This window comes from Sinohyriopsis cumingii, chromosome 2, assembly GCF_028554795.1.
Source record: "Sinohyriopsis cumingii isolate HCF-2022 chromosome 2, ASM2855479v2, whole genome shotgun sequence".
Classification (NCBI taxonomy): Eukaryota; Metazoa; Mollusca; class Bivalvia; order Unionida; family Unionidae; genus Sinohyriopsis; species Sinohyriopsis cumingii.
In genome coordinates, this window is record NC_142962.1 from 150,586,405 (window position 1) to 150,658,493 (window position 72,089).

The 72,089-nt window shown below is 38.7% G+C and overlaps 1 protein-coding gene and 1 long non-coding RNA gene across 2 annotated transcripts; one reads left to right on the plus strand and one right to left on the minus strand.

Moving 5' to 3' along the window:
* Positions 1-16,584: 16,584 nt before the first annotated feature.
* Positions 16,585-25,642, minus strand: LOC149806081 (uncharacterized). The gene is made up of 5 exons (XM_089950960.1): positions 25,431-25,642; positions 21,617-21,748; positions 20,389-20,511; positions 19,442-19,879; positions 16,585-18,722 (listed from the first exon to the last, which is right to left on the minus strand). Exons 1-5 carry the CDS (start codon positions 25,507-25,509, stop codon positions 18,547-18,549), a joined length of 948 nt encoding a protein of 315 aa, XP_089807086.1. The 5' UTR covers positions 25,510-25,642; the 3' UTR covers positions 16,585-18,546.
* Positions 25,643-25,652: 10 nt separating this feature from the next.
* On the plus strand, positions 25,653-51,710 carry LOC149806082 (uncharacterized). The gene is made up of 3 exons (XR_016419850.1): positions 25,653-25,715; positions 46,194-46,279; positions 50,832-51,710. It is a non-coding gene; the product is annotated as an uncharacterized LOC149806082 (long non-coding RNA).
* The last annotated feature ends 20,379 nt before the right edge of the window (positions 51,711-72,089 follow it).

Here is a 72,089-nt window from a genome sequence, read left to right on the forward strand (position 1 = left end):
GATTTCCAACAGTGGAAATCACAATTTCATTCCCAACGTTGTCAGCCTTGTTTAAAGTAGATTGTATTTGAAAAAAAATTGTTTGATGTTATAGTGTTGGATTATTGTTAAAAATGTTGTTGTTTAGTGTTAAGTGATTTTTTGAATAAAAAATGTTGTGTTTAGAAAAAATGCCTTTGTCTTTTGTTTAGCTATAAGAATGTTGGATTGATGCTCTTTCATTTCTTACTATCCCTCTCATGAACGTTGCGGCTCGAAAACCGTGTGGGGATGTTTTCCTTCACGTCCGCGCTTTAACTTTAAGAACTGGGTTGTTCCCAGTCTAGCCATCCATTGTCGACTCATCCTCCTAAGAAGATGTGCTCCAAACTAGCTAAGCTCAACGAAGCCTACGTGAATTTGCATAGGGTCAGACACAGTCTGATACCGAAACCAGAAGAAATAGAGAATGTGAGAATGTTAAAAATCACTGAAGACCTGATAGAAGAGCTCTTCAGAGAAGAAATGGACAGGGAGAAAGAAGAATGGACAGAGAAGTACAGACTTCAGAGACAGCAGCAACAGCAGCAACAACAGCAACAGCAGCAGCAGCAACCTGAAGCTGACAGAGGCTTTGTCGATTGTCGTATCGACACCAAAGAATTCTTCTTCTCTTTCCGAAGAAGCAGACCTATTGCCAGAAAGTCTATCCTCAGAGGACATCGCATTCTTAGAAACTGAAAAAAGAATGCCATAGCAAAAAAAAAAAAACAGCCCTTTTCAGGGCTACCCAATACTCTAGAAAAGAAATAACTATTAATTTGCCAATGTGCGTAGGTAGAGTAGTGTGAAAATAAACACTAACTCTTTCTTTAAAAATATGAGGGTATGTGTTTGTGTGTTTGTGTTTGTAAGTGATAAAGTAGGTTGGTGTGGATAGTAGATTAAAATGATGTTAGTTTTTTGGGCTGTTTGAGGTGTATATTTGGGGTTAGATTGGATTGCTTTGCGTATGTGGATAGTCTATTGAAGTGATGGGTAGCATAAAAAAGTGAGCGAGTGTTTCTTTTAGGTCCGCGCGTTGTTCTGGTTAATGATCTAGGTAAGATGAATTTTATGTTTTTAGGGGGATGTTTTCCTTCACGTTCGCGCTTTCAGTATAAATTGAAACTCGTTCGGCAGTCCAGCTACCCTTGTTGATTGATCAACACAGCCAGAAGAATGACTAGCAGAATAGTGAAACTGTTAGAACTCCAGATGCACCTGGAATATGCCAGGCGGATAGTAAACGAACTATCAGCGGAGGCTATAGTAGAAGAAGCAAGAGTAAAGAAGGAAGAAGAGGAGAGAAGACAGAGGGAAGAGGAGGAAAAGAAAAGAGAAGAGATGATGTCGTTTAATATTCCTGAAACAGAGGATTGGGGTGCTGAAGCGAATCATCCTCCCTCTGCGCTCCCCAGAAGAAAGGTGAAAGAAGACTGGGGAAGAAGATGCGTGTGCGGCGCCAGGCCAGGAAGGTGCAACCATTAGATAGGTGCATCTGGAGTTTAAAAAAACAGCCCTTTTCAGGGCTACCCAATACTCTAGAAAAGAAATAACGATCGATTTGCCAATGTGTGTAGGTAGAGTAGTGTGTATATAAACACTAACTCTTTTTTAAGATAGTGTGAGGGTATGCGTTTGTGTGTTTGTGTGTTTGTAAGAGCTCAGGTATGTTTGTGTGAATAGTAGATTATGGGTTTCTTAGCGTATGTGAAGAGTATAGTTAGGGTTTTATTATATGAAATGAGAAAGTAGGGGGATGTTTTCCTTCACGTCCGCGCGATGTTTGGTCATCATCTAGGTAAGATCCATTTTATGTTTTAGGGGGATGTTTTCCTTCACGTTCGCGCTTTTCGTATAAGAACCCACAGTATTAGTTGTTCAAACCATTCTGCAAAGAATACAAAGAAGATGGCGTCAAACCAAATGGACAAATTACAAACCTTGCAAGACGTTTTAGACAACTTAGGAATAATGGAACAGATGCTATTAAGACTCGTTGAAGACCATTATTCCTATAGTCCCCATCGTGTAAAGATGGAAATTAACAATTTAAGGAAAGCAAAGGACAAGATTAGTGGTGTCATGAAAGAGATGAAGGAGGAGAAGGAGGATGAAGAGGAAAAGATAAGAATAAGAACATGGAACGAAAAAATTGAAAAAGAAGAGGAAAATGAGAAGAGGAAGAAAGAAGAAGAGGAGGAAGAGAAGGAGAAAAAAAAGAAGAGAAAGAGTGTTGGAGATAAAATAAGAAGTTGGTGGAGGAAAAGAAGAAATTAGAAGAAGAAAACCCAAAGGCCCTTTTCAGGGCCAGCCATATTTCTCGAAAAGAGATAGTCTTTGAATTGCCTACCCCTTTTTTAAAATTTAAATTTAAATTTAAATTTAAAAAAAACTTTTTTTAAAAAAAAAAATCCCATGTTAAATTCCCCTTGTACGTAAAGTGTCCCACGATTTTTCTCCATGTTAAATTCCCCTTGTACGTAAAGTGTCCCACGATTTTCTCCATGTTAATTCCCCTTATACGTAAAGTGTCCCACGATTTTTCTCCATGTTAAATTTCCCTTATACGTAAAGTGTCCCAAGGGTGTTTTTAATGCTAATTCCCATTATACGTAAAGTGTCCCCCTTCACTACTTATATGGCAAATTTATCTACCACCGCCCCGTCAAATTAACTTCTCGCGCTTTGATGTCAGCGTACCTAATGAAGTTCATCAGGCTGATATACTATTTCTGCCGCATGACAACGGTTACAAATACGCGCTAACCGTAGTTGATGTTGCGAGTCGATACAAACAAGCGGAGCCGTTAAAAACAAAGTCAGCAACTGAAGTAGCCGCTGCGTTTGAAAGAATTTATCGAAGAGGTCCTCTGCGCTGGCCAAATCTATTACAAGTTGATCCCGGTAGTGAATTTCGCGGCGCTGTTTTATCAACGCTGAAACATCATAGCGTCGCGATACGACGAGGTCATACTGCGCTACATCGTGATCAGGCAATTGTTGAACGATTCAATCGGACTCTCGCTGAACGGTTATTTGGATATCAATACGCGAAGGAATTCATCCAAGAAAAACGATCTCGTGAATGGGTCAAAAGGTTGCCAGGCGTAATTGCAGTGTTAAATAACGAGATTACCCGAGCAATCAACATGAAGCCCAGCGACGCGATTAAATACGAGTATATACCCGGAAGATCAAAAATAAATAGCGTTTCCAAGCCGATTCTCGGCGATGTCACTGTTAGATATCTATATGAACCAGGAGAGCTTGAAGGCGGTAAAAAAAGAGCTACTGATCCTATTTGGAGTGTTACCACACATAACATATCAACGATAACACGATCAACTGGTAGACCACCGATCTATAGACTAGATTCAACTGCCCCACAGCGGGGGTTTACACGCGAGCAACTACAAGTGATACCTGACGATACTCAATTACCCCCGCGTGGTCTTAACTAGCGCCGTTGCGTCTATTGCACTCAAGACAGGTCAACCTCACATTGGTTTTGACATGACCGAGACTGTTATCGATCCTGTCCACGGTAAATTGGCGAGCGTCTTTATCCGAATAACGCCAACGCATTACACAATTACAACTCGCGCAGTGATTATTCTGTTGTTGTCGTAACGCAATTATTAATTCGGCATCAATATCAAAACGCCGCTGTTTTTTTTTATCCTGTTGGCGGTAACCCGAGAGTTTTCTATCAATGACGCTTGCATCGATGATGTCGTTGTCGTCACTGGCTTCGTCACTGACTCCGTCAACAACAATTCTTCGAAGTTGATTTATCCTTCGTACTCGGGACACTGCAAGATAGACTAGATTTGACCATTCGATGCGATTATCAACCATCCAAACAATTGTGTCCGTGATGGTTAGTCCCTGCGAGGAATGTATTGTCGTTGCGTATCCTAGCGTCCACGGGGATTTATCAGCACGTAGCGCGTCCTCGACGACGCTGATATCAACGAGCACGATATCATTCAGCACGAGAATTTGTTTTTTTGTCCCTGACGCTGTCGGGCCCGGGATTTCAACTTCAATGTTCTGCCGCCGTGTGTCCGCGGGTCTATAACATAACGGCACTGGACGCGTTGGAAACTTTTCCTTATGCAACGTAAACAACTTCCGCTGAAGTGTGTCTCTGACTATCTTTCTACTCGCTACAATCAAATCGTTTGGTCTCCATGTTTCCCAGAATTCATTTAACGGCGTTTCCGGAATCACCTCGCGGATTATTTCACACTGAATTCTATCCGGCTGTAATCTGATTAATTTTTTAACCTCGCGCAGTTGTTCATCAAGTGCTCGGTAATCAGTATCGGTTTCTTCATAATAGTCCACAAAATCCCTTAACCAATCATGTGGACCCTCGCCGACAAATGGTGGTGGTTGGCCATGATCCCCACACATGATTACCGCTGTATTCGCGAGCAGCAACCACTCAAGAAACATTTGTAAAGTATCTAACGAAACAGTACATATCTCATCCCAGATGATAACCTCAGGAATAAATTTTTCACCCATTCGATCAGGAGTCCACTCACCGCCGCTGTATCGAAAAAAGCTGTGATAAGTAACGGCGTCAACATTTCGTTGTTTTATTTCTCGCGCTAGTCTATGGGTCGGTGTAAGCACGATTATACTTGCCCGCGTTCGAAATAATTCAATTGCCCGAGTCGTCTTTCCTGACCCGCCACAGCCGCTTAAATAAACCGTCTTGTGCCTACAAATTGGATCAGAACACGGTGGTGCATTAGACCATTCTGACAATTTATCACCGCGTAAGTAGTTGTTCTCAACGGTGACATCTGCTGACGGGGAATAATCGCGTCGTATTTCATTTTTAATTCTCCATATACCCCAACTCTCGTCCGGACTAGTAAACTCGGCTATGTTTCCCTTATACTTTACGTCAATATAAAATGAATCAACTGCTACTCTAACCGCGGTGTCGGGGAATCTATTTATCATCGAGAATAAATTGATAGCGGCATAACCCAGCATAGACGCCCTCAAATGTGGATATGCCGGGCTGTCTCCGTCGCTGTAGGTAACAACTGTACCCAACCTTGTTCCATTGGACAAGAAAGCTGTTTTGCAGTTCACGTATTTATTTTTCGCCACTGCGTCCTTGATTACGAAATCATATTCTGCGTCATCTATAATCAGCCGTGAGCAATATCGTTTGTAGTCGCAGTTTTTTCCACCTTGTGTGAACTTACCAATTATTCTTCTACCGAGATCTTTTGCCTCGCGGTTTCGTTGGTTGAATATCTTTTTGGACCATTCGACGATATATTCCTCGTCGGCATCGATGTGTTTTCTGGACTCGTCAATTATGCTATCTAGACGCTCCGGTTCTGGTAACCAGACTTCAGTCTGCGCCCGGTATGATACAATCGCGTCACTGACAATCAACGATACAAGCATGCTACAATCAATCATATACCGTAGTAGCGCTATTGGCAGCCACTTCTTTTCAGCCATGTGTCTACCAATCCAAATATAGCAACAGCGATGGAGTCCTGCCGCGAATTCAAATGATACTATGCGAGCGAATCCGGTTAAATCAAAATCAGGCAGTGGTCCATTAATAGCAACACGAGTCATTTCATGTCTGGGGTGTCCAAATCGTTTGAAATACTCAGCGGCGGATCCATACCCGAGAAAACTCGCTGGATAACAGGCAACCATATCAACCGAGATCATAGCGTCGCGGTTGTATTCAGTGTTCCATAGTCCACCGTGATAGTATTCCAAACAACTGGATTGTACATCCGGTAGAAATTCCCTGCGCGTTGGTCTCCACGCATTTTTCCTTGCTGCAACATGAGCCGCAACCGATGGAATCGTAAAACAATTTGTTAGCAGTTGTTCATCATGCTCCTCAAATTCTATGGCGGTTTTTTTCATCCTGTTGTGAAATGCTTCAGTGCGATATAATTCACCGTTTGGTCTTACAAACTGATCAAAGGTATCCGCATCGTTTTCAGCGCTGCGAAGTAACCACACTGATACAGGGTCGTTTTTACACAAGTAGGCAATAGCATCAAATAGTTTCCTCTCCGCGAGAAAACCATCCCGGGAGAATTCTTCTCCTAAAAATTCTTCGGGTATATACTTTACTGTTCTATCCCGTGGAAATATTGTAATCGCGGGCGTCCATGCGTGTTCGTTATGATCAATAATTTTGATTGGGGCTCCATTTGATTTGTACTTTGATTCGTATAATACTTCACCGGTTATCGTTGTAACGGTTATTGGAAATCTCAGCGATGTTTCTAATCTCGCTATGTCGCTGATGGTTGCTCCACGCTCTTTTACGGTTAGTTCCCACTGGTTAATTTTGCTACGTCGTAAATCAGTCAATTTGTTTCCTCGACATGCATTTGTAAAATGCTCTATTACTCGTTTTGCTACACAATTTATCCCCGTTGACTGTCTCATTGGTTTCAGTTTTCCGATATCAGGTTTCTTATTTAACGGGTATATTCCATAAACAACTGCTGTTTCAGGATACGCTCGTTCATAGTATGGTTTGTCAATTCCGGTTAACAACCCCGGCTTGGAGTCGCGGCTAACAGTGACTGTTTTCTTGTCGCTGAGAACTGGTTCAAATTTATCACGTATGATCCAATCACCTGATTCCACCCGGACAATAAATTTTACTCTGAAGAAATACCTTTTACCGTCAAGTTGTGATATTATCGTTGCTGCGCGGTTGTCGTTCATGGTAGCATCAACAACACCATCAATTCGAAATGTTGACCAACTATGAGATGCACCATCACGCTTGAATTCATTGATACAATCGCGTATTTTATTCAACAGGGTTCTATCGTTTATTAATGCTTTTGGTGTGTCCTTGAGGACTCTATCGAGATTAAACCTAATATTTTTCCAGGGCTTAATTGCTGCTAATCTCTCAAACTCATCCATATAATTAAAACAAGTATTTAAATAAAAGAATATAGTATAATGAATAAATGCAAATGGTTGATGATTGGGTCGACAACCCCGTGCAATAAATCATGCAGAGGTGAATTCTGCGGGTATTATTTACAAAGCGTTCGTAATGGTTCTCTTGGCCCCCTCCCGTGCTTGGTTTGCCACGTTGGTGTAAGAGGAAAATCGCAGTTGTGTATTAATTGTGGCGGAAAGCGATACAGGGAACTAAAACGCTATTATGACAAACGAATTAAAAACGCCGTCATTGACCCCACCGCCGACTTCGTCATCAAAACCCCCCAAGACTATGTTGAAAGATTTATAATTAAACCAAATAATAAATTAGACAAGTAGTATTATTATACAAATGGACCAAGAGTTCAGACCTCACCCTGTGTTTGTCAATTACGAGGCATCTCGCGACGGCGTTGTTAGAAACCGCAGACTGAAGAAGCCGGTTGGTACCGTAAATAATCACGGATACTTGCGATTTAATGCTGGGAAAAAAATCTGTCTTATTCACAGGATGGTATATGAAGCGTTTAACGGACTGATCAACGACGGTCTCGTTATTGATCACATTGATGGATGTCCTCAAAATAACAGACTGTGTAATCTAAGAGCTGTTACACCGAGTCAAAATTCCAAATTTGGAAAAACAGGAGGGATGAGAAAGGCAAAACCCGTAAAGTCATTTGATACAATAACGCACGAAGAAAAAATATTTCGCTCTATGAATGCGGCTGGTAAATACTTCGATATTTGTAGTAAATCAGTTCGAGATGTTGCAGAGAATATAACTAGAACAGCGATCTCAAAAAAGACCGGACACAGAATTCGATTTTCATATATAAATATCAGCGAGTGACAAGGCCACCGGCGCCCATGGCGCTGACGAAGTCGCCATGACAGTGTGAAACGTTATAATCAATAAATTGTCTGTTCCGGAAGAAAATAAATTATTAAACACCTCGGGATTGATACACGGGGTTCATTTTTTTTTATTTAAAAACAAGATGTTTTATAAGAATAATGAATATCGAAGACATCAATAATATAATAGCCGAGATTTCAAAATTAAAAAATCAAGGAATTGAATTATCTGATGGTCTCGACAGAGAAAAAATATTATCCGATTATGAGATTATTAACGAACAATCGAAACGGGGGCGTTTTACCCTGGCCCGCGAGTACTTTTTTATAAAACGATTACAACATACGATTAATGAAAACTTGTACCACAATGACGCAAATGCATTCATTGGACTATTTACTGCCGTTGAAATAATACGAAAAAAACTTGGACGTGTTTATGAACGACGCCGGGAGATTTCTAGTAAGATCAAAAACATTAGAAGGATTATAGACGGAGCCTCCGATGTCACACTCGGCGAGAAATTAGAAATTGCGGAGCAATTGCAATAATGGTAGGCGAATCACTTACTACTCGGCTAGCCAGAGAGCGGCTAGCAGCGCTTAAAAAGTTCATACCGTTACGAGACAGGGTCCGAGAACAACTTCAAACGCGGCAACAAATGCAAACTGATTTTGCTGTTGGAAGTGAACAACTCTTTGCCCCGGTAACTAAAGCGACTAAGGATGTTACAGCGGCAACAGAACGAGCAATATATGGAGATATTCCTAAGGAGGGCGAACGGAAAGAGGCACCTCTTCTTCCTGTACTTGAAAAGATAGCAGCAGAGACAGAACAAACACAGCAACGGATAAAACAACTTTCCAGTGATATAAAAACCCAACGAGAGTATGAACGATTAGCTGATATTGATGATTCTGAACAGGGTGATGTTGGTGAATCTCAAAAAATTTCCTCTCAAAGAGGGATTTCCTTTGTAGATAAACTCACTGAAATGGCTATAACACAAATAAAACGACCTCAATTACTGAAATCCGACGATTATAGGGTTTTTGGTAATTTTGCCGCTCAAAGCTATCATTCAAGAAAAGACTTTTTAAAAGACGAGTATAAAAACAGTAATATAAAACGAGATGACTGGGTTAATTGGTTGTGTAAAACGAATAAAGGGATTGATCGCTTGGATACAAAAGAATTGAAATATAAAGAATTTAAAAAAGGAATTGATGATTATGATATACGACAACAACAAGAAATACAACAACAGCAAGAACAGCAAAAGGGAGAAGTCCGAAAAAAACGTCGAAAAAAAGCTGGTTCTAAAAAAACAAGCGGAGAGGGGTATCCAAGTGGTAGTGGTCTAGTTGAAAACGCTAGTGTTACCTGTCCTGGTAGTGTTCTCAGTGATATATCACGGCTAGAAATACTAATCGGAGGAAAACGAGCCGGAAATAACTCTACGGAAATAATCAATGAGGCCGCTGATATTTGCAAGCGTTTATTTGCAGGCGGTATCATGGACATTAATGCATATCGAACGCTCATAGACGAGCTTGTGGATGATTAATTGGAAAACTGGTGTTTTTAATAAGGATGATCATACACTACAACCATGATAAACCAGTACTCGTCTACGTGGTAAACTCGCGATTGCCTGTTTACAACGCGTACTATGGAGATGGTCTTGGTAGCACCATTGCGGGGTTATTTACAAGAATGGCTCCAAAAGTAGCGCCGTTAGCCAAACAATTAGGAATGAAGGCTATTGATGTTATTCGTGATAAGGGTATTAGTGCCATTGGAGATGTTGCCGGAAAGGCGCTTTCAGCCGCGCGGGACAAACTAATGTCATTGGTGAGGAGAAAAAAACAGATGCCATCAATGACAGTGATGCCTGCAAATGTCAGTAAAGTAATAAATAACGCCGTGGAAGAAAAATTAGAGTCGTTGGCGGCGACGACCTCGCCAATGGCGACTTCGCCATCCACCGATGCGTCAACCAACGCGCTCATGAACGCAATAGCGGGGGAGTGGTCTTAAACAGAATTCAAAGAATTTACGACGAAAAAATCGCAATTGAAAACATCAACATGATAAATAATAAAATGTTCGCGCGTACCGCTGATCCCGCGTTTGATATGGATGCCCCAGTGCGCAGGGATGATTCTGTCCGTGATTATCAATATTATTCTTATTATGCAGCACAACCCGACCTACGATCGCGAATTGAACTTCAAGTCCAAGATACCAGTAAATACTTTCTGCCGTGTGAAGCGTTTATCGAAATCGAGGGAGAACTCGTGACAAATGCTGCCGATAATGCACCATACGCAGATGACAATCGTGTTCGAATTGGCTTTGTCAACAACGGTATCATGGCGTTATTTGAGAGCGCCAGATATCTTATTGACGGGCGAGAAATTGAATCAATAGAACGCGAGGTTGATGTTGCAACAACGAAAATTGGGTTAGCGAGATACTCGGATGATTATACAAGATCGGCCGGTCCATCTATGATGTTTGCGAAGGACTCCGCCGATAACGCTGATCATCTTCAGTACGTCAACGTGCTGGTGGAAAGAGATACCGCATTTGCTAATCAAGCTGAAGCAGCCAATCCAGACCGCAGGGCAAGACCGGGCGCTGAGTTCAATATTATGAAAAGTCTTAACGATAATTACAATATGGGATTCGCAGCACGAGTAACAATGTTGCAAAGACCACGCCGACAGTTTTCATGCGCGATTCCACTCCATCACATATTTGGATTCTGCAGAAATGTCAGGAAGGTTATCTATGGGGCTAAGCATACAATCGCGCTAACGCGAAGGGGGGATGATAACAATGCAATATGGCGTGCTGCTGGCGTCGCTGCCGGTAAAGTCATTTTAACTAAAATGGCATTGTGGATGCCGGTGCTGACTCCATCAGTTACCACGGAAGCACGATTGTTAGCATTTATGGAACGGGGGGGAAATCGTTGTTGAGTTGGCTAGCGGTAACAACTGATGCTAAAGAGGATAACGTCGCCGATACGTTTACATGGCACCTGGCATCAAAACAGGGTGTTTCAGCCCCGCGTCATATATTCATAGCGCTACAGAATAGGGAACGATTGGGCAGTCAAGAACACAGCCATATGATATTTGATCAATTAGGAGTCAGGGATGTTTCGCTGAGAATAAACGGACAACAGGAACCATCCGAGGATATACAACTTAATTACGGCGACAACCATATCGCACGTGTGTACCATCGATTGCTGTCATATATGGGTCGTGATCAAAACGTCGACACTGGTTTGCAAATATCACAATTTGATTTTAAAAAGCTGTATCCGATTTATTATTTTTCGTTGGAACATCTTGATTTAACGAGACAATCCGTCGTTGATATACACTTCCGAGCTCGTATAGCCCCGGGTGGTGTTAATTACAGAGCGGTTGCTGTCATTCTCAGCGATAAATCAATGCTGCTAGAAGGCGTTGGTGGACGAATGAGAATCGTTGATGCGCCAGTGGAAAACATGTAATTGAAAGCACAAAACGCGTTTACAATAAAATGTCGTATAGTGTCGTCAGTGTAGAGTTGACTGATGGTCAAGTCAAGAAATTACGATCAAAGTCGGCTAAACAATGCGGGGCCACAATAACGCTGAAGCCGTCACAGATGGCGGGTGCTAATCATAAGATATCGTTGACGGCGCGTCAAATAAAACATTTCAATGATGCGATGAAGAATAAAAAGGGTGTTCAGATAGATTTCTCGGCCGCAGCGATTAAAAACATGGAAAAGACCGGTGGGATATTTCCGCTGTTAGCTGCGATTCCAGCGTTGATTGCCGCGGCCGCACCAGCAGTGGCTAAGGCGGCGGCGTTAGGAGCCGTTGCTACCGCGGCGGGAATGGCATTAAAGAAGGCAACCGGGAAAGGCTATAAAAAAAACGACCCGTAGCCGGAAAGGGTCTAAGACTACCGGGGACCCCGTATTCATGGTATTCGGGAAAGGGTCTAAGACTACCGGGAACCGTTTAATGACTCCTATGTCTAATTTTGATTTAATAGACGCCGCAAACGCGCTAGCGATAAAAAACTTCAGAGGTGTTTTTATGAGGGATCAATTACCGGCGGCACCAAGGAATATTGAAACAGGCATAATTAACCTCGATGGGTCCTCCGGAGCGGGAACTCTTTGGGTTGCATACGCGATTGATCCGCGTGCAATCGTCTATTTTGATTCATACGGGTTAGCCCCGCCGAACGAGTTCATGCGGTATATCCGGGCGTGTTCAGCCCGGGTATTTTATTCCACTCTGCCAACACAGCGATTAAGCGACCCACCGATATGTGGCCGTGAGGTATTGAACGTACTTGCGGCGATTTCATCATCGCGAAAACCACCTCATGTGGTTGTAAACGAATACACTAGTGGGGTCGTAGAGGCCCGGCGGGTTAATTAAAAACACCGTTTTTTTTTACAATAACGATGATTGATATCTGGGGACGACCGGTTTCGGCGCTGAAAAAGCCCACGGAAACGGCCGCCGCCGACATAAAAAAACTAATCGAGGATGAAATCGCTGATACGTTGAATCTAACAAGTGTTGACCCGGGCGAAATAGTTGTATTTCAAGACCGCCAGGGTAAATTGAAATCCGGTAATGTGTCGCTGAATGACGTTTTAATACGACAGCGTGATGCCGCCGAGGGCGCTATCGCGTTGTATACCGGCGACGGACGACTCAAACCGGGTGAACATCTATCGACGATAACATTAGTCAAAGACGGTTTTATAAGGTTAGATAGATCAGTGACCGAACTTGACGCGCGGGTGAATAAATCTGCCACCGAGGTGAAAAAATCTGTCACCGATATACAACTCACTACCGCTAGTTTTTTTGGGACCCCGACGGTAACCGAACCGAATCTTGCAACAATAAAAAATACTATTTCGGAGTTTACAACGCTGTCGGGCCAATTTTACACGTTACGAAAAAATGTTAACAGGATCGATGACAACTTTGATAAATTCTTTGGTAAAAAAAATACCAAGCTGGATGAGATTACAACAACTATAAATGATATCACTGCGTATAGACAGGAAATAGAAACAATCAAAACTAATGTTGCAACGAGCAAAGGGAATGTAGACGCGCATGAACGAGAAATAGGAATAATCGGCGCTAATGTTGCAACGATCATAAATAATGTAGACTCGCATGGACGGAAAATAGAAACAATCAAAACTGATGTTACAACGATCATAAATAATATGGACGCGCATACACAGGAAATAGGAACAATCAAAACTGATATTGAAGCGAACAAAAAGGGTGTAGACGCGCATACACAGGAAATAGGAACAATCAAAACTGATATTGAAGCGAACAAAAAAAATGTAGACGCGTATTGGCGGGGAATAGGAATAATCAAAACTGATGTTGCAGCGAACAAAAAAGGCATAGACGTGCATACATATGAAATAGGAACAATCAAACTTGATGTTGCAGCGAACAAAAAAAGTATGACCGAGAATACACGGGAAATAGAAACAATCAAAACTGATATTACAGTGAACAAGATTAATATAGACGGGTATGCACAGAATATAAGAACAATCAGAGCTGATGTTGAAGCGATTAAAGACGGACTACCGAGAGTAGCAGAGCAATTCGAAAAAATAAAAAACCCTCATGAGAACATCATCAACACAGTATACACAATTCGGCATGGATCATTTGATTGGACTCCTACACAGAATATATTAAATATTACCGCAACTGTTAAGGGTATTTATCGATTGACACTGGTTTCAATGATGCAGTTTAATATATTATCGTTTAGTTCATCCGGGTTTAACAATACAATATCAACAATTATAGACAGGAGCGCAACTGAACGGTTTACAATTTATGCCGTTGATAGAAATCTAGCCGGGGCAAACATTACATGGTATGTGGAATTTGTAGCAAATCTAAGTAATTAAAAACACTAGCTCTTTTAAAATAAAAATGACCACCAAGGAAATTGAATCAGAGGTATCACCGACGTCACATCAATATCGATTCGATACCGCAAAAGAATTTTCCGCGAACTTGAAAACGCTTTCCGAACAATACCGTGTAAAAATAAAAAAATACCGCCGAAAAATAACCGCCATCGACGCGGTCGTGTACTCGGTGTCGGGTATAGTAGCCGGTACCGGTGTTATTTTATCCACGGTGACCACGACATCCCCGATCGCTGTTCCAATCGCTATCTCCGCAATGACAACAGTTGCTGGAGTCGCCAACGCAATCACTAGGAAGATATCATCGTGTTTTCAGAAAAAACTCAACGAGTATACAGTAAAACATCAAATAGTATCCGACGCGTACTCGAAATTATCCGGGTTGATCTCGTTGTCGATTGATAATTTGTTCGTATCCGATGTTGTATTCTCCACGATGGTCCAGTTGTATAGCTCCGCGATGTCAAAAATCGAGGATTTTCAACTGGAAGCCGGAACCACTTCAATGGGCTCTGGTTGTTGAAATTAGACACTAAAGACAACGAATAATAATAATGTCGCTGAACCCCGAAGGGTTTCAATTACTTCAGCGGATCGCGGAGAACACCACTCCGGTACAAACAAGTATGATATCGATAACGTCAACAAAACCCGAATTCAGTGTGAACTTTCCATCACCGGTTCCAGTGAAGGAAATAGCGCTGGCAAAATTGCGAATATATCACAGTTGGCCTAATATCCGAGCGGACGCATTTAACGGACAACAACCCAATAACTCGCTGGTTTTTGCACGGACAAATAAACCCAATGGGACCCCAGACTGGGAGGAGGTTACAATACCAACTGGGTCATACCAAATAGAACAAATCAATAAAGAATTTCAACGCAGGATAAAATCGATCACAGGAAAGGAATCAAAAATCGCTATTACGGTTCATGAACCGACGTTATCGTCGACGATTGAAATAAGCACACCGGGGTGTATGGTTGATATCTATAACAGTTCAATAAGAACCATACTAGGATGGCCTGAGAATCCACCTCATGGAATCGCCGCAGACTTGTACACGAATGAGCAATCGTATCATGAGATTAATCCCAGTTATCGAGATAGTTTGTCTATTATGAAAAAAGCGCTCCCATACGGCAGGTTTTTATTTCAAAACAGAAATACCATTGAATGGTATTTTACGCATAGGGAAACTCCTGAATCGCTCATCGAGTCCATATTTAATTTAAATGATATCACTGATGCGTTTGCCGAGATTAATCGTAATTACCGATTGCAACTAGAACAACTACAGAAAACAAAAGCACGAAAACACGTTGAGGTGTTAAATCAACTTATATCAGACATGGAATATATCAACAAACGAATCGTCGAGATAATATCCGTTAGCGGAGCTGATAATAAACAAGAATTCCTAACCGAGTATAATATCACAGAAGCCGATTTACCCGATTTCAGGCTTCCAGGATACAACGCGCCAGAACTAAGAAAGTCTCTTAATGATTTTCTCAGGCCATCAACTTATATCCTCAGACACGATAACGGAGATGATGGTAGGCATATTGCTCCATACAACGTAAATATCGCATCGGTGATAGCGATCAATCTTGTGTGTGATGCTATCGAAGGGAGTTACCAGGTGGATACCAAGCAATCAAATCAGGCTCAACAGGGGTATATCCTTTATTCATTTTCACCAACAGCCCCTCCGGGATTTTTAATCGTTGAGAGTCCGATTAATCCGGTCTATATGCGATGCCATGATCGGTTTTTAACGAGAATTAATTTTAGAATTACCGATCAGTCAAATAACCTAATTGATCTACAGGAGGAGGAGTTAGTGATCACTCTGTTTGTAAGATCATAGCAGCAGAGGGGGCGATGACATCGACGCGGTCGTCGATGTGTTTACCGGACGCTGACGACGCTGGGGATCAGCGCGCAGAAGGTGTTAATTAAACCAAATGACGATTGGACGATCCCCCAACGACGACGTCGTTTTTTTTTTACCAGGCGCTGACGACACTAGATCGTTGAGTTGCAGAAAGTATTAATTGAGCCAAATGACGTTTGGACAAAATGTCGGATTCGCCCCCTTTGCTGCTAAACATGCATTGTATTTACAATTAAAAGATAAAATATAATCGCGTTCTAAACATTTTATCATTTTATTTAAAAAGTATTTATCTTACAAGCACCCTAACACATTCAATAAAAACATTTTTTAAAAATCAACATCATGATATCTAGCATTGGGGCATCATGCCATAGCCCTGTAGCATGATGTCCCACCCAGTCATGCTATCCTGACACCAGGCTGACCAGTCCTAACGCTAACCTCTTAATGCTGAGCGACTAGCGAGGCAGCTATTAGTACCATTTATTAAACATAAATAAACCGCGACCTCCCGCATCAGTCTTTCTTATGACTCTGCCAGGTTTCGAACCCGCGACCTCCCTCATCCGAGGCAAACGTTCTAAGCACTAGGCCACCGGAACAATCTTATTTTTATTTGTGACCGTAGTGATTAACACAATGTCGTTGGTCAACAATTAAATAATGTATTGCAGGTTTTTAAATCACAAGTAAGAATGTGGATCAAAAACGTCAGAATAAATAAATCACTCTGAAAACGATATCAAAGTCAAGCAATCAGCTTATAACAACAAATGCATTGTAATTATAATTAAAAGAGAAAATATAACCACGTTCTAAAGTTTTTATCATTTTATTTAAATAGTATTTATCTCTTAAATATTTGGATTTCTTTAACGGTGACAATACAGTCTTGTATATTAAAGCATACAAATGCCAAATACTTTCATGCACATTGAATGAAAACATTTTTAAAAATCAACATGACAAAATGAGACCAATTGATGTCGAAGTCAGGGTATGATACATGTACCGAAAAATAGAATGAAAACGTAGAAATGGGAGATAACCATGTATTGAATGCTACATCTTATGACGACACGGGTTATGCATAATAAAGTGATTTCAAAATTGGTTCAGATTTACAACAATTGAAAACATTTGATCTAATAAAGAAACGAACAGACGAGCAAACAAATAAACACACACATTTGTTTAACAAATAAAATAGGTGTATTCTTTGAACAAAACATCGGACGATTATGCATTAAAACACTCACATAGTGATGGATACACTACAATACTCGTATAACATATTTGTTGGTTATTTTGCTGTGTTTCGGCCTCAAAATCTCAAACTGGAAACGACTCTCGGGCAATGGAAGAAGATTTGGAAGCAGGACTTATCGCCTTTCAGTTTCCAAAATTGTTCGATTCATTACGTATCTGGGAGAAATGTTGCCCTATACTTGCAAGTTATTAGTTGTCTTTCAGATTTTTCAGTTTCACAATTTATAGAAAAAACCATTCGATACTCGAAGACGACAAAATCTGCTTCACGTAACATTCAATACTCAAAAAAGACAAATATGCGTCACACAATATTCGATACTCGAAAATAAAAATCAATTTTGCGTCATGGAACACTTCAAAGTTATGAGCAATAATAATAATAATAATAATAATAATAATAATAATAATAATAATAATAATAAATGTTTATTAATTTAATCTTGATATCTACTGAGGAAAATTTCATTTTTATTAGAGATATCAAGCCAGAAGCACAATTAGAAATCAACTTAGCCATTTGTAATAGAAATACCGTGGTCTGTTTGAACCACTGATGGCTCTCAACGAGCAGCATGGTTTTGGAAGCGGTTAAATTGGTCGATAAAAGATCTTGTAATCGCACAAATTCTTTCTTGCGACCAGCTCTTCTTGTCTCCAACTCTCTTACAAATTGTCAATATGTCCACATTAATCTCGCTATCGTACGTGTCGCTAAAGGGTATTCGTTTTTTTCCTCAAGATTTCTAAACCAAATGTACATGTTATGTTTCTGAGTAATTGTTCAAATTTGTAACGGTTTCTGGATTTTAATCAGTCACTGCGTAAATATTACAAAATCCTGTATCTTTCCTTTTATATGTATATGTAGTAGGCATCAATGAGGACTATATAAGTTTGCTATTAGAAGGCCAATTGTGCTCTTTCGGTACAGTTACACGTAATCAAAGTTTATAAAGAAGTTTATGAACCGTACATGTGGTTATGTGCGTGACGTTAAACCTGTATCTAAATCTTTCTAAAGTTAATGTACACGTAACTGTGTCTTTTTAAGAATTTTTAAAAAAATCGTTTTAAGGCATAATTAATTCATACTTAGAATATATATATATATATATATATATATATATATATATATATATATATATATATATATATATATATATATATATATATATATATATATATATATATATATATAACTGAAACGGTCGGTTTAAGAATTTTTGCCTCGTGTCATATACTACGAAATTCATATATTAACATATTTACAATAATTGCAATGTGACATTTGTATACGAAAATACAATCACGAAATACGTGTCATTACGGGTTTAAATACGGATTATATGGAATAAATAACATGGAAGTATGTCTAAACCACAACAAGCCATGAAAGTTAATACTTCATCCCCCAAATGTCCGCCGACAAAATGTATGATTCGGTCCACAATGACGCTGTCTCGTGTGGTGCAATTTAGAAATATGCTTCTCATCGTTTGTCCATTAATTGGAATCGCAGTTCACATTGAAAGCCCAATCGCAGACATGGTTCAAATGATTGAATCGGGTAAATAATGGACAGTGGCAATAGTAGATATATCCCCATTGGCAAACGTAATAACTCCTACAGTCGTCTGCAACGTCTGGAAAATGGTCACTGTACCCTGATCTGCACCTCCCTGAAAAGGACGGATATGAAGTGTAAATATTAATCAATGTGGTATGAAATATCCATCCATCTATACAGACATAAACAATAATAATCAATCCATTCCGTCTATTTATGTAAACAAAAACACTTCTCTTCTAACGCATCAACAAGGTGATAGATGATCATATAAAAGGTTGACTTTAAATAGTCTGAATGACCATGTCCGACTATATTGCATACTATTTTGATAGTCTGAATGACTTTGTCCGACTATACTGCATATATTTTGATAGTCTGAATGACATTGTCCGACTATATTGCATACAATTTTGAAAGTTTGAATGACTTTGTCTGACATCATGAAAGATTAGTGGAATATAAACCCCAACCACCATCCATCGCGATGTTCTCAGCCGTTGGCACGAGGTAAGACGACCATCTCTTTAATTTGCCTATTTTTAATTAGAAACTAAATTGTTGCTTTTAGTTCATGCTCAATGTTTCATACATAATGGCATGCCCATGAATTCATTTAATGTTTGGTATACTTTATTTTACAAATATTACCTATTCTGACGCATCAAAAATGCAAAACAGATAAGTAATATCGGACATGTTTACTGATAGTTAAAATAGGCGGCTCTATCATATCGAGTACATAAATATGCAAATCCATATATTCAACAAACAGCGACATCTTATGATTTTCCTATATTGTGATATATATTAAGGATCAACACTACTTACATGAATCGAATGGTAAACGAATGCACCAAGAGCCTTGTCCTTGTGTCGTGACAACTGGCCTCAGGGTAGTAAAAGGATTCCATTTGGTAGTAGAAGGTGTCCTTTGAGTGCTTACCATTGTTCGCCATGTTGAGGTAGGTACCCGTTTAGTAGTCTTAGTTGTCCGTTGTGTGTTAATTGGTGTCCTACGTGTGGTAACTGTTGCACTCCGGGTAGTGGTAGGTACCCTTGTTGTCCTTACAGTTATCTTTTGTGAGGTAGCAGACATCCTATGGGTAGTAACATTTACCTGCTGGGTAGTTACTGGTTCCTTCCGAGTAGGTGGAATAATTGTGCTGTTTCGCGTCGTCACTTTTGTTGTCGTCGGGATGCTTGTTCCTGCAGTCGTTGTTGACGATGAGAAAGCGGAAGACACAGTAGTCGTACCATTTGCAGGATCTATACAAATCAATGAGCAAGATGTGAAATCCTTCAATCAGACATAAGCATGAGTGTTCTACTAATATAATTTGTAAGTACCAGTAATTCTTGCGAATTTAGTTTTAGTGGGTTTCACTTGATTTGAGACGAAGAGGGTGGACAGACAAGTATACAGTCTAAAAGGGTTTGAAAATGAAGAACAATGCAAATAGATAGATATACTGAAGATAATTATGCTGAGGATAAAGTCATGACAAAAACGCAGTCTTTGAAGCATGCAGATGACAAGAGACGATGGTAGGATGGGCATTCATTGACGTATCATGTAACGAGAGAGAGAGAGAGAGAGAGAGAGAGAGAGAGAGACTCCCAAAATCAGGGGGAATAGAGTATGTGCTAAAATGGAAATAAATTTGTCTTCATGTTTCGTGCAATTTCCTACAGTTAATGAGGGTTAGGAATACATTTTCCGTTTCAAAACTTAATAAACAAAAAATGTTTTTTAAAATAAATACTGTATAACATACCACATGTACTTCTGTTCTCGTCTGATAAGTCTCGACAGTTTGGGATTCCATTACACCACAGCTCTTTTGGGATACACTGTGTTCCGTCCTTACACGCCACACGACCTTCATTACAGACTAAGCCTGTAAATTTATAAATAATAGAGAATACAAGAGTGAAAGTGTCTGATAAAATATTTTACTCTATATGTCGATTATTATATTGGTGATAGAGCTATACTTTGTGTAAGTTACGTATTTTGTACCCATTTTCGGCTATGTTTATATAAGTTACATAGTTTTACCCATTTTCGGCTACGTTTGCATAAGTTTCGTATTCAATACATAGTCAGTTTGTACCTGTGCAAATTGAACTTTAGTCTGGTTCCCCGGTTTGTACGCTCCGTACGTTGCATTCTGCTATGCGAAGTCAGGTGAACGCCGATGCCATATTGTCACATGATCAAACAAATGGCCTCATATGGAGCGATCTAGTAAATCTAACCGCGGGACATTCATTCCTTTAATATCCTGTTTGTTAGTTATACCATGTGAACTTTACTAATACTTTTGATTTGAACTGTAGCAGTCGATATCTTGTGTTCAAGCTTAACCACCAATTTTTCATATAATTAATTTTACAAACATTTTTACTAACAGGCTAAGATAAAGGAAAAGGGTACACACAACGATATTTTGTTAATTTTGGACGTGTTACACAGGTCATATCAAAACGTTCTTTTCCAGTCGATTCCTTGAAAATTTCTACGTCGAAACTGATTTGAGGTGAGGTACGACAACCTAAATATAGCCAGAGATTAAGGCGAAAATATCACCCTTCTTTTACGAGGGGTGAGGGTAACGATTGCTTTGCAAATATTGCACACTTCACACGACGTCATCTAAACTATTCAAGTTACAATAAATTTATTGATCAATTTTACATCGATATTGATATCTCATTGTTGATGACACCTCAGACTTTGCCAGATAGTAGGATAGAAATAGAAACCCTATTCCAAGAGGGGGTGTATGTGGCGATATTTGGTCCAATATTGTACATTTATTAAGAAACTTCATACTTTACATGTGTAACACACGTATATGGATAATACTTACATCTAAGAAGATATAACATGTGGCTGAGCAAAACACTTTAGTATATTTCATTGGACCATTTCATATCTATGCCAGTTTATAACGTTCGATCAACTTAAGCTACATAACTCAGCAGTGTATGCACACCCACCCCTAAAGCAGTCAGTGGCCTCCTCATCACTTCCATCTTGACAGTCGGGGAAACCATCACACCGCCGATTGAGAAAAATACATTCTCCACTCTGCTGACACTTGAATTGATTTGCAGAACATGCTGATGTTGCTGAAATTTAAAAAAGTTAATTTTGAGCTAATTAGCTAATTAGCGTTAATGCACACTCTTGCCCAAGCTAAAATGCACCAACTACCGTCACCCCAATGGGCATATCACACAACACATAACTTTTACTATGGGTGACTTGCCCAGGGGCACAAATGTCGCTTTCATTAAAGTCTGTCCCAAGAGGGTTCAGTACACACGTCATTAAAAAAACTCTTTCAACCACAAACAAAAATCACCAAGTTAATGATCATAATGACAAACTTTTACTAGACTTTATGACAAAATTTTACTAGACTTTGTGACAAACTTTTACCAGACTTTATAATGACAAACTTTTACTAGACTGTATTATGAAAACCTTTACTAGACTTTTAGCAAATGAATCAATTTCAGTGCATGATAATTTCTAACAGACTACGTGAAACCAGAAAATTGCTATATAAATCTATCATTTTTGCAATCACTGTATGTACTCTTCTGCAAGACACTACAGAACACAACAAAGACTGCAGAGATATAGCGAACTGATTTAAAGAAAATTGTTTATTTTCAAACTATGAGGATTATTGTTGGCTTCCCTGTGTGTAGTTTGGATATAGCGCACAGCGAGTATTCTGGAAATGATTGTGTTTAGGAAGTGAAATTTGTGACCCATGGCATGTTGCTTAGTTTACAGTCTAGCCTCCCAAACAATGCATGATAATCAATGACAGGGAGGAACTTTTGATTAATGTATGATTTATTTGGATTTGGACAAACTAGAAAGTTCAGTACTGAAAAAAAGACGTGGAGAATATATAGGGAAATAATTGTGCACTGAATCCTGTAAGTGGTTCCTCACATGGAGGAGCAGGTACCCAGTTTTGGAGTACATCACTGAATCCAGGAACATGTAAATGTACACGCTTTGTGTAACATTTTATACTTTGATATTAAAACTAACTTTGAAAAAATTAAATATTTCAACTTTTAATTGATTTGTAAACAATGCACGAAAACAAATACTGATGTATCAACAGCTTTACATCATTCAAGTTTCATCAATCCAAAGTCACGTTACATTTTTTCTATTCATTTTTGACCGCCTCATTTTCACTATGTTTCCAACTTAATTGAGAAAATGATGCCTTTATTCAAACGGCACGATGACATACTTGTAGTTAATATAGCCATCTTGTTGGAGTTCAAAGATTGCTGTGAGTATGATGGTCTTTTAGTAAGATATATTTGAATATAGATACATGAACTTAATAAAGGGATGGAGAACAAGCCAAAGGAGTACATCCACTCTGTCTACTAAGCAATTTAGAGTTGTCAGAGAACGAGAAGTCCAAAAAAGAAATGTATATCAAAGGCGTAAAATGTACTTTTGCCTGGTTTTATTTACTTGGATGCAAGAAAACAGCAATAAGAAGTTAGTTCCTTTCAATGTTAATTTTCTGAGATGTTGATTATAAGAGTGCGGCATTGTAGCAGATGCTAATATCACCTTTCAATGAATCATTCTAGTCACTAATTCTTAATCAACACTCTTAAACATACAAAAGAAATGTTCAAAAACATTACTGGAATGAATTTTATACAGTTATCATATTAAGTACATGGTTACATGTCACATACAAATAATATCCATCCATGGTAAAGAAGATTAATAGGATCAGAATTTCAGTTGAGGATGCTACATCTAATTATACACCTAAATGATCTGTAAGGCACCTTATATAATTATGTACTTATACACCTAACTGATCTGTCAGGCACTTTATATTAGATCTTCTTATACATACAACTGATCTATCAGCCACATTATATTAGTTCTAATAATACCTATAATCGGTATGTCAGGCACATTATATTAGATCGAATTACACGTGTAACTGATCTGTCAGCCACATTATATTAGATCTAAGTATACATCTAACTGATCTGTCAGGCGCCTGATATTATATCTACATATACATATAGCTGATGTATCAGACACATTATATTATTTCTAATAATACCTATAATTGGTCTGTCAGACACATTATATTAGATTTAAGTATACATCTAACTGATCTGTCAGGCACCTGATATTAGATCTAATTACACGTGTAACTGATATGTCAGACACCTGATATTAGATCTACTTATACGTACAACTGATGTATTAGGCACATTATATTATTTCTAATAATACCTATAATTGGTCTGTCAGACACATTATATTAGATTTAAGTATACATCTAACTGATCTGTCAGGCACCTGATATTAGATCTAATTACACGTGTAACTGATCTGTCAGACACCTAATATTAGATCTACTTATACATACAACTGATGTATTAGGCACATTATATTATTTCTAATAATACCTATAATTGGTCTGTCAGGCTCATTATATTAGATCTAAGTATACACCTAACGGATCTGTCAGGCATCTGATATTAGATATACATATACATTTAGCTGATGTATCAGGCACAGTATATTAGTTCTAATAATACCTATAATTGGTATGTCAGGCACATTATATTAGATCGAATTACAGGTGTAACTGATCTGTCAGCCACATTATATTAGATCTAATTACACACATAACTGATCTGTCAAGACATTAGAACTAATTATACATACTGTTATCCTCAAAGGGGTCTCTTTAATGAGCGAATCAAACACTCGCGTGGGTTCGGCTCGAGCTCTTGTTTTTCACTTATTTCCAATGACTTCTCGAAAATAATCATTGTCAACTGGAAATTCTAATAATACGCCAAGACCATAAATAATTCCCCTTTAATCAATCAACGACCACAAAATATCCCAATTGTACATTTACATCAACATCACAATTGCATGACAATCTCACAACTGCATGACTTCTCCATGACAGGATTCTCTAGAGTAACGTCAGTACTTAAATGCCATAAAATACAAATCACAATTTAAACACTTGATACATTGAACTATTTTCGTACGCTATTCCTGGGTCAATCGAACCACGATTTTGAGCCTGGCCACACATGTATCACTCCACCATATTTACCATCATGCCAACAATAAAATGCGTCTTGAAGAAATAAAACAACCCCCTTCTCAATTATTTCAGTGTGCAAAATATCAGTCCTTATCACAAATAGTTTACATGGAAATACAGAATCTATCAACACCTTTAGAGTCAAATAGGAAGTATTTGGTTCATGCACAATTATCCGACTCTAACCTGAACTACGAAACTAAACAATGCCATCATGAAATCTCATCTCTACTGCATCCTGTGAGGTTTGCCCAGTGATTTGCTAATGACTAGTCATGTAAAATGAGTTTATACACAAATAAATTTCATTCGTGAAACATAAATGTTGATTGAAACTATTAGCAGAAACATGCTGGGTCCATTTCGCAGACGGTATGTCATTTTCTAGAATAAGAACCGCTAATCGAAAAGGCCCGATTTTTAACAGTTTATGCTGGAAAAATATACATTAAATGATACGTGAAATGAGTTACTACATAAAATAATTTCATTTGTGACATAGAAATGTTGATTGAAACTGTTAGTAAAATCCTCCTCAGCCCTTTCACAGATGCCATTTTCGCACATGTTACCCACCCGTTTTTCACATGTTCATGAAGTTAATATCAATAAATTAACTGAAACGAAATAATTATCTTAATGGTAGTCTGCCACAGAGAAGGTCATACCTGTAGTTTGCGACAACACTCCACTGTTGGAGATCACGACACAAAATATTGCGACAGCTGTTCCAGTAAATATATTCATTCCTATTTTCCCTTATGTAAGTCTAAATTACATGAATGTGAGCTTCCTTTGTATTTATATACATACAGAAAATGGTGAAGACAAATCACGTGAAAGGAACATATCCTGCTTTAAATAATCGACCATCCCTCTCTGATTACTGAAGTGTGGTGTTGTCACGCAGTTTCATTACAGACGGAAGTTGAGATAATGAACTTAGCGAACAGGTAAGTATGCACATATGTAATAACGAGTGGTATAAGATATCACCTTTACAGACCACTCACACATCTAACCATTTGGGTTAGAGTCTCAGCTCGGCCAACGTGGGTGTGTGGGAAAGCTACCTATCTATCTATCTATCTATCTATTTATCTATCTATCTATCTATCTCTCTGTCTGTCTGTATGTCTGTCTGTCTATCTATCTATCTATCTATCTATCTATCTATCTATCTATCTATCTATCTATCTATCTATCTATCCGTTTGCATGTATGTCTTTGTCTGCCTGTCATGGTGTTTAAAGATTTATTTAGTAACTTACAGAGCAAAAGAGGACAATATTTTTTTCTTTAAAATAACAATTCCAAATTCCCTTTAGACAATGCGCAATGGATATAAATTCATCCTTAAATATATATATATATATATATATATATATATATATATATATATATATATATATATATATATATATATATATATATATATATATATATCAGTCATTCAGTTAGTAGACCAATCAATCAATCAATCAATCAATCAGTCAATCAATCTATCGGTCTCCATCCATCCATCCATCCATCAGTCTGTCTGTCTGTCTGTCTGACTGTCTGTCTGACTGTCTGTCTGTCTGTCTGTCTGTCTATCTATCTATCTCTCTATCTATCTATCTATCAGGTTATTAAAGGAATTCATTATTTGAATGATGGATTGATTGATGGAATTATATATATATATATATATATATATATATATATATATATATATATATATATATATATATATAACAATCTAGAATGCTTAAGAGCGGAAACGCTAGTTAAAATATCGTCTAATGATGTGACAACTTTCGTCACGTAAACGGGATTGAGTAATATGCTATGATAATACTTAGTTTCGCCCATGTTATCAGCTTTCAAAAACAAGACAACAAAAAACACAGTTAGGGAGTGTAGTGGTGTCTGCCAAATGATTATTATTTTCTTTTGAAAATTTAAATGCCCTAGTAAACAATTGTCTACTAAACCCAATATCTCCAATAGGATGGCCTTAGATGTATGAGCAAACAAGCAGTTGTGAAAGCTGATACCAGTCATTGTAGTATGCAACTACTTTTGCGCAATAGGGAAACACTCCTGCATTCCTTCTCGGAATTACGCTAAGAATTAATCAGGTAATCTTCACAAAGTAATTCAAGTACTGGTAGGTAAAGGGTGCATGTTTTCTAAGAGGAATGACAGCATGCAGCTTTGAATGAAAGTTTAAAATAATAAACCATTTTGTTATGTATTGGTAATTTATTTCGCATGCCTGACCTTTGTCGATGAAGTTTTGACGCATACCTGCTCTTTGTCTTGGTATTAAGCTATAAATATTTGAGTTCAAAACCCAGAATCGGTTAATACCTAAGATTCTAGAGACAGATTTTTTTTTTCTTACAATTTCATATATTATTGTGATACATCAAAACTGTTGGCATATCCTCTCATTCAAAGGTATTGGTACATCAGCAAATTCAAGACTTGGAAATCATTCGGAACACTATGCTTTTGGATCAATGATCAAACGTCCAGGATTAGTTTGGGATTTTGTTCCCAATTCTGCAAGTTCCTTTTAAAGTTTCACTTGTATTTTAAGGAAATAAATTATTTTTCGAAGTCTACTAAACTTATTGGTTTTTTCTTTTTCTGTTTACCAAAACTTAAGCAACTATGTTGATAACCATCGCCAGCACAGAAAGTTAAATATGGCTCTCATGTGTCGGTTTTCCACAATTTTTTTGGTCTTGTGTCTTCTTATTATTGTAGCATTGTGAAGCGTGTCCCGAGGGGAGCAGTAATAGATGCTGGCACTGTACGTGTCGCCAGGCAAACATCTTTGAATGAAGCTGTGAAAGAAAGTCAAGGGTCGATAGACATTAGTTATGCACTAAAAGGTATGTTCAGGGCTGATGAATAACCTGTTTGGAAAGAAAATTCTAGATCTCCAGCAAGATTAAATGGCCGGTCCATAAAATCGTGGAATATTGAAGGTGTGTCGAAACAGTCATTTTAATTCTCTTCACTATTGTGCTAAATAGGCGACGTGTGGGTTTATGATGTGAAACATGGGGGAATAGTAAGGATGAATATTTGACAACTTTCTTACCGGATATGCACATTTGTATTGTATATGGGGAAATCGTTATTTTGTAAGGGGGGGGGGGGGTAGAAATTGCGGTGTTATCTATAAAAAAAAAAAATACTCTAGGTAAGTATTTGAAATCTGGTGGTCTAAAACGCCCATTTCCTGGATCTGATAACTTTGTGACTGTACTTCCTGAATGCAACATTTTTCATACAGGTGAATCATACTAAGTGAGAGTAAGATTCTATTTTCTAGATGCACTACTCTATTTGAAGGGCAATTTTAAAGCAAAAAATAAGGATTGTTAGACTTTTATCCGGGTGATAAATTCGACTTTGCATTTATGATGTACTTTAGGAACGTGATTCCTTTTCGGTACGAGGAAAAGGTAACGATTGTGAGAGATATAACAATTTCGGTAAATCTTTTATACAATTTATTGTACTTCTGAAACAAACGTTTTCAGCTGTACGTTCCACGAGTACATTACGTCAGTTTTGCATGTTTAGCTAACGAAGATGTGAGCATTATGAACTACATGGCGTCTTCACCACATCTTTACCAACTCATATCACACTTCCATGCCTAGTAACGAGGCGAAAGCGTACATATTCTGTTAAAATGCACATTAAGTTTTTCTTGTAATATACAAGAGGCCAAAACGAGCAATGATTTTATTGAAGAAGGAATGTTTTCTGGACAGTTAAGATATATATTTTACATAAGAAATGTTTTTATTTCTAATTTTAGTGAGATTTCCTAATGGTGTATTTAGGTCATGCGTATTGATTAACCAAATTACTAATGAATCTCAAAATGTTTAATTGTTCTCACAGTTCTGCTGATTTGTTTCAGTTCGAAACAGTCCTTTCAATAAAGGAATCGCCGTAGCCTTATAATAGGATACAGAGTATGAAAGCAGTAAAGAATAAAAGTAAATTCAAAAATTGTCTGTAAAGGAAAAATAGAACAAATATCAGCAGATCAGTGGAGCTTGTGTTTGTCAGAGATAATCCACAAACGGTTTGGAGGATGATTAGATCTTGTGGTAATACGGCGTATATTGGTAAGTCTAACATAACCGGGTCAGTGTGGTCTAATTATTTTATGAACCTATTACTAATCTTCATTTAAACCAACTTTCATATTTAAATCATAAGTGTATTTTTATTTATTTAATCAATGCGAATGAAAATAGAACACTGAAAAAGAGGCAGTTATAAATTCATTTCTGAATAGGATTTGAATAGTTCATTAGCTGCAGAACTACGTTTTGTGACGGACACATTGCGCAGCGATGTGAAGAGTTTACTCCAGGAATGCTCCACTGGAAACAAGTGTGTGTTTTTAAATATCTTTCATATATATATATATATATATATATATATATATATATATATATATATATATATATATATATATACACACACACACACACGCACACAGAAAGAACACATTGCCTATCTTTACTTGCATTTAACCTCAGGTATTAAAGTTTGTTACAGAAATAGATGGTGGCACGTTCAAAACTTACAGTACATGAAAATATATCTACACACACACACACACACACACGTACACACACACACACACACACGCTACAGATACTTCCGTATCTTTATTAGTTGCAACGGAAATTATAACCAGAATGTGAAGTAAGAAGCGAAAACTTATATACCGCTAGATAAGGCGCCCTATGAAAAACCCAATCTAACTTACGTCACGCCCAACAACATAGCGATTTAGTACTTCTAATTTGCGTTACAATTGTGTTCGCCTCATCCGTAGATAACAGGGTCCCATTCGAGGAATACAGTTATATATTCTTTCATTTAGTTTTGTTTCTTAAGTTTACATCACATTACTGTAATGTCACTGTACAAGTGTCACTCTTGTCTGTGTGTGTTACTTATTGTGGCCGTATTTGTATGGGGATGCAGAGACTCGAAGGACAGGGCACTTGGACCTCAATGGGAAATCATTTTAAACTTGTCCATGGGTTTCATTGAGAATAGTAGTATGGAGTCAAAAACTTTTATATGGATAAATGGTACCAGTGTTACAAGTGATTGACCTCAGCGGGGGGGGTGTGTGTGTGTGTGACATAGTAACAATGTTGGAATTGACCTCAGTAACAGCCACTATAGTTAGATATAGGGAATCCAAACTTCATTAGTTCATAGGTTTGAGGTCAGAAGTGTTAGCCTCGAAAGGGTTTATAGCCTCTAAAGTCTTTATGGTGTCAAAAGTATTTATCGGGTCAACTCACAATAACACTAAAATGATGTGACTTCTAAAGTAATGCTAAAATTATGATGTTGTTCAAGAATTTATCGGAGACTGAAAAACTTGCCGGAACATTAGGTTAAATTGACTTGGACTAAAAGTAGTACTAAAATTACAAAAATGTTTGGTACTCTAGCGGAGAGTGAGAAAATCTAGAACATTAACATTCAAATTGCCTAGACTAAAAGTAGCACTAAAATTCCAAAATTGTGCTAGACCTTTATGGAAACTGCAAATTATCTGGGATTTTTTCTTTCTCTTAAAATTGGCCATGGCTAAAACTATCACTAATATTTTGAATCTATACTGGACTTTTACAAAATATCTGGAATATATATATATATATATATATATATATATATATATATATATATATATATATATATATATATATATATATATATATTAATAAATTTGTGAAAAATTGAAGAAGTACGTCTATGGTCTTAAAATAAGTAATAGAAAAGAGCGAAAACCAACAAATGTAATATACTCCATGGAAAAAAGTATTTCCTTAGAATACAAAGTGAAAATGTAAACGTAACTTACGCTTTAGCGAATTAAATCCAAATATTGCTAGAATTTCTAACACAATCCCTAATGAATAATGTTCTGAATAAATGTTAGTGGTATTTCAAATAATTTCCAGCGCTGAAGGTGCTGATGTACCTGTAATTGCCTTCATTCTCTAAAGTACTAATGTACCAATGGCCCAAATTGCAATGATGTGCCAACAGTCTTTAGACGAATCACAATCATACAATTTCAGAAGTCCTTGCTTGAATTAGTAGTAATTTACATAATTTAAAAAAAAATCAATGATTCTTGTCAGGTAGACAATGAACTTTAATTTGGACAAGGTCAGCTACAAAATACAATTTTACATAACCCATTTCATATAACCCATTTCATATTTCATATAACGAGTAATAAAAAAGATGCAAATTAAATATACTTAACAGTCGACTAAAAGTTACACTAAAAATCCGAAAATTTAACGGACTTTAATGGAAACCGATAACTATACGGAATTATTCTTTTTCAGAAACGGCCAAGACAAAGCGTAGCACTAAATTCCGAAACTGAACTGGACTTTAGGCGAGACTGAAAATATTTCGGAAAAATGAATGAAAAAATTGCCAAGACTAAAAGTAATACTGAAAATCTGAAACTCATGCCGACTAAGGAAACTAAATAATTGTCCTTACAAAATTAAAATAAGTTGGAACACTACATACCTAATCCAGCAACCGTTTAATATGGCTATCTAAGCACACCACATATACAATCCAGCACCAACACTTTGGATATGATCCAGCACGCTCTTTTTCATTGCAATCCAACACATCATATATACTGTCCATCATCAAATTTTTGACTACTATGCAAACACCAAATTATTGACTACTATGCAAACACATGTAGATGTCTACCTGAATTGAACATGGAAATAGCTATCAACCATTCAATCTCCAACTATCCAAAACGCTTTGTGTAGTGTCCCCATACCAACTATGAAGAGAAAAGGTTAGTATGTAAACAACGGTACCTAAATCTCACAAACATGACATCCATCTCATCACCTATGCCGTCCAATATCCCATACACACTATCCAAAACGGTTAGTGTAGTGTCCCTACTCTTACTATCAGAAAAAAGGGTAGGGTTTAAAAAAAGGAGATCAAATCGCACAAATTATCCAGCACACCACCTATACGTTCCAACAAGCCATACACAAAATCCAAAATGACAAAGTAGACGAAATCGCACAAGCATACTATCCAATCATACCTGTAGCATTCAACACCCCACACACAATATCGTAAACGCATTTTGTAGTGTCTAAAAATCTAGCAACAACTGTCAGAATAAAAGGATATGGTGTAAAAGAATGAGATGAAATCGCACAAACATACTAACCAACATATCACTTCTACCCTCCAATACCCCATAAACATCATCTAAAACGCCTTTTGTAGTCTCTTAATTCATGCACCTACCATCCGAAGTTAGGGTAGTGTGTAAAAAAATGGACTAAATGTAACATTTTATCCAACACTCCACCAATACCATCCAACACTCCAGACACACAATCCAATACGCCTTGTGTAGTGTTCTCACACCAATTATCAAAATAATGGGATAGTTTGTAAACTAGAAGAAGAAAAAGGTAGTATATAAATGAAGGGACTAAATATCACAAGCATATTTTCCATCACATCACCTATACACTCCAATATACCATACGTACAATCCAAAACACCTTGTGTAGTGTTCCCACACCAATTATCAAAATGATGGGATAGTTTGTAAATGAAGGGAATAAATTTCACAGATACTGTTCATCACATCACCTATAATATCTAATACTGTATACACACTATCCAAAACTCCTTGCTTAATGTCCCCACACTTAATATCAGAATAGTGCGGTAGGGTTTAAAGAAAGCATATTAAATCGCAAAAATACTATCAAATACACTGCCTACATCAGCTAACACCCCATACATACACGAAATCCAAAACGTCTTACACCTACTATCAGACGAAAAAGGGTATCGTATAAAAGAAGGAGATGAAATAGCACAAACTTACTATCCGTTACACCACCTACACTATTCAATACCCCATACACACTATCCAAAACAATTTACCCCATCATAATTGAATGTATACATGCGTGAGTGTGTTTGTTTAAGTCATAGTATAAATAAATCAAGACATAGAGACACGCTTTGTTTGGTATATTCCCCTTTCTTGAATCACAGCAAACATTTTATAACACGTCGTAAACAGACGAGATAATGATAAAGCGGAAGAGGACGAGTAATCTGTAAGTAACATGAAAGATATATTGAATCTATTTCTGTTTACATACTCCAATGACATAACAAGCTTTAGTATTTTGGATCTATCAAAGTTTTCACCCCACCTGTATCGTACAGTTATGTGGACAATTTGTTTTATAGAAGTACATGGGAAGTGTGAAACATTCAGTGGACAGTCTCAAGTCAGTCCAAGCGAAGACTTCATGCACAATTCAACGTTTATGTGAACAAACTCAGTCATGTTCGACAGTCAACAGTACATTGCCGCAGCTTATAGACAATTCATGCCACAGTTCAGTCCGATATTTTGCTCAACGAGAATTCAACACCAAACCGAGATTATAGCAAAACAAATACAGAGCTGATAAGTCAGGCATGTATGTCGACAATGAAAATTACTGACGCCATGTATTCGACAGAAAGAACCGTTACACAGAATGCAGACGACGATGCAATGCACGGACTCCAACAGCAACGAGATCTAGATTAGTATAAACAAGGCCTGCTCTGCTTTATGGGGTAAATAACCGGAATTCCAGAATAATAAAAATTATGGTGAGTTAAATCTCAGCACATCTTGATTGAAATTGATTGCATCTTCCGAAGACACCAACGTCTCAAACGAAGATTTGGAAAATGATAAAACCCTTGCCAATTCGCTAGGGTTTCATGGGGTACAATGACCTCTGTAGGCTGCAATTTGTACGTAAAACGTCGCAAAAATTCTATATCATTGACAGGTTAAGAAGTTTTTAAAGGTACAATCAATCCTGACTCCAGTATGTAAGAAGGCGTGGTAGTGCTATCATACGAAAGACAGAGTCCTTACACTTGTATACATTGCCTACATTGCGACACTGATGCATATTCTTGATAAGACTTGACCCTGAATCACTAAAATCGGAAATTTCCTGACATAGGACGCATTACTCTGGAGTTATGCCAAGCCAGGTGGAGTAACTTCAAACAAAATATAACACCTGTGCGAGCTTCAAAACGATCTGTGATAACCTTATTCATGATTTAGATACTATTATATTAGACAGAATTAAGCAATAATATTCCCAGATTGTTTTATACGGGACTCAAATATTCATAATGAACACATTACTCATTCCTTTCTCATTATTTTACTAGAACTAAACAAAGAACTTTATGCGATATTTATGACATTTGTTGTTTACAAGAATTGTCGCTATTAGAAGTAAATTAAGCTGTCTCTCATCCATACATATTAAGATTTACGAATCAGGGATGTCACCAATTAAATATTCTAACGCCATTCATACAGGTACACCTTACGTGCATGTCGGGATATTATGCTGTAGATCTCTTGCAAGTATTACAGAAGTACAACATATCCATGATCATAAATTAATATTATTATTGTTAAGAATGGGGATTCCTCATTGCAATTTAGCAGACGTCTATTTACTTTGCGATCTCGTTGAACATTTTGGGGAATTTGTTGACTATTTAGGCAACATTAATTCTATTGAGGAATGTTAACGCTTAGAAAGTGTATGTACTAGGAGACTGGAATGCTAATATGCTCAGATCCACTCCCTTTGGATATGAACTTTACCTATTTTGTGATGAATATAGTTACATCATATAGGACTAAACATTTATTGTAGACCACACTACAAATTTTACATATCACAGTGATTCTCATAATACTGTTTTTTGGTTTGATCACCGTGTCTCTTTACAATCTGCCCATTTCGCTACATGTGATATGAGAATAATTCACACGATAGGAGGGTCCGACCATCGTCCCACTTCGATGGATATCAATGAAGATCTACTTCCTGGATTTGATTCTTGTCTCTGTGACCTCTTCAATTGAAAAGGCAACATCAGTTGAAAGTGAAGAAGCTAGCAAGAGCAGGCAAGCGAACTTTCATGAAAGACCTTGCAGCACAAGCTGAAAAGGCAGAATGTCGAGGAGAACATGGAAATGTGTACAGAATCAGCTAGCTTGTTCGTGGCTAGTACAGTGAGGACTAATGCCACAATCAAGGATAAACAATGATAATTACTGACAACAGAGAAAGAGCAAGAATAAGATTCACCGAGCATTTCAGGGAAGTTCTGAACAGACCACCATCTGAAGAAGAAGCAGCCATCCAAGAAGCCGAGGAACACCTTGACATTAACAATGCTCCACCAGAGAATGGAGAAATCACTGTAACAATTAGATCTCTCAAAAATGGCAAAGTTCCAGGATATGATAACCTGAATGCTGATATGTTCAGAACAGAACGAGAACTCGTAGCCTCCATCTCCAACTACTGTTTACATAAATTTGGGAATAACAACAAGTACCCAAGGACTGGACCAAAGATGTTATTTTAATGATTCCAAAGAAAAGAGGACTCAGCGACTATGGTAATTGGCTTGGTGTCATCCTGCTATCATACCCAGTAAGATCCTTGCCAAGGTTATCATCAAGTGTATATCATATGCTGTCGACAGATCTCTGAGGAACGAACAGGCCGGATTATGGAAGAAAAGGGAGCGTATGGATAACAGTTTCACCGTGAGAAACATCATAGAAAAGTGCACGGAGTGGCAAAGACAGCTGTACATTAACGTTGTTGATTCTGAAAAGGCTATTGACAACATCCCATGGAGAACACCTTTGGCGTATTCTCAGAGCTTACGGAATTGCCCAACAAACAGCAAGAAATTTCACACCAACTTCACATGCAGCGTGGGATTCTGTAAATTGTTCTTCGAAGTCAAGACTGGTGTCAGACAGAGATGCTTAATATCTACACTACTCTTCAACCTAGTAAATGACTGGATAATGTGAAGAACAACAGAACATGTGTCAAGAGCCATCAGGTGGAAACTGTCTTCCACATTGGAAGACCTGTACTTTGCAAATGATTTCACATTGCTTTCGCACAGCCACCAGCAAATGAAAGATAAGATACAACACCTCTGCACCTTTGCATACCAGGCAGGACTAAGACTGCAAGAGATGTGCTCTGATAACTCAACGAAAGAGTCGGCTCTGACAACATCTCCTGGGAATGGGTCATTGGAAAGTGTGGCGACGGTCGCTGTAATAGCAATGGTCTTCTATTGTTTCAGACCTGTGCATAGCATGAACCTCTCGTTACCAACACGGACTGCCGCCTCCCTACCCACAACATGACGACATGGAGGCATCTAAGCAATGACATCTCAATGACTACGTGATAGTCAAAAAAAGGGACAAACACGATGAAAGGGTGACCAAGCCCACGTGTGGTACAGGATGTTGAACTGACCACCGCTTTCTAGTCTCCAAGCTAAACATCTGTATCCAACCTAAAAGACACCCGCAAGGAAAGAAGATTCGCAAACGACTGATCATCGCCAAGCTGAAGAACTCGAACTCCAAAACGACCTTTGTAAGCACTCTAGAAAACCGTCTTCAGTCCACTCATCTGGACACCCAAAATGTGGCGGCAGCCTGTGCGACCCGTAGAGAGCTGTACTACAATACATCCACAGATATCTTAGGGCCTTCCCCCAGAATTCACATTGTCTGGTTTGATGAGAATTGCGAAACAATCAGATAGCTATTGGATGAAAAATATCGCCTTCACAAAGTACACCTAAATGATCCAAAGTCCGGTTCAAAGAAAGATGCCTTCAATGACATCCGTAGGCCTGTTCAACACAAACACTGGCAGGTGCAGAACTCCTGGCAGAGTAACAAAGCTGATAAGATCCAAAGCCACGCTGTTAAGTATGATATGAAAAGATTTTATGGAGCGCTGAATGAAGTATATGGCCCATCATCAGGACCATCATTTCTCCTCAGTGCGGATGGGAACACACTGATCACAGAGAAAGCGAAGATCATCGTAAGGTGGGCTGAGCACTTCAGCTGTGTCCTGAACCGCCCAACATCCAACAATGATGAGGCCATTGATCGGCTGCCCCAAGTGCCATTCAGTGAATCACTGGATGACCCACTAACCATGTTAGAGACCCAGAAAGCAATACATCTGCTCTATAGTGGCAAGGCTTTTGGCTCAGACTCAATCGCTGCAGAAATATACAAGGAAGGCGGTACAGCGCTGGATGAAAAGCTCCATCAGTTGTTTCATCTCGTGCAAAAGGAGTCGACTCCACAGGAAATCAAGGATGCTACTATTATAAACTTATATGAGCGTAAAGTAAATCGTCAGGCTTGTGACAACTACCGATGTATCACTTTGTTCTCCATCGCAGGCAAGATACTCGCCAGGATTCTCCTTAGCCGTCTCACATCACACCTTGACCATGGACCCCTACCAGAAAGCCAGTGTCAATTCATTAAGGGGCGCGGAACCATCGACATGGTGTTCGCTGCAAGGCAGTTGCAAGAGAAAAGCCAAGAGCAGAATACTGACCTTTTCTCTATACGCAGTATATTCATCACACCAAGCTTAAGCTGTACCAAAGCTGTGTTTTATCAACGCTACTGTGAGGCAGCGAGTACTGGCGTATGACAGAGTATGATCTTGCCAAGCTCTCATCCAGTCAGACAACTTTTCAATCTCCGCTAAATTCTGGGACAATTCCGTAGCTTTAGAATTACTTTTTGTCACGTCCATTTTAGTGTCATTATGAGTTAACCCCATAAACAGCGTTGACCCCATAAAGTCTTTTGAGGCTATAAACCCTTATGAGGCCATAAACACTTTTGACCCCATAGTACCATCCCCATGTTATGGACCAATTTAACATAGGATTTCCCAATGAGGCCCAGCTGCCTTTTGATTCTCAGCACGCCCATATAACTACTGTTCCCCCCCCCCCACAACCTCACATACACATGGTACAATTCACATAGGTCATGTACGCGTTCTACGCCAACTTTTGCATCTATATGTGCAATGTTTATATATATATACTTAATGGTGAAATATAGAGATTTATTGGCGAAATAATTTATACATTTTTTCATTCCTGGATTTTCACAAGTACAAGATATATCCTTATATTGTCACGTGTGAAAATATAAGATTTCCCATCATGCCATGCAACACTTGACTGTGTGTGTGCCTATATTGTACCGCCAGCAAAAAGGGAAAAAAAGAGTGCGTTTTGAGCTGGAACAAATAAATAAAAATCACATACATTTCAAACATGGAAACTGATCTTTGATATAGAAATTTAACATGATGCCGTTCGCGTTTTCTGAAGTTATGTCCCCTTACTTCCTCGACAACAACGATTAATCCGCTGTGACACATTTGCTGAATCGGACTTGCATTGCTTTTCGATAGGGTCAAATAGTCTACAAAATAACAAAATGTAGTTTACTGCAACATATTAGGTCAACCCAATCCTACAGGTTTTTATAAGTCGTGTATTTTTATATGATCTGCGTATAAAAGTGAAGCGAATTTACGAAAAGGGGGTGGTGGTGAGTGTTTGGTGTTAAAGAGTGAGCTTAATGAAATATATCCAGTATGAACGTAGGGCAAGAAAATATCTCTGTGGTTTTCCAGTAAAATTTTTAATTTGCTTAACTGACACGTGTATTGATTACTGCAACATGGTTAGCCAACTTGCTAGGATGTACATGTAGGTAGTACGGCCATCATTAATTAACACAGACAAATCACTTTTAATATTTTCATTTTTAGGTAAAAATTATAATCCTAAATGTATATAGATATATCAGATTTTAGAAGCATGGAGACCCTCTCCATGCCTAAGAGCCAGTGAAAAGATTTGTAAATACAGCAGTCTGGAGAAGAGGACTATATTACCTCTCTGATAGGTTAGCGGGGGGGGGGGGGGGGGCGAACAGGGAGGTTGCCATAAGCTCCAGAGGTCTTGAGAAAACCCCTTTGGCCATCATCCTCCCCCTGGACGCCATTTACTATTAGTACACCAATGTAAGCTATGACCAAGTCCTGGTACGAAAATAAAGTTGTTTTGCATATTTGTTTTATACATTAGTTGACTCATTCAAACCAGACAGATGTAACAAAAGAGATACTCCGTCACAGTAGATTTACTTCATAGATATCCTGTATGAGGAAAACCTTGATTGATGATGTAAGTTTTAACCACATAGATGGTATATATCCGGTGATAAACCCCACTGAAAAAGACAAATAATCATGTTAAAGTTCTCACATTAGGTTTATTGTCGACAAGGACCATCCTTAGTAAAAGTCTGACAAGTAATTTGTTTTCAAAATCACAAGTCACGTAACTACAGATATTCTTTTTACAGAACATACATGTTTCCAGGCTAATATTATTTCTTGTTCTTAAGTGACAAATGTTGCGAGTTATAACGGTATTTTTAAATTAACCTTGAGGTTGGCGATATTCGATGTTAGCATAAATCCATTTTCATTTTTAATTAACAAGAAATTATTCGTTGGTACTGAACCGGAAGCAATAATTGTGGCCAGAGTCCTATCAACACACGGGAAGACACGAGTCCGCACCCCTCGGTATTTGTATCCCTGTAAGCTTGTACTATTTTTGTTTCCTAATGTACAACCTACGCCAGCAATAATTAAGAGAAGGTCAGTTTTCAAAACATCTCAGCAGACTTCGTTCATTTCATGACATATCAGAAAAAATTCGACACTTGCTCTCTAATTCCGAAGAATCTAAGAGAACTGGCCAGGAACTTGCCGTTAGCATTCGGGTCGTCTTCAGTGTCAACATCGACCGAAAGTTAAGAGCAGAACAATTTATATTATAAACTTTAGCGCTAGATACAAGCAGGCGATATAAAGCGAAGAAATGGATAATTTCATTGCGCTAAAAATATGTACAGAAGCGTAATTAAATCTAAATTATTCAAATGTTAACATATATTTAATGTTTTACATAAGATTGGCAATGTTCGGAATTTAATAAAAAATTAGTAGAGGTCCTTCTTGTCAATGTGACAATAAGCTGTTTGAAAGTAATATACAAATATAACTATAAGCAGTGGTGGACAAATGAATAAAATCCGCACTGCTCGCAAACACAGACACACACACACACACGCACACACACACATGTGAGTAGAGGTTATATTCTTATGGCCCTGTTGCTACATCTGCAGTCACATGTGGTGAGAAAAGCACACATATTTAAGGTTTTTGATTTAATATAATACACAGAAAGTCACACCCACACCCAGCCGACTCATATATATATATTCATGACGGTACATTGTTGTGGTTATCTTTAGCTGAAATTTCGTACGTGCATAGGTTCGATTTTCAGATATTAAGAACGTAAAATTGCATAACATCTGTAAATAGATGCTTACGTACGTGTATACAGTTATTAAAAATAATATTAGTGGTAAACGTGATGACACCATTAGGGCTGTTTCACATTGGATAGTTCGGTCAGGTATTATTTTTAATTACAAGAATTAAGTTATTTCTCATTGGATGAGTAATATCACGTGACTTTTTAAGATATTGGGGATTTGGGTTTGTCACGTAGCAATAGTGATAATATGCATGTTTTACCCTCTCGTTTGTACATTAGTCCCAAGGACTGGTCATTTGTCTTATTCTCATTTCTTGTGCACTTGTTGTAACATCAAGTCAGCAGACCTTTTTTATGTTGTATTTAAAGATATTGGAGGGAAAAACAGTTGCTTGGATTATTCATTGGAAAGAGGAGGTGATTATTGGATTATAATACTGCTCTGGGAATTATTCAGAGGAATTGTGGACAACGCCATTTTGACAAGTCAGGACTGTTAGCGGACCAGAATGTTTGTGGGTCTGAAATTTATTCGGAACTTTTCATTCTTTTGGACTTCATTATATCTTTTCCATGATTAGTTTGGAATAAATTTGTAATACTCTAAGTTCCTTTTAATTTTTCGTTTTATAACATCGAAAATTAAATTATTTGTCAAGTTTTACCAACTTGATAGGTTTGGTTCTTTGTGCTAATGCATCCTCGGCCTGTTTGCCAACCATTGTAACTAACTTCCTGTGGTTATCACCTGTAATCCGGATGACTCCCATGGCAAAAGGTCTATGATACAAAGCCACGGGATCATATTTTCACCGGTAGATTCCAGGCTTTCCATCCATTCTGCTGGCACTCATCGATGAGTAACTGATACTTGACCAACTCCCTCTCATGGACCTTGTCCATTCTAGCTTCCCATGGCAGTGTCAGTTCCAACAAACTCACCTGTTTGGTACCTCCTGACGAAAGTACAATATCAGGTCTGAAGCTGGCGTTACAGATGTCTCTTGGGAGCTTCAGCTGTCCTTTTACATCTTGTCTGCATTTCCCAATCCTGCTCTCTTGTCAAGATGTTTCTTGCTTTAGCCTATTATTTTTGTGTCTCACCATTTCTGACAGAGCTGGTAAAGTTTCGACCATTTTTCACTTCCTGTTTCTTTCTACTGGCTGTATCCATACTGGCAATACTCTCAGCAAGCACTTAGTCATGGTGCCAATGATAATGATTGTGTGTTAGAGTTACATTACAGGATGACAGCACGTGCTCTAAATTTGCAAGTCTCCAAGAAAGTTTACAGTTTGGGTCATCAGTTAGTTCCGATGTCTTTAGGTTTCCTGGGAAAGGAAGAACACCATACACTGTGCGTATGAGGAAGATAATTTTCTGGGCATCAGCTCTCCAGATGTCATTCAAAGACAGTTTTCTGGACACCATACCCTCACAGAGTAATCAGTCCCCCTGCTTCCTCACACTGACAGCTTTGACTTCTCTTTCACTTCTGCAAGACATACTTCTTTCTGGACCATATCATAATTCTTTTTGATGCTTGCTGCTTACCATATAGGTCTTAGAGCATCCGCCTCGGAAGCGGGAGGTCGTGGGTTCGATCCCCGGCCGAGTCATACCAAAGACTGAAAAATTGTGAAAGCTACGTTAAAAACCCTAATCACACACACACACACACACACACACACACACACACACACACACACACAAACACTTTTCAGACTTCCCAGCCCCAATTGTCCTGTTGCAACTGTACTGACCATGTCGTTGTGTCTGTCTTGATTCTGCATCTTCAACTGCCTTTGCTGCCATCCATATCCTACCTGTCCCTACCTTCACTGTTGCTTCTCTCATCTGCACTTTCAACATCATTAACTATCTGGCTTTAGTCACCTTGAACGCCACCCTGCTAATAGTGGTAACTGAAGCTTGATGCCTTACTGTACAAACCGATACTGCTGAAACTCTTTGGTATTCTCATTCATCGTCGTAGATATGTATTAAACATTCTCTTGACTGCTTCTACGGCCGTCAGTGGGACTTGGTATACTAGAAGTGGCCAAGGCATTATTGGGAAAATACCATACTAGTAATACCAGGTCTTATACTACCCAGGTAACCCATTCTTTCTAAGGCTTCTTTCCAGTCCATGTCTGCCTTACTCTCACTGTCATTCACTGAGTCCTTAAACTACTTGCCGAGGCTCTTAATTGGTTGCTAAATCAGTGTTGATATCACTTCCTCTCCTTGTCTGAACCTGTATATATATTGCATCTTCATTTCTTTAAGACCAGACTTCTTGACTTAGATGACTTGAATTTCATTTTGTCCTAGTTAATCAGGTCTCGTCTCTAAGTCTTCTAACATCCATTTACCTTCTGGTAATGACTTGAATGTAATAATATATATTATTATTATCATTATTATTACTAATAAAATTACACTTTATATAAATGTGTGGCTTTCAACGTATCTCTACGTTTATCGACAAGAAACGACAATATAGTAAAATGCAACAAAACTGAGCTTCATGATAAAGAAGGGAAGGGCTGGTTTGGTGAATACAGTTGCTGTTCTGGTATTTATCTAACGCAATAAAGTGTGACATGTTAAAAAAAATAATCCACCTGTTAAGTATGAAAATAAGTACCATAACCGGGTCGGAATGTTACCATTGGTGGTAGAAATTTGGGTGTATTCCCTGATGATGGAGGTGTTTGGGAAATGTTTCGGTACATTAGAAAATAACTGAATTTGCAACTACATTTGCTGCAGAGAAAGTGTTTATCTTGCACGTCTGTCAGTAACATACGATAAAAATGAACTGTCATAAATGAAAACTTGTATGCATGCATTACAGATGGGAGTATGGACGAGCCATTGATCAAACAGAAAGTTCTATACCTTCCACAAAATACAGGGATTTACAGCTATGTTCCAGGATCTTTCAAAAGCCTTGTTCTCTAGAGTTTTAATAGGATTTAGCAGGGTCTCCTGAAGTCAATAATGCAGTTACATTGCCAGTTCTCTTTAGCAGTTACCTGTGTTTTCAAAACATTTTTGATATAATTATATCGGTGAATTAAAACAACCGGAAACAAGAAAATTCAGTAGATATGAGAAATGTTTGTGTAATGAAGGCAACTGTTAAAGAGAACAAACATTTTATTTTGAGTATTATGTGTATAAATAAAGAAACAAAAAACATAAGAAATAGTGCAAATGCAAATTTATTTTGTACAACTGCATTAAAATTTTTCAGAATAGCATCTGAAATATATTGTAAACGTTTTGCACTCAGTTTATATCAACGTGTTAACTAGAGTTAAAGAGTATAGCAATACCTATTGCAAATTATTACTGCCGAAACATTCCATCTGGCAACCCAGGAATTTGTAAACCGTTCTGTTTTAGCCGAACACGAAATGTACTACGTGTCTAAAGGAAACTGTTTCACAATGCCATGTCTTTCACTACCTATGTTTTCTGTTGGGAGTATCAGACCCCGGCTAAGTGGTTAGGGTACCGCAAAAAAAACCAAAAAACAACAACATGGTTTCTGTGCTTTGCTGGTGAAAATCCTGCCTAAATGTAGGGTTTCAATCCTACCATGGGAGCATGCAGAGGTAGCTATAATGAATTTACACTGCTTACAGGTGTGTCTTCGGGCAAGGCACTTTCTTGTTGATCGTTCATTTAGTTTGATGATGACCGTGACATCAATAAATGGTTTGGTTTCTGTGAGTGGCTGATTACGTCAATTTGTGTTCTGAACTGTCTGTAGCACACATACATTAGATGCCGTTTTGGTTTGCTTGATCAGTAGGGTATGTGTTGCAATTTATCAGCAGTGTGTGGATGTATGGAATGCCAGGTATGTGAGAACCTCAGTCTCTGGGACCTTGTCCTGCCATATTATCATCAACAGGACACTCAAGTGGCCCATCTGAAAAAGATTGAATTTCATTTGCAAGGCATCTGTACACACCGTCCAGAGTTGGTTCCAGGGTTGCCAGATACTTTTTTCAATTCCCGCACGTGTACATTTACAAAGCAGCCCAAAAACCGCCCAATTTATATATTAAAATCTGAAGAGTAAATAAGAACCAAATACCATAAATTAAGTATCACTACAAATATTTATTCATCTGTAACTTCAAAGTATTCCTCAGGCAGAACGTCCTCGTCGTGATCAGCAGATTCAGTTGTCGCATAAATGTTCGAATTGAAATTACTAAGCATTGCTGTAGATGGACAAATCCGTTGGAACAGATCCCGTTGCGCTTCAAATACCTTCGAATGCGTAACAAAGTTTCCATCATGCTTTGCCCCATCCTGTTTCTTACTTTCGTTTTAATCAGATTCATTTGAGAGAAAGTTCTTTCGACGGCTGCATTACTGTAAGTAACGCCAACACACATAAGACGAAAAATGTCCCAGTTGTAGAAAGTCAAAAACTCCACAAGCGTCCGTATGATTTGTTAAAGTTATCCAAAACTGCTCAACTTCGTTATCACTATAGTGTGGCCAAGAGATTAAACTTATTCGCATCCACTGCTGCTCCAGGTCTCTCAAATTTCCCTTGTACAGAGGTAAAAAGGACAACTTTGACAACTGCGGCTTCTGTGCTCCAAGGACGACAGAAGGTGAGATATCAGCCACAGATTCAAGCTGCTCAACAATCGCCGGCAATCTCTGACGCAGTTCCCTTAGTAGTTCCAACAGATAATGACGACAGCGCTCTTTTATTTGGTCTGCCAAAGAGCACTCAATTTCGGAGTCGTGCAGCAGCAGGTTGAATTAAATGCCAAAGTTGATCGCTGCTAAAGGTAAATGGTTAGACCTGTTCTCTAGATCAAACGCTATTATTGCTCCCCACGACGGAAATATGGTTGGAATTAGAAGCGCGCTTCGTTCTTCCGGTTCCGGAATTTAAATTTTTTTTTTAAGTATGTGAGATAACATCTATGAAGATACATCCAGAATAATGGATTCATTAAGAATTTTAGATATTATCGTCACTAGCGCCAATTTGAAATTGAATGCGGAGAATTTAATAGCAATTTGATGCAGCCCAACTTACGGCGACACAAATCAGAAACCAGCCCAAAAAACCGCAACCCGCAATCTCAAAATTTTTCACGCAACCAAATTTCGAAAGGAGCCCAATTGGGCGAAAAAACCGCGTATCTGGCAACTCTGGTTCGTTCCTCGCTCCACTACGACAGGAGATTCCCGCACCCATCAGGAGAAATAACAACAAGGGTCCTTTATGCTATCCTCAACCTTGTGTTCTCGTTTTCGTATAAAAGAGAAGAGGCTGCGGAACAACAATGAAACGAAATTTTATTTCTAGTCAAAAATGTTTTCTGTTTTGCTTATATTTTACAATAAAGAACAATAATATATGCACATACAAATAAAGGCACACTCACGCATATATATATATATATATATATATATATATATATATATATATATATATATATATATATATATATATATATATATATATATAAAGTGTATATGAGGCTGTTGACATATATATGGGTGGGGTGGGTGGGGGTTACTCTCTGTGTATGATATTATATAAAAGAGTGTATATAAGGCTGTTGACATATATATATATATATATATATATATATATATATATATATATATATATATATATATATATATATATATATATATACACAGGGGCGGATTAAGGCTCACTGGTGCCCTAAGCACTGACAAATCTTGGTGCCCCCTCCTTTCCACGTACACCTGGGAAGATAACCCTAGGGTGCACCATGATCAAGAAACAGAACATTATGATCAATTTGCACTAGTTTTATCAAACTTTTTTACAAATCTTCCTTCGTTTTTTTTCTTTTCACCCTTTTCTCAACTTTGTGGTGCCCCCTTTGTATGTATGTATTCCCTGATGATGGAGGTGTTTGAGAAATGTTTCGGTACATATGTATATCATAGGCCAGTGACCTCTTCAATTTTTAACACCTTTTTTCAGCACACAAATGGCGGGCAGTATAAGAGGTCGAAGAAGAACCCCGGTAAAAACCCCGCTAAGTCTCATCGACACATGGGAAACTACTGGTAAGCTTACTCACTTACGAACATTAGCCGAGCCCGATACCCAAACCCACACGGTCAGAGGTGAGATGGCAATGATTCGTAAAGGCGATAGCTTTAGAATTTTCAGCCACCCGGGGCCCTGCCAGTGGCCTGTGTTAAAAATAAAAATTCTTGTTATTGTTGTTCTTGTTATTATTAGTATTATTATTTCCAGCAATTGACATAATTTTCGATTTAAGAAAATCGCTGCCTCTATTTTTTATTTAGAAAGTCTGTTGTTAAAATGTTTCGTTTATAGCTTTCTTTAAATTCAGCCTTTACCTGTTTTTCATCCAGAATATATTTGCTTATATATACGGTAAAGACGTAGCTTCACAAACTGCTAGCGCAGGTGCAGCCGACTTTCTGAGAAGCAACATATGTAGGTCAAGCATAGAAAGTGTCAACCCAATGATTGACAGGTCACGTTTGTTCAAGGACTTGTGATGCCTTTTAAGCTCAAACACTATTAGTATCATATATTTACCATCAAGACAAGTTTTTTATCCTCGTTTATATGTTTCTGCAGAATTTGGCATATCATTCCTTGAAATATCGAAACAAAAAAATATTTTACATGAAATAGTGACTGTGGTGTTGATCCATTATGTGTTATTATATTTAAATCATTTAGTTCCTATTAACATTTTGATCTAAAATATGGATGGATATATTTAAAAAGATCTGATATGTACCTTGTGGCCATCTGTTAGTTTCATTCTGACCACAATGGATTTTGCACTAAGAATTTATGCTGACTTTTTCAAGCTGATCTATAATACTTCAGCTTTTCCTAATGATTTTCTTTTACTTACAGTAATTGGAGTGTACCTATCCGCTTGAAATGAGTAGTATTTGTTTGCTGAATTCGATTTTTCGCATTAGAAACAATCCGTAGCAAGAGATCGCTCCGGTGGCCTAAGTGGCTAGACCAAATCACACACACACACCTTTCAAGAAATTACCACAATCTTGATTATTGTACTATTATCATGCACAACACTGATACAAATATTAAATAGGTCAGTCAAATTAAGCCAGTTAATTTCGGAGCAAGCTTATTGCTAGAATAATGAATTTATTTAGTACGGCCATCAGCGCCCCACCCCCTCGTCTGCAGCATGATGCCCCAGTGCTAGATATCACTATAAACTGCCACACTATAGACATCGTAGCGATATGACTGATTTTTAAAAAAAGCTAATTAAAAAATCCAAATCACACACACACACACACACACACACACACACACACACACACATACATATATATATATATATATATATATATATATATATATATATATATATATATATATATATATATATATATATATATATATATATATATATATATATATATATTTTTATATATATATATATATATATATATATATATATATATATATATATATATATATATATATATATATATATATATATATATATATATATATATTTAGCGGCCTAAGTAATATATTACTGGTATGTGTCATTATCAGGTACAGTCATCCACTTATCTTCCAAGTTCATTTTACGTGCTATGACATTTAGTTGTATGGACATCTCTACGTTCCGAAAATCAATAATAACGTGCATATCGTCCTAAGGACGCAATCCAGGCTGTGATCCAAGATTATTTGTTTTTATCAAACTTACGTCATTTTTAATCTCTCGGTGCAGTTTTAATTCATTAGGTAGGGCACTTTTCATGTCTCTGATATCTGTATTCACTGCACCCTTTCGTCACAGTTTTATGGGTTGACATTTCTATTTGCACTTTTCTATTTGCTCGTTAAGGAAGAACTTAATGAACAACTGGTATTCCATAATGATTACGATAGGTAACTTAAACCTTGTTGTTGTTGTTGTTGTTGTGGGGTTTAACGCCATTTTTCAGCACATGATAGGCTATGCATGGCGGCCAATATTAATGGTGGAGGAAGAAACCGGAAAAACCACGGCAAGAACCACCGACCCACGAGAAGCTACTGGTAAGCTTTCTCACATACCCATATTGTCCGAATCCTAGACTCGAACCCACACAGACAGAGGTGAGATGGCAGTGATCCGTAACGGAGAGCGCTTTAGACCACTCGGCCACTCGGGACCCCGGCTAACTTAAAAGTAAAAATTCATGTGACTCGGAATGCAAATGGCGAGTTCCAGGTCAAATTTCATCAACGCTATAGTTACATCTCATCTGTCAGCGGATTAAAATTATAAAGAATGCTATATTCGCTATTTATGAAGAAATAAATCATATTCCTATCGATTTCTCGCGACCTCCGGCGGACGTACTAACCGCTCCGGTCCATATAATTACAGACACAAGTCTTAATAATTTAAGTTCTGAATAAACTTTAGTGGAATTGCAAATTAAGTAAAACGCTGAAAGTGTTAATGTTACTGTGATGGCTAGTAAAGTGTTGATGTTCCAACAGTAGATCACATAAATACAATTCCAGGTTTGAATTCATTACAAATCGTAATGACTGTATATGTCCAAGAATAATATTTTTATGAGGACACTGTATTTCCATAGACAGGTTAATTGAATTAGACCGCTCCGGTGGCCTAGTGGTTGGAGCGTCCGCCTCGGATGCCTGAGGTCGCGGGTTCAAACCTCTGCCGACTCATACCAAAGACTTAGAAGTGGTACTAAGAGCTGCCTCGCTAGGCGCTCAGCATTGAGAGGTTAATGTTAGGACTGGTCGACCGGATGTCAGGATAATGTGACTGGGTGGAACATCATGCTACATGTCTGCGGCATGATGCCCCAGTGCTATACATAACTATAATCTGACACACTTCAGACATCGTAGCGATATTATTGGAAAATTATTAATGCTAAGTCAAAAATCCAAGACACACACACACACACACACACACACACACTTGAATTAAATTACTTGAAGAAATAAATTCCAGCCCAAATTAACCCACTGGCCACAACAACAATACAATTGGATTCTGCTTGATCTTGAAACACGAATAACAGATTTTCAGTACAACATTAGTTATACGACAAATTGCGACGCAAAACAAAACCCCGTATGGGGATCAAACGTTCATTGATCTAGAAGGAATAGAAAGTTTGTTAACATAAGGCACGTGACGGAAATCATGTAGTCCAAGTATAGTTTAATAAAAAATACAACGTTCTTGAATCAGCTTAAGATAACAATTCTCACTCTGAAGGAAATTAAGTTGTTTACAAAAATTGTGGCTGATTTTGGACAAGGTCAGCTATTATTTAGAAAGTTTCATTCCCCACTGTAATTAATGGGATATTTTTTATTTTACAAAACTATAACAAACGGTGCAAATTAAATGTATGTAACGTTCGCTAAGCTTCAGCAATAAAGTCATGTATAAGCTATAATCGTCCTGTCTTGGGAATATTACCGCGGCCTTGTGTTTGATCTCTAAGGTTACCATGACCAGCCAGAGACCGGAAACTTGAGTTTGAAAGCCGACCGGTCGCATCACTTAACAAAGGCTTGCCATTTTCATGCCTATATATTAAAGGTTAGTTCAAGGATCAAAACGAAAGTCCACTGGGTTAACGGTGTGTGTTCTTATTCGTCCCCACGTGTACAGACAGCGAGAGGGACATTGTTTGCTTAGTTTGCTTGGATCGGTCCACAGCGATATCCCATCAAAAACAGAGACAAAGGGCGTGATTACAATTCAGACCCGAATGATACCTTACGAATCTTAAAGAGTAATTTAGTATTTTCCTGAAAGGATTGCTTATCAATAGGGTTTATTCCGAGAAAAGATGCCACTCGCAATTTGGCGGCACGACTTAGATGTAAATGTTAAGGAAAGACAAAGCTTCAAAAAGGTCAGTAAGTTATTTGCTCAATTTTTGCAGAATATTATGGCATCCTAATTGTAATTATTTGTAGTATGTACACTTAATTACTAGCCTCGTTTAATATGTATAATTCCCTTTGTGGTGTTTCATTTACATACGTATTTGAGAAATGGGCTTGAGCCTTATGTAGAGAATTATTAGATGTGAGGTGGAATTATGTAGGTTGTTAGCTTGTGGTCAGAATTAATTTTGTAAATAGCTATTTGGTTACTTCATAGTAAACCAGTGCATTTATTAATGCGTTATGTTAGAATTTACACATGCTTGAATTCTGCATTTGGAAACATGGTTGACGTATGTAAGATTAATAACTATGGATGTATGCATATATCAGGACATGGATATTTGAATATTTGCGTACTTTATGTGAGTTGTAACGTAAAGAAATGTGTCTGATTATTCTGATATTGTCTAGCATAACGGGATTAGGAATATGTACTGATGTGACGCAATTTACTGGTGTATGTATAAGAAGTAATTCATACCGTGCTGTATTATGACGTTTGTTTTATCATACAAGAACGTATGGGTATCTCGATGTGAACGAATGCGTAACAGAATAAATTTAATAGTCATTATCTGATGATAGGCTGTATGTAGTGTGAGATGAGATGGCTAAGGAAAAAGATTGTACCGTCCTTGTGTTTTACAGGAATCATTTTAGGGGACAGAGAACTTCCGGTTCCATTGAGTTCCAAGTCTTCAAGAGTTGGAGACGGAATTGAGACTGCAGCCGAGACAGTCGAAGTCGACAGAACTGTAGTCGTGAGGGAGAATGTGGAGGAGGAGGCGAAGGAGTCTGGAAAAAGTCAATGAGGAGGAGAAAGAGTCTAGAGAACGTCCAGGAGGAGGAGGAGGAGGAGAATTAATTTAGAGAAAGTTCGGGGAGGAAGAGGAGAAGGAATTGGGAGAAAAAAGGAGAGAAAAAATGCAAACAGATGTGTAGAACTACAAGGACAGGTGGAAATCAATCTCACACTGCTAATCAAGTGATACAATAGGCTTATTAAAAGGTCGAGCGGAAGGAGTGGAATTGGAAATTTGATCATTTGATTATTGAATTGTTATTAATTTGGTATTCATTGAATTTCAACCTTTTTGTATATTTAACTATCTAACTGTCGGGATTGCCGACTGGGCCTCGGGGCTTTAGATCTATCTTTCACTAAATTTTACTTCCAAGAAAAGACAGCCTTTGTGCGACTTCTGTAATAGTTTGAATAAAATATTTGTAGCACCACACACGACACCATCCCAAGCATATACTTCGTCACAATGTACATAACAATTTCAACTATATATAACTAGTTCTGGTGAGCTGTTGATTGGCAAATCATTATACACAGGTATTTATAGAAATTATGTATTTGTTATGTTTACCACTGGATTCGTTAATAATTTAAAGTCATTCGTGTTGGTCCAAGTATGCTTGCATTGACTCAAGCAACGCCACAAGACTTTGGAACCGGATGTGATAAATATGACTCACAGGGACACTGTTACAAAGCCAACGTGAAAACAACCTTCTAAATACATTTTTAGCAACTAAAACATATTTTGTTTTTAATGTTTTAATCCATAGGTAGAGTCTCATTTGAAGCATACAATTGTATCAAACTTACAACGTTTAAGAATGATGTGTCTACGTACACCATAACGTCCCGATTTTAATGTATATTAATCAATATTGGTATGCATTTGGTATGACATGCATATGAATCAGTATTGGTATGCATTTGGTATGACATGCATATGAATCAGTATTGGCATGCATTGGGTTGGACATGCATATGGTCAGGAATGATATGCATTGAGTAGGACATGCATATGAATTAATAGAGGATACACTGGGTAGGACATGCGTATGAATCAGTGTACATTGGGTAGGATATGCATATGAATCAATATTGGTATGTATCAGGTTGGACATGCATATGAATCGGTAGGAACTGGGTAGGACATGCGTATGAATCAGTATTGGTATGAATTGGGTAGGACATGCGTATGAATCAGCATTTGGTATGCATTGGGTAGGGCATGCGTATGAATCAGTATTGGTATGAATTGGGTAGGACATGCGTATGAATCAGTATGCATTGGCTAACTATGCGTATCGGTATTGGTGTCCATTGGGTGAGACATGCGTATGAATCAGTGTACATTTGGTATGATATGCATATGAATCAATACTGGTATTTTTCAGGTTGGACATGTATATGAATCGGTAGGAACTGGGTAGGACATGCTTTGGAGTCAGCGCATTGGGTAGGACATGCATATGAATCGGTATGCATTGGCTAACTATGCGTATCAGTATTGGTATCCATTGGGTGAAATATGCGTATGAATCAGTATTGGTATGAATTGGGTAGGACATACATATGAATCAGTATTGGTATGCATTTGGTATGACATGCACATGAATCAGTATTGGTATGCATTTGGTAGGACATGCATATGAATCAGTATTGGTATGCATTGGGTTGGACATGCATATGAATCAGTATTGGTATGCATTGGGTAGGATGTGCATATGAATCAGCATTGCAAAGCTTATGATAAAGTCACTGAAACCTGTATAAATACAAAGATTTTATCTTGTTTTTGAATGACTTTATTATTACACATTCGGCAATCAAGAACTGCTGTATCAGCTTAATGTCATCATCATTTGTCTTGAATAACAATGAATTTTAATTGCTTAGACATCGGTGTCTAAGTACGTCTGTCGTTACCATTTTACGTTGATCAGGATCATACCTATCTAGTCAGAAATGATTTGTACTGCAGTACCGCAGTAATTGCTATATGCGCGTGCTATAAATTATTATCACTGTTAAATCGAGATATTAAATTAGTATTATCTGAAAAATTGAAAATGAAACGTAGTTTTTAAAATAATTTGCTCGGACAATTTAATATGGAGATATGATATTTTTGCTGTGTGTAAAAGTCATGCTTTAGTATATTGCTCAAAAGTGTAAGTGAAGTTAAGATTATCCACAAACACCCACCTTGGCCATACTTCATTCACATTATAACTACTATCGTCTACTGGTATTTCTTAACACAAACTCTTTCTAGTTGCGGTAGGGCGAGAAAGGCACGTACAGGATTTTCAAAGATCAGTGACGACCTCGGTCATTACAATGTTGTGAAGATTTCATCATTGACTCGTGCACGGGTGGTTGTGGTGATGGACTGTTTTCAAGGGCCGCTTTGGAGACTGCGTCAACTACATTGGAGCCTTTTGCGATCACACTAACGATTTTTCCAATTTATCCACTGTCTTTTTGGAACCTCAACATCTGCGCTAGAAAAATGTTCAATGGCTTGTATTGTCCTGACCCGGTTATTTTTCTGTCCCCATAATCGCTGTGGTGGTTCTCGCGTCTGTCTTCGCCTCTTAAACTGTTTCTACTGTCTTGGCTAGGAATATAGTGGGACCGTTTGGGGACAATGGAAATCCCAGTCACAAAGGTCGCGGGACGCTTTGGGGACAAGATTTATTGCGACAATGAAAATCCTGGTCTAAAAGTTCGTGGGACCTTTTGGGAACAATAGGACTTACCATTAATATAGAGACAATAGTTCCTATTCCTACAGGTTAGGTGACGTCATGGTATTGAAGATTGGTAACAATGTTGCAACAATACTGCAAGTGACTGAACTCAGTTGGGACCAAACAGAGTGAAAAATCATAGAACGCTTGGCGGGACAAAGGCATATATAACGCATTCAACATACAGACATAGATGGAGGAACATTAATCTATCACACAAACATACAACCAGCTAAACAATATTTAGACAAGAAATTAAATCGTTTAGAGGTATATGAGTGGCCCTGAAAATCTTTGGTATTTTGTTAACATCATTAAGTTAACACTGAGGGCATTGCATAGGTCTTCTTCTCTTCCTCAAACGTCTTCTCACTTCTGGACCGTAGACTAGGACTCGCTTTAGACAGCATCGTCTCTCCACATAAATTCTCCTTTTCCAAACTCTCGTATCCGGATAATTGTCCATGATGATCTGACATACATGGGTGAGTCTGTACGGAACAGCATTGAGGATGCTAGGGTAGATGGTTCACCGTTATTCCACATCTTGTAACGAGAACAGGTGAAGTGAATGCAGTGTACTGCGGTTATTTATAGTCGAAGAGCGGATCAAAAGAGTTCTGTCATCAATCCTAACACGCGTTACAAAATTCAGACACAGTGCTGAGTCTGTGTTCCAATCCGAAGAGAGCGGCCATATATATATATATATATATATATATATATATATATATATATATATATATATATATATATATATATATATATATATATATATAATGTGACGTCACGGGCCGCTCTGTTCGGATTGGAGCGTCTGTGTGCAGTGAATCCATGCGACATAGTTTTCTAACATGACGGACACTAAGAAGACAATGAATTGAGGTGCACCGGCCCTGGAGACGAGAAGCGATGGTTACAGAAGAGACCAATTTTAAATGGTTTAGGCGATCTTCTTTCTTCTTTGCATGAATTTGTTCCGGTACCAGTACCTTCGCCATCTTTTCCTTCTTTACCACACGTCGAGGATTTTAAACAGACAGAAAGAAGAATCGGAGAAATTTTTACAACAACAGAAAGAAGAAGAACAAGCTTTTCTCCTTCAACAGCAACAGCGAGAACATGAAGCAGAAAGGAAACGACAAGAAGAAGCAGCCGAGAAGAAACAAGGTCTAAGAGAGAAGTATGACAGTGAAATTCAAACGGTAACGGTGCTCTTAGATATTTTGGCAGAGTTAAGGAGCCTGAAACAAATGTATCAGACTTCTTTATTACGACCCAAGAGAAAAACACCTTGCCGAGCCAAACAGCCCAACACTGTTGCTACGCCTGAGATGCCACCCCATGTGATTTCTACCAAATCATTGACAGGAGCCGGTCAAGAAGTATGCCTTGGCCGTGGCAAAAACTTAAGACAGTTAAACTATGTCCCGTTCCTGAGTTTGTTTTTAAAAACAAAAAATACCGAACGGTCCTCTTCAAACCACCCACCTCTCTTGAAAAGAGATAGTATTCATCTTGCCAAAATCAATTAATATTCAAAACCCCTTTTTCTTCTTGCACCATGATAGAAGTGTGTGAAAGCGTGAGTGAGGGTCCTTATTCTAAAAAATCAAAACCAAGAGACACTTACCTTTTCTGTCTGGTCTATTCTGGTACAAATTTTACAATCCAATTCAAAACACTTAAAACAGTTCATAGACTTCTTCTGTGGGTTTGTTCACTCTCTCTCTCTCTCTATGTTTTTTTAAAAAATTCTTCACTTTTACAGGTTTTTCCTTCTCTTTTTCCTCACTTTCTCCTCGTCTTCATTTCTTCTCTTTTTTCTCTTTGTGGATGTGTCTGGGTTCTTCGTTTTGGGAGGATACATCTTCCTCCTGTTCGGAACGTCTCTCTTTTCCTCTTGCTCCTGCTGTTTTCTAGGGCATTCTGAAGACCAATGTCAGTTCTCTTGACAATGATAACATGTATCTTGACAATTGTCTCTTCTGACATCTGTCTTGCTTTTTGGACAGTCTGGACATTCTGTAGCCCTATGCCCTTTCTTCGTACAGATATAGCAAGTATCTTGACTTTTATGTGGAAGGGAGGGGGAGTAGTCCGTCGGTTTGTCTGAAGAAAACTTTCTTATGACACCTCGCAAAGCTCTGATCAGGAGTTCGATCTGTGTGGGTTCTTCCGTCTTTATTTCGGTTTGAGAGTGAAACGAATAATGGAAGGGAAGATACTAACCCTTTATATAGGAAAGAATCTAGTTTGACATAGATATAGGGACCCATGGAGTATAAAATGTAGTCATTTAACTTTTTGAAGTCAAGATGAAACTATCACATAATTTCGTGGAGAAAGGAGAAGAAAGTAAGGGGCAGAAACGTGATTTATCGCCTCGCACAGTAGCTGAAGGCTTGGCTCAAATTCATGCCAGCGATTTCAAGATGATATCAGTAAGCCAGAATCCAGACCCAGAGAGTCTTAATTCATTCAAAGTTCACCACATCCACCAGTAAACCCTCAAAAGTACTATCGCATTCGAAAGACGGAAAAGCGCTCCTCTTGGACGTGTGTTCTTACACGGTGAAGTTTAACGATTTTAAGTCCGAAGTGCCATTGAAGAAAGCAGGGGGTTCATCACTGAGGTGTGGGATTCTTTGTCAACCACACAGAAACGACAATGTGAAGCCAAAGAAGACGATCGCTTGGGACTTTTCATTCATCACGACAGTTTGAAGTCCCCCGTTTGGGTCGAGTTTAGCAGCCTGGCATAATTGACGCCTTCCAATGTCAACGACAAGATTCAACACGTGCAACAAGCCAACAACAAGTTTCACTTCACCAATGTTCATGACCCACGTATCTCTTTCCAAAAGGGCCGAACAACACACAAATGTGTTATTGGTGGACAACCTTCGCAGGACCACAAAGAGCCTCGTTCAAATTAATGACACTCAAGACCAGATGTGTTTAGCCTGTGCCATTCATGGTGGGACGAACGTATGCCGACAAGAATTACACGGTAGAATGAAAAAGAGCCAGGACGATCATTCGAAAATCGAACCGAGTTAAACAACAAAGAGAAGCAGAACTCCTGTTACAGCAAGCGGGGCTATCCAAAGACACACCCTGTGGCATTCCTGAAATGCAAAACGTGCAAGACGTCTTGGATCCACGCTATACCTTAAAAGCGCACCCTAAGAAGTGCGCGGACCTATGTTGTTTCGAGGAAAAGATCTCAAAACGGAAAATACATTCAATTCTATCATCATCATCACGATGAACATTTCGATGCCATTACCAGTATCGCCCCATTCCTGGGGTACGGTTATTATTGTGAGAAATGTGACTATGGCTATAACAATCGAGAGTAACACAAGCATTGTGGATCGAAATGTGAGGGATATTTGGCCTCTCAACCCTGACTGGACATAGGACAATATTGAGTGCATCATCCTGCTTATCAACGCACATTTGTCAGTCCTGCTTGTTACCAAAAACATCTAAAAATGCAAGGTTCACATCAGAAAAGTGCTTGCCAACTCCTGAGATTGTACCCTACTTGAGGACAAGGCATAGGTTCCAATAATGCCAAGGCACAGGTATGTCCAGGAAAGAAACGATGTCACATTGTCACCAAATCGTGGACTTGGAACACGAATGCTACATTCAAAAATACCATTCCAAACTAGAGAAGAAAGATAACCAGAAGGAAGGGAATTTCATCTTTTTCGATTTTGAATGAATCCAAGATACCGTCATTCACATTCCTAATTTCTGCGTGGCTCAACAAGCGTGCGATAAGTGCACCCAAGAACCAATCGTTAGCCATTGCCCTTACTGCAGCAAGATTCCTGGTGGACGTTAAAAAATATTTCGAGAACCGAACGCGCTGGTCGATTTCGCCCTATGGATCTTAGACCCAATCGACGAGACGTGGAGCCAAGAGGACATCGAACGTCATGGAGATTGTCATCGCCATACCACGATGATGGCTCAGAATTTCTCGGGAAACGATGGACAGTTTCTCTTGAGAAACTATACGGAGCAAAGTACCCAACGTCCTAAACTCATCTTGGACGGAGCCAAAATCATTTCAATGCAAGTGGGACAGGTGCACTTTAAAGATTCTTGCGTTACTTGGCCATGCCTTTGAGCCAAATTCCTAAAACGTTTGGAATGAGGGAAATGGCCAATGGCTATTTCCGCACTTTTTCAATACCGAAGCCAATCGACATACCGTTCTACCCCATTTGCCTAAGGCTCACTACTACGATCCTGACAACATGTGCACCGAACAACGAGAGGCTTTCTACGCTTGGTACCACACTCAAGCCTCGGACCCATTCGACTTTCAGGAAGAAATGTTAAAGTATTGTCCTTCCGACGTGGATATTTTACTGTGTTGCTGTGGACACTTTCGACAACTGTTCATGGAACACCGAGGGATCAGTCATTTGAAAGACGTCTGCACCATTGCCAAAGCGTGTTCCTTAGTGTACCGCCAAAGATTAATGTCCAAAAACACCCTGGCTGTTATCAGCCCTCAAATGACGAACTTTGTCACACGTCAATACTCGGTCAAAGCCCTACGCTGTCTACATTATCTTTTCGATAAGAAAGACAAATGGATCCAACATGCCCGAAACGGAGGAGGCGAAAGGACCTTCGGAACGTATTCGGTGGATGGCTGCGACTTAGAAAACCATCTGATCGTACGAGTTTAACGGTTGCTTATTTCACGGATGTCCCCTCTCTTACCCTCAACGTGACACTAAAAAGCAGTTTTTGCAACGGGCCGTGGAAGACTTGTACGAGACCACTTGTCAGCGGCAGTTGAAGCTAGAACAGCAAGGATACCAAGTAGTGGAAATGTGGGAACGCGAGTACGATCACCATTTGAAAACCGATCCCAACTTTACATGCATCGTGGAAAGTTACAAGCTGGTGGACCCACTGAACCCGCGGGACAGTTTTCACGGAGGACGGACGAATGTCAACTATTTGCTGTACTAAGCTGACGTGAAGAAAGGAGAAGAAATCAAATACTTGCACGTGTATTTGCTGTATACTTACCTGTACAAATATTGTCACTTTCCGGCAGAGCACCCACAGTTGCTGACGAAATACATCGACCTGAACTACATTCGACATTACAAAGGATTGATTCAATGTAAAGTCTTGCCTTCCACGGACTTGTATCTTTCTGTTTTACCTTACCGTTGCAAAGGACAATTGATGTTTCCCTTGTGCTGTACTTGTGCTGAAACGTGCAACCAAGACCGACCTTGTCAGTACACCCAAGAAGAACACGCTATGACTGGAACGTGGTTCAGCGTGGAATTGTTTACAACTCTAGACCTGGGATACCAACTGTTAGAAGTGCACGAAATATACCACTTTCCCAAGACAGAAAAATACCACAAGGACGATGAGACTCAGGAAGGCATTTTTGCGGACAATGTGGATGCCTTTTTGAAACTGAAACAAGAAGCCAGCGGCTACCTTTCCTGGTACCACACTCCCGAAGACCAAACAAATTCGAAGAGAAATACTTGGAGCAGGAAGGTATCGCTTTAGACCACATCGAGTAAAACTAAAGAAGCTGATCGTTTGCCAAAGTGATGTTGAATTGTTTGTGGGGCAAAATGGCACAACGACCGTGTTTACCCAAGACGGAGTTTTTGACAGAACCTTCTCGCTACTGCCACATGATTCACGACAAAACCAAATACGTGAGACACGAGGACGTTCTTCGTGTGGACTTGATCTTAGTCAATTAGGAAGAAGAACTGGACTTTGTAGAAGCCTACGAATTCGGAAATGACATTGCAGCTTACGTGGCAGCCCATGCTCGCTTAAAATTATACGAAGCTTTAGAACTGTTAGGGGATCGCGTCCTGTACTTTGACACGGACAGTTGCATCTACATCGATCGTCTGGGTCAGTCTGACATCGAATGAGACCGTTCTGGAGCCTGGACGGACGAGCATCCTAACGACAAGGTTCTAAGTTTTGCTAGTGGTGATCCAAAATAGTCCGGCTATGAATATCGAGACAAACAAGGAGAAGTGCACAGAGTGTAAAGTGAAAGGATTGACTTTCAGCTATCGCACCAGTCGAATGGTCATATTTGGCGTGCCGAAAGAAGCGTTGAAATCTGGACATAATGGAAACTTTAAAGTGACTACCTGTGGACCGCATAAGATTGTATGTTTACCCACTAACCAAGTCGTCAGTTGGCTTTTGGAAAAAGTGTATCAAATCGTGTACCAGAAGAGAATTCGTCTTCCCAGCCACTTCACTTGGCGTACGGACACGTCGTTATTGTTCGGCATATAAAAAGAGACATTGTCCAAGACCAATAGTTCATTGTAACTACAAAGACCACGCGAGAAAAATGAATCCTTTTAAACAGACATCATTTAAGTTCTGTGATTCTCAAGCGTAGTTCGATGCTGTGCCTTCCGATGAGAGCGATTCCCGTACGCTGTGACCGCAGCGATTCAGTACCAACTCATGGGAACTTTGCTATGAGTACTACAATACCAACCATCGAAAGTGATGCTGTGCTTGTCGTACCTGACGGATGCAAAAGCGATGCCACTTGTTACAGAACACCTTATAACTTTACTGGTTTTCATGGTGGATGTCATCCTCCACGTGAAACAATGCTTCTAATACCCTACGGATGTCATCCAACCCTCCGTAAACTTCTAAGTATTTCACCGTACCCTCATGGAAATTAACCTGTGAAAGACGAATATGTGTTCCCTGTGCGTTTGCCTGAATACTACGACTTTGAAAGTCGTTTTCAATCCTTCAATGGAAAATGGCCTAAATATTTGGGAGGACCTACTCCCGAAGAAGTAGCCAGAGCCGGATTTTTCTACTTGGGAGAAGGGGATAAAGTCAAGTGCTTCAGTTACGGTGTGCCACTTCACGAGTGGAAGCAGACAGATTCGGCTTACCTGGAACATACTCGATGGTCTCCGCATTGTCACTACTTACCTTTAGTGGGACTCTAGTCATTGAAGTGGCATAAAGTGTCGTTTAAGATACCAGCTTTGCTAGGAGTCAAACGTTGGACAACACCGATACAAGTATTTAAATCCCATTTGCAAAGTAATATTCAATGATTACCAAACGAATTGCAAGGGAAGATCTGCAAGGATTTTTGGCAGGGACTTGCCAGAGGAAAATCTCAATTGATGACTGTAGAACTCTTGTGTCGAGAAATTCATAAGAGGAAAGTGAAAAAAGTCAACAAACTGGTCAGATTTCTCTGGATTAAGTCTGCGTTGATTCGATTATTCCGCTTTAGACCGTGTATATTAGAATATTTTATTGACATTCTTGACCGTTACCCTGAATGTCAGTGGTCAGAAATTGCTCACTATGTGCATTAAATAAAATAAGGACAATTAGAAGTGTCCCCTAACGTGTGTATAAATACTGACTGACATGATCATGGATACTTTACAAGAGAACATTCGTGGTTTGCATGTGGAGTAGAGGGAACTCATTTATCGAGAGCTGGTCAAAATACAAGTGAAACGCAAAGAACGACTGTATTCGTCACGTCACCGATGTCCAAACCACTGGCACCTGAATGCCGTAAAGAGGAATGATTATAATAGAAATGTTCCAGTAGTCAATATTGTTAAATTGGAAGTGGGGGAGAATGATTGGATTTTTGTGACTCATTCCTTTTACTACAGTGTAGACATACTGCAACGAATTCCACAGGAAGAGTTAGAGGGTTACCAAAATCTTTTACACAACATAAGCTTAGTTCAAGAGGAAACATCTAAATGGTGTGTTGTGAATTGCAAGTTAGTGACAAAACCATTTAGATTCGCCACTTGAGTACGATTATCTCCATGTAGAAAGTACACTTTTTGCTTCGGACAAAAAGAGGTAGAATAACGACATGCCATCCCACGACCTTTATCAGTGGTGGTACAGCAGATTCCGTGAAATGAAATCAATGAGAGTGTTTAAACGGAGGAGTCAATCCATCGTGGTTGTGGAAGGCATTCCTGGAGAGGACGACGGAATATTTCTTTCAACAAAGTAAAGCACATCGCACCATCAGTTTCAGGGCTCATTACGTGATCCTGTTTAAAAGCCCTAGAAATAAATCACAAGTGAAAGTCTTAGCCAAACAGTTAGGAATATCTTGGCTGACTCATGCGTACGACGATGCCACTCACACCCCCACACGCCTATTTACTTGTGGATTTAAAGCCCACTACCCCCGATTATTTGCGATTTCGTAGCTATCTGTCTCACCACTGGTGCCAAGACGGAGGGCCTGTTGTGTACACATCCACTTCGTCGACTTAACAAAAAAATCTATGAAAACCTCCTTCACTTTGGGTCTGTCACACACAGCGTCAACATGACGTCCCTTGAGTATCATCTTCCAGTCAAATTGATACGTCCCTTGTACGGCATTAGTCGCGATAAAAATCCAGAAATACATGCTCGTGTCTTAGAAGCCAGTCTGAAAGAAATCTTACGATGGTTTACGGTGACAGTACGTCAATTGCTGCAAGGCATCATTCCCATTCCACATCAAACCAAACGCTTTTTTGACAGAAACTAAGTAGCCTTGACGCACCTGGCCGATCCCCGCATCGACTCTCAAACCAGAAAGCAAATCTTTTTTAAGCCTGGAGGCAGCGGTTCTCTAGTAGGTGTAATCATTCGCTTTTGATGTGCCCAAGATGGAAGTCAGTCACGATGGCAAGACCTTGTTTACTAGACTTTTCGAACCTGACTTAGTGTAAAGATGAATTACTTGAGGTCGTACTTATCCCGGTACAATTCCACCGGACCGTTAGGAACCAACACCAGCCACGGTATTACGTACAAAGATCTTGCAGGAGGTTACGCTTTGTGGGCTTTTGATTTCACTCCAGACCAAGGCAGCGACGAGGGACATTTCCACCCTATAAACTCCTGCCAGATTCGTGTGAGCCTTCAGTTTGCTAAAGCTCCTGTATGCCGAATTTGAAAATACGATAGAAATCAACAGTAAGAGAGAAGTCATTCTAGACCATTAGAAGCAATGAAAGACTGTAATCTCCCTTTGAATGGTGGAGAATCGTTTGAAATGAAATGGGAGAATACCGTGGAAACAGAACCCCAAGACAAACACGAAAATGACATAGTGATAAGGTCCAGATGGCCAGAATAAAAACAACATTTAGTCAGGAGTTGTGCAAAACACCTGGCAGAAAAACATTACGAAACTGATCAAGAAAGATTGTCATAGATGTCAAAATGATCATCGCAGTCAAATTCAACACGATAAATGTCTGATGCTGAGACCAAAATAAATCTTGGACGAGTATCTGGAGGGCGACTGGAGTCTCATCAAAGACGAAGACGTGTTGTATCAGTGGTATAAAACTTGGATCTGAGTGCGGAGACGAAGCAAAGAGACGGTTACTTGTTATAGATTAAAAAGCCAGGATTAAACTGATTACTTATCATTAGCTGTGGGAAAAAAAACGAGAAAAAAACCATAAAACACAAAAATGGATACCTGGGAAGTTTATTACCTTTTGAACCACAGTTCGTACACTGCTTCTTGGAATCCTGTCGTGTTTGGTAAAGATGAACTGCCTCATCGCAGACCTCAAGACCATCAAGCTTATGTTATTAACACGGACAACAGTCATCTCCCACGAACCCACTGGGTAACTGTCTACTTTCCCCGTGATGGTTGTTTGGAGTATTTTGATTATTATGGATTGTCACCTATTTGGAAGACGACATCATCGACTTTATAAGAAATACCCAGACGACATGATTCAAAAATGTGAAATTACAAGGCACAGATTACATGGTGTGTGGACAGTATTGTGTGTATTTTCTTCATCAACGCAGTGGTGGATATTCATTAGAACATTTAGTGACTTATTTTGATTGTCACTCATCTAGAAACGATGACAATGTAGATCGATGGTTTTGTGACCATTATGGTTTTGTCTTTAGCTTGGAAATGTAGTGTACATCTATGGCTCAATGACTAACATCAGTGGAAGTCGAGCTTGACTTCACAACGTTGTCAACCTTGGCAAAAATAGTTTGTTATTTCAAAAGTGTTTGTTTAAGAAAAAAATGTTTTATGGTTAACTGTCGGTTTATTGTTGTTTGAACAAAAATGTTGTGTTTCGAAAAAGTTGTTTCTGTCGTTTCTCTCTATCCCTCTCCCTAAAATCAATAATCTTATTGTTCCGACTCTAAACATTGCAGGGATGTTTTCTATCACGTCAGCGCTTGAACCATATAACGCGAGGTAGTCTCCAGCCTGGAGACTCATCCTCCTATGAAGATTAGACTAGCGCAATTGAACAAGCTTACGTGAATTCACATCGTGTCAGGCAAACCCTGATACCGAAGCCTGAAGTGATCGAGAATGCCAGGATGTTAAAAGTGACCGAAGATCTTATTGAAGAGCTCTTCAGAGAGGAAATCAAGAAAGAGAAAGAAGAATGAACGGAGAGACTTCAGAAACAGAGAGAGCAGAGAGAACAGCGGCAACAGCAGCAAGAACCAGACAGAAGTTTTGTCGACTGTCGTGTAGACACGAAAGAGTTCTCCTTCTCTTTCCAAAGAACAAGGCCCTATTCTGTGGGAAAGCCTGTCGCCAGAAGTGGACGCAATCTTACGCGATAAAAGATTGCCATAACTCTCTGTCCACAAGAAAACAACCCTTTTCAGGGCTTCCCCAATACTCTAGAAAAGAGATATTAGTTCAATTGCCAATTGTATGTTAGTCGGTTAAAAAATAGAAGTGTGTCCATAAGCACTTCCTGTCTTTGTTTTATATAAAAATAGTAGTTTGTTTATAAGCACTTTGTTTCTTTGTTTTATGTAAAAATATTAGTATTCCTTCACGTCCATGCTTGACAAATAAAGGCAGCGCTCGTCAGTCTGCCTACCCATCGTTGATTTATCAACTGTGAAAAAATGAGTAGCAGAATGACAAAACTCTTGGAACTCCAAATGCACCTGGAGAGGAGGAAGATATATAAAAGATGAAAGAGAAGGAAGAAAGAATCCTGCCTCACCTTATGCTAAGGCCTCTGTGTGAGGTGAAGGCAATGGTCAGTACACCTCCACTGGCAGCACCAACACCACAGCCACGTCAACCACAGCCAAACCTCTGCCAACATTATCAAAAGCCATGATGCCACAGACGGAAAACTGGGAGGAAGAGTTGCGAGACCATGGGTCTGACAGGAGAAGACAGAGGGAAGTCTTTAGGATCCCGCAGACTGAAGCTTGGATGACGAGGCTACCCAAGCTGCCTCCGCACTTGCTACAGTCAATTGCATAATGACTTAATCCGGCGCTGTGTCTGTGGTGCCCGGCTTGGGATGTGTCACCATTAACCAGGTGAGTCTGAAATTTGTTAAAAATCTCTTCTCAGGGCTACCAAAATCTCTATAAAAGATACTATTCAAGTTAACAATTTGAGTGAGTGTGGATTTGTGTGATTATAAGTTCTTTCTTACCTTTGTGTGGATAGTAAATGTTTGGGTTTCTAATTGTTCGCGTACGTTTGTGTGGATAGTAGATATTTTGGTTTTGTCTCATTTCCGTGTGTGGATAGTATATATTGGGGTTTTCGATAGTATATTCTGTGTTTGGGGATAGTATAAAATAGTTTTTATATTTTGGGTTTAGGGATAGTATCTCATCGTTTTTTGTTCTTCGCGTGTGTCGATAGTATATTTTGGGGTTTGTATGAGTTCGCGTATGTTTGTGTAAATATTATATTTGGAGTTTGTTTTTTCCTCTTCCCTTGTGTGGATAGTTGATAATAATGTAAAATGAGTGTAAGGGATGTTTTCCTTCACGTCCGTGCTTGACAATTGTATAAAGTCAAGCGTCCGTCATTCGCGTCATACTACGGAATAACCAAAGAAGAAAATGGCAAGCAACCATATGAATAAAATTTTGAAACTACAGGAAGTGGTGGATACGATTGGCATGGTGCAAGTATTACTAGTGAGAATTGAAAATGGGGCATATAGTCCGCACATTTTAAAAATGGAATTAAAGAATTTAAAAAGGCGAAGGAGCAACAAAGACAGCTTATTAAAGAAGAAAAGGAGGAGAAGGAGGAAGAAGAGGACATACAGAGGATGAAAGAATGGAATAACAAAATAGAAAAGGAAGAAGAAAATGACTCCAAGAAAAAGGAAGAGGAGAAGAAAAAACCGGCAGAGGAAAAAAAGAAAGAAGAATAATACAAAAAGTGTAGGAAAACAAATAAGGATCTGGTGGAGGAATAGAAGAAATTAGAAGAAACTAGGGCCACTCATATGTCTCGAAAAGATATTTATTCTCTTTGCCCATATATGTGTTTCATGTTTATCCATCTATGTCGCTTTGTTGTATCTGTTATTTATGCATTTGACCCGCCTAGCGTTCTAGGTTTTATTGCCGCTCATTGGTCCCGATTGTGGTCAGCCACTTGCAACATTGCTACTAATCTTCAGTACCGTGACGTCACCTTACCTGTTTCATTCCTATTGTCTCTATATTAATATTCAGTCCCATTGCCCCAAAAAGGTCTCAAGAACTTTTTGACTGAGATTTCCATTGTCCCTATACATCTTGTCCCCAAAGGGTCCCAAGACCTTTTTGACTGGGATTTCCATTGTCTCCAAAGGGACACACTATACTAATGTGGCTAAACTCTCTTTTTTGGTTTAATGCAAACGTTTCTTCGAAGCCCTCTGTGAGACTTTCCTGTGCGGTCTCTCACTACTGTAACATATCTCTTACACGTTTGCGGCTAGCTATAAAATTACGAATCAGTTTTAATTGTTCTCTGGCAGCATTGCGGCCTCGCTCCCTATATCCGGCTATGATATCAGTGTCAGGTTGTGATACTGTATACGTTCGTCGTAGCTGTTAAATTGCTATAGTCAGGTCAATTGTGAACAAACTACACAGATCCTGCCTGACCTCCGCGACAATATTTGTAATCTCATCGCAGGAGTCGTCGGCAGCTGACCAAGTTCAATGAATATTTTGAGGGTCATTTGCGCCAATGCGTCGGAAATTCATCAGCATGTTGCAGCTGTCTCTGATCACTTTAGTTTATTTACCGTTATGTCGCATATATCAAGTCTTTATTTTGGTGTTGGCTAAAATTCGCATGGGGTTGTTGTAGTATTTAGACATCACATCATACTCAGAACAAGATTATTGGAGCTCGGTTTAAGGCTATCAGTGGCGGATGCTTCATTAAGTGTGGACAAGAAATCAAAGATATATATATCGTGAGAGTCGCCAAGGTTTTAAAACCGAATGCGGACGGGACATACGCGTGCTCTTAGTCGTTGGCGGAAATACCTTAGTGAAGGAACGACGAATGGAGTGCCTCAACGTGTGGCAAGAGAGTTTCAGTAAACTTGTTCCGTCGCTGCTTTATTGTTAGGGATATATTTTTTTGCGAGTGAGCAAATCGAACTTTGACCTTTTGGCAAGAGAAGCACTACCCTCTCGACGAGTGATTGTAAAATCATCGTTGCCGTTCGTCCTTAAGCTTATTATGCGTTTGTCCAGGCTGGAATTGAGACACTACAGCGAGTCCCTATTGAAATACCATGCATTTTTCCATATTGTTGGGAACGAAACATATGGTGCATTTGATAATGCTGCGATACCTCCCATAACCAGTTGGCCGTCATACCCTTGCATGTTATCAATAAACACAAATTTGTTTTGTTTTACTGAGGTACATTTGCAGCTGCAGGTTGTATGTTGAGTGTGCAGCTCCTCTATAATTACCAGTACTTTGGCATCATTCATAAACGGACCATCAAAACCCAAGCAACAATTAGTTGCCGCAGAAAAGTCGCATGTGTTTTTACTGAGATTCGATCATGTGCGTGCGAATCAGGCTGTTGTCGGATACATTTCACTAACCTCGGACGATTTAAGAAACACCTCAACTGACACCTGGCCACGATACAACATTAGTGGCGCAGTCGCAATGTCGCTTCTGACAAAATTATGTCAAAACCGCAATGGACTTGCACAGCATCTTGTGTTGTATTTGACTGAACATCATTGGAAAGTGAAGCTTCTACAGGTACGTTCAAACATTCAAACCCGGTGTAGATAATATACGGGACTTTCATTTCTGGTTGCACTGAGGCGAATTTCAGAACATGTTTGCAGGGTTCTGGCATAGTTGTACGCAACGGCATTTCCCTGAGTACACCGCATAAAAATTCACGAAGGTCAAGCAGCTATTGGGTACTACATAAATGCATGCAACGTCTGCACGGACATTCCCTTCCTTTGTACGTACTGTGATGGTATACCACTGATACAATCTATTTTATCTAGACGTAATGATACCACACCAATGAGTCAACCATGCTGCTCAACAATAATACATTACAACGCGCTTCTCGCCGTGGATAGTGGAACATAATGAAGGCCTTTATTCCAAACAAATACAAAACAGCGATTTTAGTGTTGATGTGTTCAAACGTGCTGATGTCAACTTGTTCGGTTAATACAATGTTACCGACTTTAACTTCACCCATGTATTATGTGTATGTTAGAGGCTGATGTGTATTATCGCTGGACGGATGCAACGTGGACAAAAGCCCTCATTTAAATCATCATATTTTACATTGATTATTACTCGCCGCAGGAAACACGTTGGCCTTTTAATATAATTGGACCCGATCAAAGGCCTTAACGAGTAAATAAGTATCTTAACTTCCACGCATCTATGCAGAGTTCATCCTAACCCTGCGTTGGTGAATTTTTTCCAACGGTTGGGAATCGTTGCAGCAGCTTTATAAACGTCCTCATTACTAACCTCGGTGTCTTTACGAATTAAGATTACATGAGTAACGACTACGAATCCACGGACTTATAATTTTGAACATCATCATTGTCTGGGTTAGCGGCATAATCAAATAAACATAGAAAACAATCTCCATCTTAACCGCAGAGTTGACTTTGCGCTTCAAAGGTGACACTGTTCTGGGACGCAACTTTCATAAGCAGTTTTGTAATATCTTCAACTGACTCGTGTTCGAACGGGATAACTTCTTGATAATCTTGTGAATGGCCACTACGTTTACTTAACTCTAACTCCAGAATTTGGAGTCTTGGGTGCTTTTACGGCAGTCTCAGTGGCTATGATAGGTGTAATAAAATGACGACGCTATTGTTCCTCGTCAACCATGCGTGCTTGCTTAGCCCGTAAATGATTCCTAAATAGCAGCTCTGCTGCTATTTCGCGGAGTTGATTTACATGTCCTAATATTACAAGTGTACATACCTTTCACATACCGCTTGTAGTTCTTATCCCATGCTCTCCTGCGAGGCCAGCACATAGCGCGAGCAAATCCGATTTTCAGAGTTCATAATGGTATGTTCTGCCGCATAGTTAATACTTTCCAAGGCATATACATTTACAATTATTTCGTCCCAATGCCACTGAACTTTCCATGTACAAAACGTTTAGTTTTTAATTGATTTTGTTCGTTGTACTTTATTTCGTACTTTATTTATTTTTGCACAGAAAAAAAATTTTATAATCCAGAGCATAGTACACAAATTGACGACGAAAACCTATACCACATTTTTTCTAACCAAATAGGTGATTTTTAATCTCAAAACAGGCTTAGCTAAATAAACAGGCTCATCTTCTAGATCCAGACCAAATAGATATGTTCCCAAATGAGAAAAAATGACCCCCCAGCTGGAATCAGGATAAATGAACCCTAATCCGTTATATAATCGTACACGAACTAGTTCTACACCATTTTATACGTAGATATCCATTAATATCAAACCTTTACTTTGTACTTCCAATAATATACCTAACTCGATTAATTTATCAAGAGGATGCGAAGAAGCATGGAAAAAAAAGATATAACTTTGTTGAACCTCTTTGACAAATCTGCTAATGCATTTAAGCGAAGTAGTGATTTAATCTTTTCTGTAACGCTCCAAACACTCCCTTGCTCAGATAATATAATTCCCGCCTTAGTTTTGCTCATAAATCCTTTTAAATTACTTTTCGCTACAAAGATATTGCCCTTATTTACATATACTGCAGTGAGTGTGTAATATAAAATGTTATTAGTCTCCACTCGAGTTGTATTTGTGAACCAGTAATTCTTTGTGAAAATAACTACGCTGCTAATTTTAAGCTGTTGCACACTAGATTATTTCAGTCAACATACATGTTTGGTCAGTTTCAATTACAGCGGTTTGAATGTACCACCCCAGACGAACCACTAGCGTGCCAAATGAAATGAAGGTTCAGAGCTTGTTTCAAACCAAGTTACGTCTCAAAATTGTCCTTGTTTATAAATATCAGCAGCCATACATCGTCAACTCGATTTTCATACTCATGTACAACCAACCTAAGTTCAACGTTTCCTCAGTTATAAAGAAAAATATGTTTGCGAGTGTGATTCGAACCTCAATGACTCGATCAGGAGTATAACATGGTAACTGACTTGTCCATCGCTAACCTTTAACGAGTAAATGAAAGAACTTAAACCTGAACTTAGTGCTAGTGAAAGCATGTGAGACACACTTCTTCTATATTAGGTCAATGTGAAAAACAAAGCCATTTTAATAACATTCTACATTATACTGTATCCATTGTCCCGTGCATAGTAATCATACATAGTCCTGGAGCAGTAATTCTAGGTATCAAATATTGATTAGCACTTGCATCAACAGTCAACCAAGTAGATTTTTACATTCATGGATGTCAGGTTGACAGTCTCTTGTATAAAGATAATAACTGTTCCAATCCTCTTTGAACATTATAATTAATTATATGCAATGGTCTAGATCACTTATACATGTATGTTGGTTAATTCCACAATTTGATCGCTAACATCTAGCCGTGTTCATAGCCAATTGCATAATGCAGCAAAAGAAGTTAGTATATTCACTTGATTGGCATTCTTCTATGTGCCTTTCAAATATGTTGTCGTCGACATTAAACATTAATCTGTCCTTTCCAACAAAGCTATTAGTTATGTCCTAAATGTTGTTGGTAAATGACCAGACCGCCTCTACGCTGCTGTACTTGCACAATTTATCAAGTGGATTAATTTTTCTGTCGGACAATTCCTTCTTAGTTTTGGATTCGAATTCTTCGTTTTTAATTTCTTCTTCGTGGTAATGTTTCTCCTAGCTCTTCTTCTTAATTTCACCATGATGGGATTTTGTACTGCTTCATCTTTGTGTTTTTTTTTCTGGACAGTCTAAATGCTTAATCTACTTTGTCTACGATAAATCAAGTTTCCGAGATAACACCAGTAACCACACGTGCGCTTTGCTCTCTTTTAGTTGTTCATTTTAACAACTTTCTACGGGCTTTGAGGACTATTACTCTTTCGCTCGATATTTAGAATACAACAATTGTAATGCTCAGATCTATGTGCACATGATTCTTAATTTACCATTCGATTGCTCGTTTGCAGTTGTTCATTACCGATGCAATCAGCTATCCACCAATTCGTCCATTTTTTCATTTGTGGGCGTACGCAGATCGCTGTCGTGTTAACGAAGCTACCTTTGACACCATGGAGCATACTCTCTGATGATAAAAAATTCCTGGATACAATTTTTGCGGTCCTGCGACACGGCTGCATATACAACGCGCACGTCATCAGACCAAAAGATCTCATCCATCACTTGGAGAAAGAATCGCCAGATGGATCATCAAAAGAGGTGTGAAAGCCTAGACAGCACTTTTCAGACAGACCTCCACTCATTGAAATGTTTACTAGGAACCCGATACTTTTATGAAAATAGTTTGAGCTTGACTGTTCATTTGAGTAAACACATAAGGGTGACCGGGTTGCCAACCTCAATTCAAAATTAGTAACAGCCATGTGAACAAGTTCTTTTTTTAATTTATTTTTATTGTGGGAATAATAAGAGTGGAATCGTGGCTGTATTGAATACATGACCCTAGGCTTGTAAATACTTTTAGTGAAGTAAACAACTTTATTTCTCGGAGGAAAATGGTTGGTTTTTTATCAAGGTCATACCGGGGATACGTAATTTTTATATGTAAACATGATCACGTGATTCTTGATGTCGCAATTCAGGCATTTCCGAAATTGCGCATTAGTTTTAATAAGCGATGATTAGAGAGAATATAGTCTGTGCTTAAAAACACTTGATGTCAAGTCGTTTCCTTCTGTTGTAGCCAGTTTTTAAGTTATCTGTTAATTGTTCTTCAGATTATTTGGATTCTACAAGATTAATTCGTTTCTCTGGAAATATGTTTGTGCTCATGCATAATTTTTGAACATTTATTAA

Coding starts and splice junctions, on each gene's coding strand:
- LOC149806081 (XM_089950960.1), bottom strand. CDS start 25,509: ATGAATATATTTACTGGAACAGCTGTCGCAATATTTTGTGTCGTGATC. Junction 19,880..20,388: donor CGAGAACAGAAGTACATGTG/GTATGTTATACA, acceptor TGATTTGTATAG/ATCCTGCAAATGGTACGACT. Junction 18,723..19,441: donor TCGTTTACCATTCGATTCAT/GTAAGTAGTGTT, acceptor CGTCCTTTTCAG/GGAGGTGCAGATCAGGGTAC.